Source organism: Gossypium raimondii, chromosome 11 (genome assembly GCF_025698545.1).
Source record: "Gossypium raimondii isolate GPD5lz chromosome 11, ASM2569854v1, whole genome shotgun sequence".
In the NCBI taxonomy this organism is placed as follows: Eukaryota; Viridiplantae; Streptophyta; class Magnoliopsida; order Malvales; family Malvaceae; genus Gossypium; species Gossypium raimondii.
The window spans coordinates 57,084,739-57,152,419 of record NC_068575.1 but is presented as its reverse complement, the minus strand read 5'-3'; the positions used below and the strand labels follow the sequence as shown (position 1 = coordinate 57,152,419).

Genomic DNA, 67,681 nt, shown 5'->3' with positions numbered 1-67,681 from the left:
AGGTCGGGCTCGGGCCAAAAAAGTTGAGCCCGAGCCCAGCTCATTTTTTAAACGGGCCTCGTTTTTTTATCTAAGCCCACATTTCGGGCCTATATTTTTACCCGAACCCTCTCATATTTCGGGCGAACTGTCCGCCCGGCCCATGGACAGGTCTAGTATCGTGTCGGCTTCTTACTATTTTACTTGTTGGTGAGATTAAACAATGGGTTATGTCGGTTCAAATGAGCCCAATTCTTCTGACCCACTTTTACTTAAATCATATAAGTCCAAAACTCAGCCCATTTTTACTTCAGGGATATCACACAGCCATATTTCCTCCCATCCCTTGTAATTGTCTATTGATTGATAATGCATCGTTTTCAAATAAAACTTGAATTTGCAACTTGGCTTTATCTTCTTTAGTAATTGGGATGGGAATTTACAGCTTCTGTATCTGTAAGTTGTGGAAAGAAAATGGCATTTATTTCGCATCAAGGTGTATGAATTAGAGAGGTAGTTTGGATCTGTGTCAGCTTCTTAATATTACACTGGGTACCAAGATCAGATCAATAGGAGCTGCTGTTATAGTGAATTGAGATAGGGAGTTTCCTACTTGGCATTGACGAAAGATAGGAGAAGATCAAAAAAATGAGAGAAACAAAGGCTGCTCCTTTTTTTTTTGGTTTTCTGGTTATAAAATCCGAGTGACACAGAGAGGCATGGAAAGTAAAAGGTCAACTCCGTCTCATAATACAACAGTACCTAGTCCTAGTTACGGAAGGGGAGACCCAGTCATCTGAATTTCAACTCCTTTTGGAAAACAATCCACGCCGTCAGATTTTTCCGAGGATAAAGACGAAGCAAAACTTTGCATGAAATGGCAACTTTTATGGAAGTTTCCATTTAATGCAAAGCTTTATAGTTGTTTATAAAGTGATCATTAGCTTTGGTTAATGTAAATTCGTCTCTTATTATCTATCTCCTACCGACTTTAATTTTTTATATTTACTTCTGCTGTATTTTTCTAGAACGTTTGGTTTTCTGCTTTTTTCCATGGCTGCCACTATGGAATCTCTTAAACCATTTTCATGTTAATCACCTTTCTTTGTTTTGTGTCATTTAAGTTATTGATTAGCATACATATATTTTGTACATTTTTTTTCTAGTGGGAGAACATCTGCTGTTCTTCTACCTCTTTTAAATATCCTATCCTGCAATGAAGTGTTTTCGCTCTTTCAAAGACAAGTTTAGAAGCCAGGGGCAAAGATCAGACCCAATGTTGAAAGGAGAAAGAAAAGCAGATGGATGTTCAGGGCCTGACCGGATCTCAAAGTCTTCTTCCGCATGCTCAGCAGCTTCTCCGCATAACACACCCGAGTTGTACGAAGCAAAATCTCACAATTTGAGGGTCTTCTCTTTTTCAGATTTTAGGGAAGCCACTTGTAATTTCGATCTGCTACATAAGGTTGGCAAAGGCGGCTTCAGGAGCATCTACAAAGGTACAATCAAGCCTGCTGATGAGCCTTTCGAGGTTGCTATTAAAAAGCTTTACAATAATGATTTGCAGCTACGTCCTGTTGTTTCTGTGTTGATTAGTACTGAGTTGCTGAGTTATATAGCTGGAATTACACACGAATTATGCAGTTTAAAACCTTTTGTTATCACTCAATATTCTTAAAGATATGCATGATAATAGTCACTCACGGCAATCAAGTCAAAATAAGCAAACAAACTAACCAAGTTGTATTGTATCTAATTGTAAAATAAGTTGCAATTGACTGCACCGATATAGAAAACAAAAATTTCCCCTCTATCTGTTTGAAATTGTATTTCTGGGGCTCCTCACGACGTTTGTAATGGGAATTTCTGATAACTATTTTACATCGAGTTTTCTGTTGCTCATTTCGTGCTGCAGTTTATTATCTTCCTTATTTGGGTAGCCTAGCAATAAACTTCAACTAAAGTTGTTTTTCAGAGTTGCTGAGATGATATATATATATATTTGAATCCTTCCGCCCTAGCCACCAGGATTCTTATTCCCTATTATCAGCATTAATATTGTAAAAATATCTAAACCAAGAAATAAGCAGATTGAGAATATGAAATTAAGTATTTATTGCGTAAAATAAAAATCAAATAACAGAATCCATCATACGTTTATCTTCGTAAGTATTTAAAAAATTAGTTCATGCTCAAGAATATAAAAATTCAAGATGCAGTATAACCGAAAGAAATAAAGAAATTCATGATAACTTCCTAAGAAATCAATTGGGAATCCTCAATCTTAACAGAAATCTACTTCAATAGTGTTTTTCGAGTTGTTCTTGAATATTCTCTAACGGCTCCCTCTTATCTTTTTATTTTTGTCATATATACCTCTTCGAATGCCTAAAAAACCTAAAAATCATGATGTTTTGCTGTTCAATGCATAATCCCATGAAATCGACATGGTCTACCACATGCCCTTGTGACTCACACAATTGTGTTATCTGGCCGTGTGAAAAGGTGTGGCCCGTGTGGCTCCTTCAACTTGCTCCGGCGCGCCAAATTTCGCTCATTTTGTTCTCAATTGTTCTATTAAACATTAAAATATGAATTTAAAGGATTAGGAGTATAAAATTTACAATTAACATCGAATAATCACCAAAAAACATGTAAAGAATAGAGAGAAAAGATTGATTTCTCATTGATTATTAGACATGAATATATACATACAAGTATAGATAATTAAGCCTATGATCAAGCTATATTACAAGGAAACTACTATCTATATACAAGTCAAAATTCTAAACATGGAACTTAACATATCAACCCAATTCCTAAGCATGGTAACTGCTTATTTTCGTAATATTCTAAACATGAAACATATCAACCCAATACCTAAGTATGGTAACTGCATATTTTTGTAATACTCCCCCTTAAGTTGGTAAGTAAATATTTTGAACTCCCAACTTGCTTTTCAGATTTTCAAACTGGTCCCGACCCAAAGCCTTTGTAAAAATGTCTGCCAACTGCATTTTAGTCGGAATATAATATGGTCTAATAAGTCCGGACTGTAGCTTTTCACGTACAATATGACAATCGATCTCTATATGTTTTGTACAGTCGTGAAAAACCGGATTCGCTGCTATGTGTAGTGCTGACTGATTATCACAAAATAATTTTGCTGGTCTTGTTCTTGTCACTCCCAAATCCTGTAGGATATAATGGAGCCATGCAATCTCTAAACAAGCATTTGCCATTGCTCTATACTCTACTTCAGCAGATGATCGCGAAACGCTCGCCTGCTTCTTTGATTTCCATGAGATTAAAGAAGATCCAAGAAATATACAATATCCTGAAATAGATCGTCGAGTCATACTACAACTTGCCCAATCTGAATCGCAATAAGCCTTCAATTCGAAAGAATCCGTGGTTCTCCCATAAACTGACTGAGCATATGTACGGCATACACTATATCTGGTCGTGTTACTGTTAAGTAAATGAGACGACCAACAAGTCTCCTATATTTAGTTGGCTCGTGAAGTAATTCCTCGTCGGTTGCATCGAGCTTTATTTGTTGTTCCATAGGAAAACTTTCTGGTTTGGCCCCAATTAAACCTGCATCCTGTAGTATATCTAGTGCATATTTTCGTTGGGACATAAAAATGCATTGCTTGGATCGTGAGAATTCAATACCCAAAAAATATTTTAATGAGCCCAAGTCTTTGATGAGAAATTGCCTAAGTAAGGTCTGCTTAAGTTGGCTAATTTCTTGTAAATTGTTGCCCGTTAATAAAATATCATCAACATAGATGAGTAATGCAGTAAAAGATGTACCTTGTATCTTTGTGAATAAACTGTAATCAGCCTTGGATTGCTTATAACCAGCTTGCTTTATAGCGATGGAAAATATGGAGAACCAATTACGTGAAGCCTGTTTAAGTCCATAAAGGGATTTATTCAGCCGACATACCAAATTCTCCCCCTGACGGCGAAGTCCCTGTGGAAGAGTCATGTAAACAACTTCTTGGAATGCACCATGTAAAAAGGCGTTTTGCACATCTAACTGGTGAGTATACCAGCCCCGAGCAGAAGCAATAGTCAGAAGACATCGAAGTGTAGTTAACTTTGCCGTTGGTGAGAATGTTTCATGGTAATCAATTCCTTCAACTTGCGTGTAACCTTTGGCAACAAGACGAGCTTTATAACGTTCGACCGATCCATCAGAATTGTACTTTATTTTATAAACCCACCGGCAACCGATAGGCTTTTGTCCTGTAGGAAGAGAAACAATGCTCCAAGTATGGTTACGTTCCAAAGCTTGTAATTCTATATCTATAGCTTTTTGCCAATGAGGGTGAAGTGCAGATTCTTCATAAGTTTTAGGTTCAATTTGTGTTGTAAGGTTAGCTAAAAAAGCTCGATGTTTAGGTGAGAAATGAGAAAGAGTCAAGTAATTTGTAATGGGATACCTGGTATTGTGAATCCGACTTGCTTTCGAGGCAGCGTGATTGGCTTCAGATGACATGATATACTCTTGATGCCAACGTGGTGCTTGTTTAGTTCGAGTTGATCTACGGAGAGTTTGGTCATCAGGTAGAGCTACGGAAGGTGGTTGCATTTCTTCGGTAGTAATAGGTGGAATGGATGGTGATGATAAAGTGATATTAGGTGGTTGAGTAAATGATGGTGGACTGGTCGAGGATGATGAATTGTTCAGTGGTAAAGGGTCACTAGATGATGGCTAATTTTCAGCAAATGGGGCATGACTTGTTGGGAAAGAAATCTGATCAGCATCCAAAATTAATTGTGGCTGCAAGTTTGGTGAATGTGATGAAACTTGTTGAGAAAAAGGAAAAAATATTTTCACAAAAATGTACATCACAACTGACAAAAAATTTCTGAGTAGTGGGATCATAGAGTTTGTATCCTTTTTGTCCATTGGGATATCCGACGAAAACACAAGAGATAGCTCGAGGATAAAATTTGAGTTTGCGATGAACATTGGAGGCATAACATTGACAGCTAAAAACTTTGAGATGGTCAAGTTTTGGACGTTTGTTGTATAAACGCTCATAAGGTGTTTGGTTTGATAAAACTGGTGTTGGGAGCCGATTTATTAGGTAAACAGCAGTCAAGACACAATCGCCCCAAAAGGTTAAAGGAACATTAGATTGAAACCTAAGGGAACGAGCCACGTTAAGGATGTGACGATGTTTTCTTTCAACAACACCATTTTGTTGTGGTGTGTTGACACAAGAAGTTTGAAGCTCAATACCGTGGTCATAAAGAAAGGTTTTAAGAGGCTCAAACTCAGTACCATTATCAGTCCTTAGGATTTTAATGGAAGTATCAAACTGTGTATAGACAAAACAGATGAATTTTGATAAAAGATATTGAGTTTCAGATTTGTGTCTCATTAAAAAAAATCCAGGTGCAACGTGTGTAATCATCTACAATGGTGAGAAACAAACGGGCTCCTTTATGTGTGGCAATTTTATAAGGCCCCCACACGTCGCAGTGTATTAAGACCAAAGGAACTTTAGTGGTGATTGAACTGATAGGAAAAGGTCTTCTTGTTTGTTTTGCTAAAGGACAAACACTGCAATTATGAAAATCAATAGATTTCTTATTTAAGGATAACAAAGGAAAAATTAATTTGAAAAGGGAATGGAATAGATGTCCGAGGCGCATATGCCACAGATCTGGTGTGCTAGAGGCTCGAAAAGAGTGAACGGGTAAATACGTAGGCATCATGTGATAGAGACCTCCATGTTGTTTACCCGAGCCAATCATCTTCCCCATCGTCAAGTCCTGCAAGAAACATGAGTCATGAAGCAATATAATGCGACAATTCAAATCTCTAGTAAGTTTACTGGCAGAGATTAAATTGAGATGAAAAGTAGGAACACATAAGGTATTTTTAAGGGTAATATCAGGACTGAATTCTATGTTCCCAGTTTTTGTGATTGGAGCAGTGGCTCCATTCGGTAGATTGACTGAATGTACTATCGGTGGTTTTGTATATCTAAAACGATATGAATCCGAAGACATGTGGTCAGTAGCACCACTGTCTAAGATCCATGAGTTTGACGTGGCTGAATTGGCAAAAGCTTTGGATATCGAAAACAAACCTGTCGCGTTTGCATAAACATCAACATTACCAATGGAAGTTCCTTGATCCACCGAGGCTAATGCCTTTGCTATTTGTTGAAGATATTCAACCGAAAATCCCTGAAGATTATTCGAGTTCTTTTCCTCCTTTTCATTAGAAGTTTCAGAAAGATTAGCTCGAGGGATAGCTTTCCCATTGTTTCAATTTCCTCCGCGGATTTGGCTTGAAGAATTGCCATCTGCTCTTTCATTCTTCAGCCTACAACGATCCTCGGTATGTCCACGTTTATCACAGAATTTGCAATGAAATTTCAAGGTACGACATTCATTGATAGTATGTCCAGATCTATGACAATGATCACAAAATTTAGAGGATAATTTGGAAAATTGCACCTTGTTTTGTACAGCTGCAGCAATGATGAAGTTATCGACTGGTTCGGATGAAAGTTGTCTTTGTGTTTATTCCTGTACAATCAGAGAATATGCTTGCCGTATATTAGGAAGAGACGCCATCATGAGAATGTTGGATCTAATAGCATTATATGACTCATTAAGTCCCATTAAAAATTGCATTAATCTGTCTTCCTGAAGTTGCTCCAGATGTGACGCGGTCTGGTTACAGGTGAGCGGATTGCGATAAGTATCCAATTCATCCCATAGCATTTTCAGTTTGATGTAGTAAGATGCTACGGACATGGTCCCCTGCGTGATTGTAGCAATGGATTTTTGGACTTGGAAAATTGTTGGTGCATTCTTTTGAAAAAATTGATCTCGAAGATCAATCTAAACTTGATGTGCGGTTTTTACGTGCACTATGCCTTCGGCAAGATTCGGTTCAATCGAGTGCGTTAAACATAATAAAATCATGCTGTTGCACTGATTTCATAGTGTGAATGCTGCAGGATTTTTGTCTTGTGAAGGAGCTTCAATGGATCCATCGATAAAGCCAATTTTGTTTTTAGCAGTAAGAGCATGGATCATGGCTTTACTCCATGATTGATAGTTAGCACCATTTAGTTTGATGGGAACAAGTAAATGACCAGGCTGATCGGAGTGATGAACAAAAAAAGGATGAGAGGGATTGGATGAAGACTGCGTTGATGAGTTTTCTTTGTCAGGCATGGCTGTTTTGAATGTGATGAATAAGAATGATAATCAATAGCCCAAGAAAGCTGCTCTTGATACCATGTAAAGAATAGAGAGAAAAGATTGATTTCTCATTGATTATTAGACATGAATATATACATACAAGTATAGATAATTAAGCCTATGATCGAGTTATATTACAAGGAAACTACTATCTATATACAAGTCAAAATTCTAAACATGGAACTTAACATATCAACCCAATTCCTAAGCATGGTAACTGCATATTTTCGTAATATTCTAAACATGGAACATATCAACCCAATACCTAAGCATGGTAACTGCATATTTTTGTAATAAAACATGTTAATAATGAGGTTAAAACATGTTATTTTTAGCACTTATCAAGACTTGAAAGTCAATAATGTGTCATTGGATAAGTTATCAGTGTGAGCTACTATTGGAAAAAATTTGGTTTGAAAATGATTTTTTTGTAGAGTAGAAAAACACAAATTTTGAAAATCGAGTCGATTTGTGATATTTATAACAATAAGTTTTTTCTCGAAATAATACATGTGCTTTGAGCGAGACGGATCTTAGACATTTTCAACTTTCAACTGAACGATATTCTCCCTATTCTCATATCATGAATTGCTTCGAGTGTGGGCTATTCTCCGCTATTCTCGACAGAGAGACTAGTTGGGAGTCAACTGAGGCATTGAGGTAGTTTTGAGACGAGTTGAACCAATTTCATTTTGAGGACATGACGAGGGTTTTGTGAGAATGATGGGGGAGAATGTCACGGGCCGCGGATCAAAACCCGTGACCATTGCGCACAAAACATCCCATGGAAGTCAATTGATTAAATGAGGCTCATTTGACCCACTTAAACTGACCCGATTCGTGAAACCCATGGATAAACCCATCTATTTGAAGCCTTTGTGGTCCAATGAAACATTCTAGTAAAACTAGAGTTACCAAAGTAATTAATGTAAATTCTAAGAGATAAATTTGTATAGAGTTTAAATTCCTTAGGATTCTCATCTTGTAGATAGACATTAATTTTAGTCGTTGATATAATTCAATTTGTACCATTGGATTTGAAGGTTCCCAACTATAAATAAAGGCATTGTAATTATCCCATTGTATTTGATTATTGAGTTAAAAGATATATTCAGATCATTTATTCAAACACCTTATGTGCATTGTTTTCTTGTGACTTTTTAGTTCTCTCGTTGCTTTTTCGTTTCGAGTTGCTTACGCTATATTTTTCAGTGCCTTAAAGAATTTTTGTGAGAATTCTCATCTTGCAAGTGTTTGGCTAACTTATGCAAGTTTGAAGTAAATAAATCGTCTAAGATCACCAATTTGCCAGATTAAAGTTTTAGCCTCATGGCATGCACATGGAAATCACAGATTTAAAATACAAATATGTGTTTAAAAATAACAAACAAATAAACAATGAAACTATGGTTTGAAACTAATTAATTACAATAACACATAAAATTAACAACATAAATACATAAAAATAACAATACTAAATGCACTACAATTATTTATCATAACATTGTTATCAATTGTAAGTTAGTGTCGAGTTGACTTGTAACACCAACACAATTAACAACATTATTAATATATACAAGATGGAGATAATAAATTATGCATATTAAAATAAAATTGTATAAAATATATTAAAATAAATTTTTGGTTGAGTGGTAAGTTGAAGAGTTCATTAATCTATTTGAAATGAGTTTAAATTTCTATATATGCATATTTTTATTGGTTTTCTTAAAATAAGAAGACTAAACTAACTGAATATTCGAATAATATAACTAAATTTAATTACGAAGTGCATTTATGTAATTTTCTTAATTAAATTGATGAACCGATTAAAAATGACACGAACTCAGTAAAACTAATAAATAGTAGAAATGAATTAGGATGAATTAAATTGCAATTCTAACAATATGATAAACAGTTAAACATACAGTGAAGATGGATGATGCTCCTCTGCGAACTTGTCCAAAATTTATAATTAAAAAAATCTTTTAATTTATGTTCATCACATATTATAGTATCTGTGGGATTGGCATTGAATTTGTCCAGAAAATAATACTTTCTAAATTTAATTTATATTTAAAAATTTAATTTTAAATTTATATCCACGTCAAATTGAAAGACTACCACTATAGGATTTGCTATCAATCTTCTTAACAGTTGTTAACACAAGTTAAAGTGACAACTAAAGAGGTAAACTACGGATTTAACCTAAAGTTGCAAATTTTAATAGCATGACTCTCTCACTCAAAAGAACAGAAAATATGAGAAAACATGCATGATTTTCTTCATCGCAAAATCAAATCAATCGAAGTTCACAACAAACACCGAGACTGGATGAGGTGTCACCAGACTTGCATACCAATACCATCACTTACATATTATTACATCACGATCATCATCTACCTCATCTTTACAAAACTGTAGGAAAAGCAGATATAACTAAACCACAAATATGGATGGTGCCATCAACCATCTTCAGCTCTTTGTCTTCCTCTGTGTATGCTAGGGCATTCTTCCCAGCTCTTACAATAATAATTTCTTTTAAAGCCATCTCTTCTCCCATGCCAGGCATGTTAAATTTACAGCCTCTTGACCAAACACCGAGGACTGTAAGGAGATAACAGCATAAAAACACAAACCTATTTGATAAAGTCCCACAAATCACCATCCTCTCGCCGCTATCTCATGTATCTTCAAAACTAAATGAGCAGTTGTTAGTCTCACATGATAGGAATGGGAATGGGAATGTTGTCATTGTTATTAGTATGATGCATTTGCTTTTGCACTGCTTTAACCGCTATTACTCTTGCTGCATTTGCTGCTCTATTAGCTGCAGCAACTGCCTTGTTCACTCTCTCATCTACCTTGGCCACATCATAAGCTTTCTCTGCTGCCCTTCGAGCCTCCTGCGTATCATACCAATGATTATATACATAAAATCAGTCTTGACCAGTCGTTTCAGTGTTTCATGATTTGTGATGTCACAGAAAAATGATGATGACTGTAACAATCATGAAATGCGTTTCATTGCTAAGCATAATTCTTAACCACAAAACAAGCCAAGGAAAATTTTCGCAATCATCAAATTTTAACGAGTATTATGCCTCTCTTGTATGCGTTTTACAAGCTATGGTTCTAAAACTTGGGCTCCTCTTGGTACTTCTAAATTGCAAAAAGTGGCTCATCAATTTATCCAACTCTAGGTTTGCACCCTGATATTTCACATAAAAATCACCCAAGAACATGCAATTATTTTCCCTGCCATGCCAAATCAAACAGCTGAGAAGACCATAAGATAGGACTATCCAAATCAATGACAAGCAAAGTAGAAGATTATTACCTACAACACCAAATACCTCTTCATAGATATTTTAAAAAGGATTAAAAGTTAAAATTAGAGAAGTCAAAGTACCTGCACTGCATTTAGTACTTTTGAATGATAAACAGCTACAGGTGATACTGGATACGTAGAGTTCTGTGTGCTTGGGACATTAAGAACTCCATTTTGCCAATGACCAGATTGTGCTTCCCCATTTCTAAATGTATACATTCCAAGCCCTTGTCGCCTACCCTCATGCCAAGCACCCTCGTAGCAATGGCCATTTGCAAAACAATAGACACCAAATCCGTGCATCTTGTCTGCAAAATATTCCCCAGCATATGTATCTCCATTCCTAAATAGAGGAAATCAAAAGATTCAAATCAAAAATAGTACATTAAATACTAAACAATGATCATGAAGCAGATAGCTGGATATTCTTTAGAATTAAAAAGCACTCCTCACATTGCAAAGGTTCATTTAAACGTAATCATACTACACTTTCTGTACATTGCTTGATCTTCATTTAGATGAAACCTATCTACTATTCAAGCAAACAAAAGGGTTCTCAATCAGATCCAACAATATAGGGTGATCATGCAACAAAACCAATGCCAATTTCTAATCTCTACACCCTTATATTACTTCTCAACAAATGGTAGTACAATAAAGCATTATGAAGAAAAGATCATACAGAACCTACAAGCGTATTCCGACACCAAGAACCATGGCAAAATAAGAGTAAATCTCAAAATCAACAATTGATAACTAAAGCAACAATTAGAAACAGGAAAATTATTCATAGCATAAACCAGAAAGATGTAAAATAGAAACAAATCAAACCGATCTTTATGTTACCTAAAATGGTAATGTCCAAGTCCATGCTTGACTCCGCATTTGAATTCCCCAACATATCGACTTCCATCCTCACAAGTATGGATTCCACAGCCATGACCCTGCCCATTAGACCACTCACCTGCATAAACATCCCCAGTGTAGAACCTATAAACCCCAAATCCATGCCTAAGGCCCTGCTTATACTGCCCACGATACCGGCTTCCTCTAGCCCACGTTTCCACCCCATAGCCATCATACTTGCCATCCACCCAGTCCCCCTCGTATCGTCCACTCAAATAATAGTAATAAACGCCGCTCCCTGAACATTTCCCCTTATGAAACTCCCCTTCATAAACATCTCCATTGCTATAAACCTGAACCCAACACCCCGAATTCGCTCGCTTTTCAGATTTTGGTCGAGACCCAATTGACCAAAAAACAGGCAAATGAGGCCTCGAGAGTGAAGATGATGGCTTGAACTTAATTGGAAAAGAACGGGCTAAGAACAAACGAATAGAAGGAAGTCGAGGGAGAGCGAGGTTAAGGGAAAAAAGCAGCGCAGCGGAGAAAGCGAAAGCCGATAGGAAGTCAAGTAAAAAGGAGTGGCTTGGATGCGAAACTAGGAAGTAGAAAAAAGGGAGAGATAGAAGGAGGATTAAGCGTAGATGAACCCGGAGACAACGCAATTGCTTGAAACGACGGAGAATCCGATAAATGAAAGATTTAGCAGCAATGGAGAAGGAAAAAAAGGAAGCGGCATTAGGGGAACTGAAATGAGGGGGCGACGTAAAACGGTACAAGGTCGGGGTTTTTGTGAGAGAAGGCGTTTGGGCCAAAAGGGGTCTCTTGTAAGGCGTCGGCGAAGAAGAAGAAGAAGAAGAAGGGGATGAAGAAGCAGGCGCAATTGCGTCATTTTGGGGAGGGTTCTGGATAACTATCTGAGGGAAAACGGAAATTGGCGTCGCTGTTGTATCGGAAAGCTGATACACACTATGATGGTAATTAAAATGTTGCAGGTGATGAGATGGAAGACTATGATGATGATGATGTTGGTGGTGGTGGTGATGAACCGTTGAGGGTTTAGGATGAAAATCGGAAGAGACGCCGCTGCTTTCTTTTCCGATCTGAACTTCCGATTTCTTCTGATGCATTAAATACGTGAAAAACAACTTCCCCGAAACTCACCCCTTCTTTAAAAAAAAAAAAATTATTTTGCTTTCAATCAAATGGAATAAAATTTCAAATCTTCCTTTTCCTGGGTTTTCCCTTTGTTTGTGTGCAGTGGAGTGATTTTCTCTTTTTTCAATCTAGAAAAAGCCTTTCTTGGAGAAAATGTTTTCCTTTTATGTATATCTTATAATCCTTTTTTAAAAGAGCAATGCTTGCGTGGAATTTATTTATGCTAATCCATCCTTTTAAACCAGTCCAATACACACTTTCTTATTTTTCCTTTGAATTTCATCCCTCTTACCCTATAAATGTTCCTCCTTTTTTTTCTGTTACGACAACCTTAATGCCATAATATATATATAATTTATTATTTTTATTTATAAAATGCAATTTGTCCACTATTTTAAAAAAATATATGTTAAACATACTCGGTCACGAAATTATTTCTAAACCGACTTTGAGTTTTTAAAATTTCTAATTATTTTCTCCTATATTTATTTCTTTTACTTTTGTTGACTAAATCAGAGGAAGAAAAAAGATTAGCGTGAGAAGCACACAAATATGGTTTTGTTGAATCTTGATTTCTAAATAATTTTCAATTTTAAAGCACAACGTATCCTCAATTTATGTATGGATTTTTCCATTTAAATTTATCTTGATTTAATTATGTGATTTATGTTTGTATTTTATAATAATTAATTTTGATTATAATTTTTCAAATATATATTATTTATAATTGATAATACGCTCAGCAAAAGATATTTAAGAAATCAAAAGAATTGGATGGAATTTATTCTCTATTTAATTTTAATTTTTATAATATAAAATTTGTATTTAAAATCATTTTAAAAATTTATATAAGAATTATTGATTATGTTTATTTACTTCAAAAGTATTTTATTTTCGAAATAAAATCCCAAAATTAATATAAAAGCTAAAAATTAAATTCCATGAGAACAAAATCCTATTTGTAACTTCAAATAAAATGAAGGAGATGGGGGGAAGCCCGACTTCACTTGGGGAGAATGACAAAGGAGGAGTTGTTTACAATATAGCGGTTTAAACCTACCAATAACATGAATCCGACGTGGCTTCACCCCATTTATTTTTAAAAAAAGTAATTGGGCCCAATCCAAGCAGAGCGGAACTATTTTGTATTTTCGCCGCCATCGTAATATATAAATAAAAACATCCTTATTTTGAATGTGGAGTATGAACGAATAATAAGAGTCTAGATGAATTTATAATTTTGAAAAAAAAAAAAAAGGGTTGATGGCATGAGATTGAATGAATGAATGATGATGATGAAGAAGAAAAGGGTTTTTGGTGGATATATTGTTTTAGAATGGAAAAGGAAATATCAGTCTCACAATGAAAGCTTTGATCAAGTTAAGTACAAGCAGTTCTTCTTTTGGGAGTTGGGACCTATAATTCCAAAAAGAAAATTACCATATGTTTCCAGACTATTTGAAAACGACATGCCTACTTATACTGCTACAGTAGCATTTCTTTTTCCCCAACACTGCTACATGCTTTTCATCATGTGGTTAACCAACCTTCAAACCAAAAAGAATTGAGAAATAAATAATAATAATAATAATAATAATAATAAAATTAAGGGTTATTCAAGATTAAACTTGAGATCAATGTCCTTTTGTTATTTCACTTATGATTAAGGGGTAGAATTGAGTTTTTAAGAGGTAGGGAAAATATGACTGAGGAATCCACGTGTTGAAAAAGTTGGATAATTTTGCCCAGCCTTCGGGTCAGTTCTTCATTGCTTTTAAAAAGTGCTTTTGAGAAGTGCTGTGGAAAAGTGCTTTTTAGAAGTGCTTTTAAGAGGTGCTTTTGAAAATTTTGAGTGTTTGGCATTGCTGTTAAAAAGTGCTTTTGAAGAATAAAATGTCCATTTTAGACATTATATTATAAAGTAACAAATATGTATTTAAATAATGTTCAAATTAGTTAATATTATGATATTTTAGCAAAAATATAAAAAATTTTATTATAACTTATTATTAATATTTTAATATATAATATTAATTTTAAATATTTCTAAGTAATTAAAATTATTTTTATTTTAATTAATGCTTTTAACACATTTGTATTATTTTATTTTAAAATGTATTTGAATATATAACTCATATTATATATTCAAATAACATAGAAAACATAAAACTAACAAATTAAAATATTACATATATTTGGATTGAAGTTTTAAAAAGGATAATATATAAATACTAAAAATTTTACAATAGCATTTACAATTTAAAGTGAATTCTTTAAACTAGAAGCTATAGCATCTCTTGTTAATTCTATTTATGTAATTAATATTTATGTAATTATAAGTTTGTAATTAATATTTATGTAATTATAAGTTTGTAATTAATATTTATGTAATTAATATTTATGATTTTAGTCCCTTTGTTTCATTCAAGAAAATCTAACTCAGTTTTGTTTCAAAAAAGAAAAATCAACTCAGTCAAAAGACCTTTTACATTCTTTTCTTCTCTCACGCCTCCTCTGCCAAGAATATGTTGCTCATCTTAGAAGGAAAAGTAGTGGATTTTCTAGAGGGGCTTCAATTTACAGAGGAGTAACAAGGTTAGTATATTGAAACTCATCAACCCTTTTTTTATTATTTTTGTAAGATTTCATATATTCATTCTTTTATATCTTAAGCTTGGAATCATGGAATCAAAGAATTGGAATTGGATTTGAAGATAGGCTTTGATTGACTGAAAACGGTGAGTGAGAGATGGGGTTGCTGATAGGGTTGCTGCTCCACTTTTCAATCGTTTTTCATTTTGTTGATTCTGGAAAATTTTGCTGCTTGTCCTTAATGCTGTCTGCTATATATAATTATTGCAGTCAGCTACTAAATATGAATCTCTCTGGAACTTTAGCGCCTGAACTTGGCCAACTTTCTCACCTCAAAATACTGTGAGTTTGTTATATCTTAAATGTTCTTGACACATAATTTCCAGTAGAGCTAACTCCTTTTCTCTTTTTGTTTGTGGAAGACATTTCATGTGGAATGAATTGACTGGTAATATACCGAAGGAGATAGGACATATCTCTACCTTAAGACTCCTGTAAGTTGGATTTTTCTTATTCCTTCTTCTTCTTCACTAAAGAAATATGAGGTAATAATAAGTTTCTCAGCCAAAGATCAATTTTATATGGTGCAAAGATCCATTTAAAGTTGTTAAAATATATAAATGAAAGGCTCTTTGAGTTTGAAGATGAAGTGGTTGTCCAAAAATAAAGAGAAAAACGTGATATTTGTTAGTTAAGAAGCAGAGGAACAAAGAACCAGCGAGAGAAGAGATGAGAGCAAAGAAGTAAAAGACCAGCTAAGAAGCAGCAGTAGTTTGTGTGTGGGGCTAAAAAAGTAAAAGATCAGTTAAGAAGCACTTTTTGGCCGGAAAAGCAGAAATTTTCTGCGTTTTCATCTGCCCAAAAGTGCTTTAGAAAAGCTAGTGTACTGGCCTCAAATGAAATATGTTCTCTGTTACTTTTCACCCAAAAGCACTTTTGGGTGTAAAAGTGCTTTTCAACCAGATTAAAGAACGGGGCCTTCATCTTTCCATAACGCAAAATGCAGTCGTGTTTGGTTTCTCGGCACCATCAGGCAAACAAACAAAACCACCCGAATTTCCAACTTTCTCACTAATTGATTATTATATTGAAGAGGAAATCATTTTGTAAAATGACTACTTTTTTCCCCACTTTGTTTCACCTGGAAAGGATATTATTTGTTGTAAATCATGAATTATTCAAAAACAAAATACAATGCAATTTGTAATTCATATGACTCTTTGACGGTATCTTTTGATTATTCCATATTTTTCAAAGATGGTGAGTTTATGCACGCTGCAGCGCCGAGAGATAACATGAGTCGGACATGATCATTTTGTAAAATGACTACTTTTTTCCCCACTTTGTTTCACCTGGAAAGGATATTATTTGTTGTAAATCATGAATTATTCAAAAACAAAATACAATGCAATTTGTAATTCATATGACTCTTTGACGGTATCTTTTGATTATTCCATATTTTTCAAAGATGGTGAGTTTATGCGCTGCAGTATGAGAGATAACATGAGCCGGACATGATCATTTTGTAAAATGACTACTTTTTTCCCCACTTTGTTTCACCTGGAAAGGATATTATTTGTTGTAAATCATGAATTATTCAAAAACAAAATACAATGCAATTTGTAATTCATATGACTCTTTGACGGTATCTTTTGATTATTCCATATTTTTCAAAGATGGTGAGTTTATACGCTGCAATATCGAGAGATAACATGAGCGGACATGATCATGTTGTAAAATGACTACTTTTTCCCCACTTTGTTTCACCTGGAAAGGATATTATTTGTTGTAAATCATGAATTATTCAAAAACAAAATACAATGCAATTTGTAATTCATATGACTCTTTGACGGTATCTTTTGATTATTCCATATTTTTCAAAGATGGTGAGTTTATGCACGCTGCAGCGCCGAGAGATAACATGAGCCGGCCATGTCCGTAGGGTAGGAGTATGTTGCCAGGAAGCAGCAAGCGACCAACACACAAGTTACGCAATGAAGGAACGCTTGTTTGTCCACGCGGTCAGGGGAAAACCAAAATTCATACCTACTCTATAGTCTAGGATGGCAAGGGTTTACCTTACCATTACTACTGCAGTGCAAATGCACAATAAAGAAAGAAAACACGTTGCTCAAAAACATGGGGCTACTACACCTGCAACTGGATATAGTTATCTTTAGGGAATACATTCAGAACAATCCTCAACCCACGATAAAAGAAACACGCTTACAAATGCTCTGTTCAATTCATTAATAAATTCTAGGGTAGATACATAAATATTTGTGCTCAACTAACAGAGCCATGTTTCATTGCCATTTAAATCCTCCTACCAATTCTTTTTCTCTGCACTTCATTTCCTGCATGTTAGGGCATCCACGGCAGTGAAAGAATCACCAGGCTATGTGAAAATTGCCTGCTACTGTCCATCCGACTATAGGAGATCTCAGCTCAACTTACATACAGCTTGCGGTTACTGTATCACATCAGGGCTTATGGATCTTGAAGCCAAAAACTCTTGGGATGTAGTTTTGGGCTGGCTTTTGTGGCATTAGGTGTCCATATGTCATTAGAAAAAGATGTGGAAATGTTGTTCCAAAATATGCTCCATCAATATCTTGTTAATGTCAAAGAAAATTAAGCTGTAAAACAAAAGGAATAACATCCATGATATGGTTAAAAGCAAATAGGAATAACTAACAAGTCATACCAATTGCTTGGTTCCACCAACCCAGAGATATTGTTAAAGTGCATTTCACAAGCACGGGTACCTAGCATCTCATAACTTCATAATGTCCGTTCATCCGAGAAATTCCTTGAAACTTTAAGATTCTACAAAATCCTAGCAGTTTCATAGTTTTTGGGATGGAGCTGCGGATATATTCACACTGCATAGACAAAATGCAAACATAGCAACAAGGGAAAATAATAGGGTTTCTCCCGCTAAAGTCGGTGCCGGACCAGTCCCACAAAATCCATCATCAAATATAGATACAGAATGTGATAAAAAGCCAATTTCATTTAGGCAAAGCATGCACTGAAATACATACATCCAAATAAAGCCAATAATGATTCCCATGATAGAATTAGCACAAGTCACCAATCACCCTCCTAATTCTCTAGGATATGATCAAAATGAGGCCTAATATGACCTACGAGATATGATGATAATCCATTCAAATTATAAGCAATTTCATAGCTTTACTACTTGGGGGCAAAATTGATATGCAAGGACAAGGAAGGCAGTTCAAAACAAAAGAATGACTGATTTCAGTAAGATGTAAGTAGGATGTCCGTCAGATGTCACAAGCAAGCTTAATATAGTAAAGAAGTCACTCTATAGTTATTGTAGTTCTAAAACAAGTAAATTTGTTACTCTCCATTAAAAGCCTGTAAAGTTGCAGATGAAATTAAAAAGGATACTGCCTTGATATTTGGATCGAGGATAATATATATCTTCACATTTTGGACAGTAGACTTTCACAGTACTTGAACGAGGAATATCTGACTGGCCAACTGGAAGACAATGTTGTCCACAGCAGAAAGCTCTTGGGCATCTCCCAAAATCATAGTTTTTGTATTTCTCCAACTGAAACAGAAGTTGGAAGTAACTTTGTAAACAAGATATGACAAAGTCAACAGAGAGCAAAAGAAAATACGGAATAAATAACAGCAATTTTACCATAGCAGACATTCCCTTGCTAGTTAATATGTAACGGACATGTATAAGACCATACAACATCTCAGCTGCCGATTCAACCAATTCATTCTGATCTTCAGTGAACATATCACCTATAAAACCCAAAAGATGTCTATTTAAGAGCAAGAATCAATGTGCATGGATGATTGACAAGTTCATATAAACAACAGTACCATCAGTACACTACAGGGATGATGCATATAAACAATAAAAAGCAAAAAAAAAAAAGTACGTAGATATAGATAATAGCATTATAACTGCAAACTACATGGTCAGAAATGCTATGTGAAACACAAGCTTTGAAACAACTGCAATAATATGTTTCCTCAATGCACTTAGAGTGACATTTCTGGTGTTCAGATTCTGCAGCAATAGCAAAAATTCAAAAGTATAGTAAAAAAGGCTTTTGACAATGAGAAAAACGGAACATCAAATAAGGTTGTGCATTCTCCGTATAGACTACTATACAAGTCCCGGTCAGAAGATAAGACATATAACAAGTCTAGTAATGGGTAATGGCATATAATCAGATTAACATTCAGCAAGTTACAGAGTCGGTCAACATTCGTCTTAATGTGGGCCATAAGTAACCAAACAACCAAAATAAATTTGAATGCCTCCCAAAAAAAACTTTCATCCATCATTTTAAATTCTTTCCTAGTGAAAATCCTCATGAAGGCCCAAAATAGCATACTTATGGACTTATGAATCGAAGAGGCAAAGAAATCTGTTAAAGACTGGTTTGAATTTGGAAAATAATATCATCTCTATGAATGAATATCAAATCAATCAAAATTCATAATTTCACATTACCGCATTACAAAAGTGCTTACCATGGGAAGATTCAACATCCAATATTAAATCGAGCGCATAGCCATAGTACGGAACTTGACTGCTCAACCCGCAAAGATTAAAATCATCTTGGATGTAGTCATCATCAACTTCACAGAAAAACTCATTGCCGCGCAAATTGCAAAACCATGAGATCCAAGATGTGTCATCTCCATCAGAACCACTAACATCTGATTCTTCACTGTCTGTTTCAGACTCCTCTGCAATCAAGGACAACATTAACAGTAACTGAGAAGAACCTTACGTTTAATAGTTTTCTTATCAATCATGATTGATGACCTCGATAGTCTATGCCCTGTCTTAGGAAAAACATATCAAGAAGGAAAAATGAAAACTACATAGAAGTATAATGAAATAAAACCTACTTTCAGTAGGCCAAGATCCCAATAATTTGGCTTTAAAAATGCACTTTGTAAATGGATGAGGTTAAGTACGAAATTCTGCAAATAATCATACTTAACAAAGGAATTAGTATTTAAACACTTTTCACATACAAATACACCAACATATCACCTCGGAGCTGCCGACAAATGCTTAAAAACCTAGATCCTACCAAATCAAATTAACTCGAAAATATGTCAATACATCCTCAGCAACATACGATTCGTCACAAATTAATCAAAAGAAAGTGAAAGACAAGTAACTAACCATCACATTTGGCTTTGGAGAGAGGTGCAGAGCGTGAATCACGATGGTCAAGCTGGGATTTACCAGTGGAAGTTGAAGGAACAGAGGATCTTTCTTTGTCTTTTCTGTTGAAGCCCCTCGAAGTGGATGGAGACGACTTCTCTAGATGCTTGTCGAGCACATCGTTTAATCGCTTCCGATCAAACGGTCCTCCAACAAGCTCCGATTTCGAAGACCCTCCTCCTCGATCTCTATGACTGTACATAGCTTTTATTTATTGTTATTATTTTTCACCACCCAATTTCCAATTGCTATTAATGGTTTAAAAGTTCAAGCTTACATTGCGGGGAGAGTGAGAACCTAGAATTGAGAAATAAAGGGGAGGGGGTTGCAGGTCGGAGGAGGAAATGGCGGCCGTTTTCTTGGAGAAGTGAAAAAGGAAAACGAGGCTGGATGAAGCGGATATGAAGGATGAGAAGCAGGTAACGTAGGGCTGAAGACGGAGAAAACTAGGGTTTCTGAATACGAAAGGGAGAAACACGAGCTCCTCAAGGTGCTCCCTCTGTCTCTCTTGTTTTCTTGCCCTTTGCTTGCTGCAGCTGCCTCCGTAATTTTTTTCCCTTTCCGATTTCATTTCTCGATTTTTCTGGGATTAATTGCACTTCACATCCTCAAATTATGGTTCGCATTTTAAACTCATCTCTGGACTCCAAAATATTCTAATTAAATCCTAGTATATTTATATAGTATCAATCATGTCCTTCAATCACCCATACCCAAATGGTAATGCGAGCTCAAATCTTATGCGGAATAAATTGTAAATCTTATTAAGCAAATAACTTAAATTTGGTGTGTTAAATAAAAAACCGGCTTCCCTACGTTTTATTTGCACCGTTTTTTAACCTCCTATATCCGAACTAATAATAAATAATGTTCATATATGCTTATTTAACACTAATTTTGGTTAAACTGATAAAATATTATAACTAATATTCAATTTTATTCACCATAAGTTGTAAGTAAAGTGATAGAAAATTATGTATAAATAGTAGTATAATTACTGAGATACATTTAAAGAAATACTGTTAAGGGATATGTTTGATATGTGTGTCATGTTTACTAATTTAAATAAATTGTATAATTATAAATTCAGATTTTCCTCGTAAAAAGAAATTAACGGTACGTTTGGTTCACTGTAATGGAATAAAGATGTAATTGAATAGAGCTGTAATGGAATAAAGTTGTAATTAGTAATTTATTTGTTTGACTGAATGAAATGGAATAGAAGTGTAATAGTATTCTTATATTTGGTTGAATGGAATGGTGTTGTAATAGCATAAGGAAAAAATAAACTAAAATGACTAGAATACCCTTAATGAATTTTTGTAGGTAGATGATTATTGTTATTGTTATTAAACTTTAATAAGATTATTATTAAAATAATAAATAATTTAACCATATTTTAACATAATTATTATTAAATATAATTTAATAAAATAAATATATAATTTTATAAAATTCTTAATATAATTATTATTATATGAATTAAAAAGCATAATATATAATACTATAAAAATAATATATAATCTATTTTATTATTTTTAAACTGCAATGCGTGTTTAATGTGCTAAAATATCATTAGTGAATCAAATAATTTAATTATTCTACAATAAAAAACAAAATATTAGAAGTAATAAATAACTTGAGAATTATATTTCACATCCAAACATAACATTCTTATATTAACAAAAAGTTACATGATTTTATTAGTTTATATGTAATATCACATAAACAAAATATTAGTTTATATTTCACATCCAAACATAACATAAACCTTAGCGATCTCGTATGACACGACTTTGTTTTCAGTAAGATCACACTTGTTTCCAACCAGTAGTTTGTTAACATTATCACTAGCATAACGATCAATTTCGTTCAGCCACTGCTTGACATTGTTGAAGCTTTCTTGGTCTGTCACATCATAAACAACCTAATAGGGGAGCCACCAGTAAATGAGAAAGAAAAAGATATAAGAACAGATGTTTATGAGAAGCATAAATAAGCAGTGGAAGCCACAAAGTTGGAACTGAAAGGAGAAAAATTAGAAAGGAAAGGATCACCCACAATTATGCCATGAGCCCCACGGTAGTAGTTGCTAGTGATTGTCCTAAATCGTTCTTGTCCAGCAGTGTCCCACTGTACATTTAACCAAAGAACAAATTAACTAGTAAAACGCAAAGTTAAACTGAAAACACACAAAAATGATTAAACCAAAAAAGGAAAAAAAGGAAATAGCAGTACAGCATGCTAAAACATACAATTTGAAGTTTAATGGTCTTTCCATCCTGCTCCACAGTGCGTATTTTCTACCCAAAAAGAAAACTAGAAGACAAGAAATTAGAATAATTATAACAGCCTAATTTTCAGTAGTGTCGGAAATAGTGATTTGGGATCACTAAATCAGACAAGTAAGCTTGAAATTTTAATAAATTAATAATTATGGTTCAAGTGTGAATTTAGAAGAGTTTTTGAATTAGTAAATTTTGTGATTTAAAAAGAATTTAATAGGTAAATTGGGTCTAAAATGAGGTATCGAGACCTCAAATTCATAAGCCACACCATAAATATTTTTATACATATTTATGAAGTGTCATTGAGTTAGTATTAAAGTTTCGTTAGAAAATTTTAACGTTGGGATAGTCAATTAATTAAAAAGGACTAAATTGAAAATAGTGCAAAATTTGTTAAATTGTGACTAAATAGCTTAAGTGACTAATAAAGAGGGATTTAAAAGGCAATCAGGCCCAAATTATATGGGCTGGACGGTTTGGGCAAGAAAATAATGAGAAACAAGGGCAAAATTGGAAATTTTACAAATTAAACATATAAAACAAAGACAAAATTGAAAAATCTAGAGATTTCATCATTTTTCTTCAGCCAAAACGCCATAGGAGAGATTTTTAAAGCTTTTTTTTCATATTTTTCATCATATAAGTTCAATTTTGCCTTTTCTTTGTAATTTTCATGTTTTGTGACTTTTACAATTAAGTCCAACTATTGAATTCATTTGTTTTTATTCTATGAATGATTTTGAAAGTTACCATGAGTGAGTACTGGAATTTTCTGATGAATTATCATAGATTTGAAGTTTTAATTTCATTATATTGTGATTTTATTAAGTGATCTTAGTAGAAAATAATTTTTAGGACCTAATTGTGAAAAAGCTAGGAATTGGAGTTTTGTACTGAAATTATAAATATCAAAGGCTGTATAATAGCCTAAAATGATTAGATAAAGTGTTATTTGAGGAAAAATTAGTTCAATTAAAGTGTTAATTGAGTAGGGACTAAATTGTAAAAATTGTAAATTTTAGGGTAAAGGTGTAATTTCAAAAATTAAAGGGCATAAATTGCGAAGTGAATTAGTATTGAATTAGATGCTAATGAATGGAAAATTTATATTATAGATCGGGAATCCGAAGATAAACGCAGAAAAGAGAAAATATTAAACTAGTCCCTGGATTTTTACAAATTCTACTGATTGGCCTAGGTAAGTTCACATGGATAATTTTAATGAATTTTTATGAAAATTTCATGAATTCTATAGTATGTTATTGTATATGAATGTTATTAAACTGAGATAATTGTGAAAATATGAATGTTTGAATAAAAGTTCTAATTTAGTGGAACATTGGATTGAGTACTTTCGTTCAGTGACTCATACGCATTGACGGAAAAGACTATGGTTGGACCATAGCTGGGCTATGACATCGGTGTGATATGTGCTTCCGTGTAAGACCATGGCTGGGCTATGACTTTGGTGTGTGATATGTGATTATATGCAATACCATAGTTATACTATGGCATTGTGAAAACGAAGTACTCAATTCCGTAACCGTCCCCTAAATTGATTAAGAAAAGTAAGCGATAAATGGACCCAAGAAATTGAAATTGATTATTATTTTATATTGAGCTTAATTAAGTAAATATTGAGGTAAGTAATTTTATTGAATTGAATGAGAAATATGTGTTAGTATTGACTTATGTTATATGTGTTATTAAAAGTAAAATATATTGATACATAAAATTTTGCGCTAATGACTAAATTACAAAATATATAAAAGTGATATGTGAAATACATGATAAGGATGATTAGTGAATTATGGATGAATAATGAATTTAGAAATATATTACATGTATTAAAGATAGTGAAGATATAAGTATACGGATTATCGGTGCAAGGATTAAATTGTAAATTATATAGAAGCATTATGCGAAAAGTGTAAATGTGATATATGTGCATAATATAATTTGTCCAAGTAGAAGAGATTAGAACTACTAGAATATTAGTGGCATGCCATTAAGTAACCTTAGCGCGCTCTCTGATTATTACCAAATCAATGCTCTCTGATTATTAGCACATTAGTGCTCTCTGATTATTAGCACGTTAGTGCTCTTCGATTAGCACATCTATGCTCTCTGTATAGCACTTAAGTGCTCTCTGTTCATTAGTGCATAATAATGCACATCTGTATTTATTACGTTTATCCGGTATGTTCTATAAAGTCTACTTCGGGCTAAGAATATGAAATAGTGAATTGAAAATAGAATGTGAAATATGTTGCAAATATATGGAATATATGAGTTATATACTCATAAAATGACTATGGAATTGATATTGCAATTGTATAATGAAATGTGAAATAAATTGTGAAAAGCTATTTATACAGCAAGCATGAGAATTGAAATATTTGTGAAACAAATGAGATATGATATGGTTGTTGTAATAAACTCAAGTGTGACATGTCGAGAAAATAAGTTTATCAAAGTTGAATTTATATAATATATGTGCAAGTATGCTAACCAGTGTGGTTGCTTGATGCATAGGCAAGTGCCAAGCCATTGGCGGAATGGTAATATGATTATTTATATAATGCATTGAATTGGTAAGTATTGAAGTGAAAATATGCTAGTGCTTGTGAAAAAGTGGTAAGATTTAAATTATGCAATTTTTTTTTCAAGAAATGACTTATTATGCGATCAATTCGGGGAAAAAAAAAAGGGTTTTGGTTAAATGCACTAGCTTGTGACCATGGTTGAATGATATGATCATGACTTGTGTGTTATGCATATGGGATAAATGTGGAAAGTAAAGAAGTGCAAATGAAAATAAAGAAAATTAGAAGAGTTAAAGTTATATATAAAATCTTACTAAGCTTACATAAGCTTACTCCTATGTGTTTAATGTTCTTTGTTGATTTATGTGAAATTGGTGGATCAGATCAACACATCAGGGCACACTATCCAGATTACTTTGGTAAATATTATTGTGCATCTTAAGGTTTATATGTCATGTACAGGGTTTAATTAAAAGGAAGTGAAGGTGTTATAAACTTAGTTATCAATATTTTTCACTAAAACAGTTTTGGACAGCAACAGTAGTCCGACTTTGAAAATTCACCAAAAATTGTGGAAATCGAATTAGAGGTTTAATAAAATATGAAATAAAATCTTATTGAGTCTAGTTTTACATAGAAGAAACGGTGTAAGCAAAAGAATTTCATATTATGAGATATTTAAAATTTTATGAGACAGGGTTAGAGTGATTTTAGAATCCCTGTTCTGACTTTGGAAAATCATTAAAAATTATATAAAAATAATTATGGGTTATAATTTATATGTTTAAAATTATTAATGAGTCTATTTTCAATAGAAACAAACGGAAACATCATCCAAATCCCGTACGAGGATATAATTAATTTTTAGTGAAGAAAGGTCGAAACTGTCACACAACAGAACAATGATGACTTTAAAGAATAAAGTGTACTTATTGGCTAAACTATAAATTTTAAAAAATTTATGGTAAGAAGATATGTGAGTCTAGCTTCAGAGAAATTTAGCAAATCTTAATTCGGAGTTCCGTAGCTCAAGATATAGATAATTTAATGACGATCACTTTAGTGGACAGCTTTGATATGATCATAAGTAAATAGTGGAATTATGTGTAATTAATCTGTAAACTCCAGTAATATTCTGTAACCCTATTCCGGCAAAGGATGTGGGTCAGAGGTGTTACACAAGCTGTGGTGAGTCCGCAACAAATGTAGGAGCTCAACCAAAACGGTAACCCTAGTGACATGTCACTCGTATCCTACTATTTTCCATAGTTCAAACGGAGTTTGGTATTACTCAATACATTTCAAATTAGACAATTCAATATCGTTTAGTTCAACCATTCAATTCGAATATATATACATATTCATTTCATACAATTGCAATTAAATGAAAGTTCGATTCTAATTATACGAACTTACCTCGAGTTGTTCGAATAGAAATTATCGACTATTCGTCTACTTTTTCTTTTCCCCGATCTAATCTCAATCTCGACTTATCTTGATCTATATATTATCAAAATCAAATTATTTAATCAACTATTTATTCAATTTAATCCAAAACACACGTTAGGGCTATTTTACATATTTGCCCCTAAAATTTCACATTTTTACAATTTAGTTCCTATTTTAAAACTACACAAAATACACAAAATTTCATCATACCAAAGCATAGCCGAATCTTCCCTAGGTCCTTAACAGCCCATTAATTCTATTTATTTCACATTTCAACCCCCAATTTACAAATTTCACAATTTAATCCATAATAAGCATTTTTTTTCAAAAAGCGCTTAATAAAATATGATAATCTATCAACAAATATTTATTTTTCATCATCAAACAACAAAAAGATTGAATATTCATCCATGGAATTTCAAAAAATCATTATCAGATTCAAAATTAAAGCATGGACTAGCTAGACTACAAAGCAACGATCCCGGAAACATAAAAATCAATAAAAACGGAACAAGGAATCACTTACATGCAAAGGAATTAAGTGGCTGAAATTTTAAGCTTCAAAACCCCTATTTTTCTGAAAATTTCGGTGGAGAAGATGAAACAAATGGGTTGGTAAATTTTTTATTTAATTTATCTTTAATTTACTTATTTACTATTTTACCATTAAAAAAATTAGTAATTACACCAAATGCCACTCCACTATCATCCAATAACTCATAAATGGCCTATTTACTACTTAAGGACCTTTACTTTAATGTTCTATAGCTATTAGACACCTTTAGCTTATAAAACACAACTTTTATATTTTATGCGATTTAGTCCTTTTTACCGAATTAAGCATTCAAACAGTAAAATTTCTTCACGAAACTTTCACACATAAATATTTGCATGTTTTAAGTACCAAAAATAATATTAGAATAATTTTTTAACCTCGGATTTGTGGTTCCAAAACTACTGTTTTGATTTAACTAAAATCGGGCTGTTACATTGAACCTCTAAATACAAGATTTGATAGTGATAAAAAGATATTACAATAAGCTATCAATGAATGCGTACAAGAGAAAATGAATAGAATAAACAATTGAATGTTTTTCTTTTGAATTCATTGCTCAGATATTCATCTCTTGTATTTTAAATTGCTCTTGATGTGTAGATATAACAAAGAAAAAATGTGTGATTGTTTACAACCAGTGGAAGCATTGTAAATAGACTTGTATCGATACAACTTACAAGATGTATGGGTAGAAGTAAACTTGTATCAGTAAAAGTCTAGTGGACTTACGTCGATAGAAAGACCTCCTAAGTATCGGTTAAAGGCTGGAGGAATGCTTGAGGAGCTCTCTGACTTACTTTTATCGATAAAAATTCCTCTCAATATCAATGCAACTTCCCAAACTTGTGCAAAATTAGTTTAAAACACTTAAAAATATTTTAGATTGACTCAAAGACATTTAAATAAACTAAAACACATCTCAAACATGTTTTTGAAATGTTTAATAAAAATTTCAATAAATATAAATAAAAAATTATATTAAATGTTGCTATATCAAAAGTTTGGGTCATCAAAGCTAATAAATTTAATAAATTTAAATACCCTAACAACGCGTTTGGTTGGCATGAATGGCTATTCCATTCATACCTTATTTAGCGCAATAGTTTTATTCCATTGTTTGGTTTAATTGAATGAGTGAAATGGCCGAGTAGTATTACGGCCTCATTCCGGCCACTCACGGAATACCCATTCCGTGCTACAACTAAAGAATAGCCATTCCAGCCTTTCACCGAATAGCCACCAATTTTTTCCCCAAAAATACCCCAACCCGAAAACATCATATTAACCACGATTTCAGTTTATGAATTATAGCTACGGAAGACAAATCAAGAAGAAACAAAAATTGAAACCCAATTGTTACGATTACATGTTTTATCAACTTCGATTTCATCCAACAATGCTGTTTTCACAGCATCAACACAAGGGGTATCCTTCACTCTGACTTGTTCTAAACACAATAATGAAATTTAAAAAACAAAACAAAACAACCCAAATCAGAAAAAAAAAATTGTGATGGACAGTGGGAGATTAACAAATGAGAGATTTGCATGCATGGATCTATAAGTTTTGGTGGGCTTTTAGGACAAACTAAACAAAAAATTGAAAGAGTAGGTGGAGATAAGGATTTGGAGACGGAGATACATGATAAAAAGAGAGGATTAGAGGAAAAAAGAAGAAGAGAGAACTAGATAAAACTCTAAAGAAAAGAAAGAGATGAAGCCTCTAGAAAGCTCAAATGGTTTTAAGATCAATTAGATTGTGAATACTGAGGGCAATTAGGATCCCTAGAAAGCTCTAATGGTTTTATTTATTATTGCATTTATTTTTCTTTATTATAATCTTTATTTTGGTAAGGCTATTCTTTTGCCATTATGTTTTGTTTGGTTATATATTTTCCCCACTTTATATTAAATAAATTCAGTTGGTTATATTCAAAATAAAATATATAATAAAATAATTTTAAATGTGATTTTTAGATTTATTTTAAATTTAGAAAATTAAATTTATTGTTAAATAATATTTTATTATTAAATATTAAATATAAAATGTTAAATTAATTTATTTTCAAATATTATTTTTGACATAACATTTACAAAGTTATTAGGAAATAAATCATATTTTATAAATAATATATTAATTACACTATTAGATATATTTAAAATATTACTAAATTATTAGAATTTAATTAAAATATTAAAATTTATAGATATTAAATTAAATTTATATGAACATTTAACAATCATTGAACAATAAAATTAATATTATTAAATTATATTTAATAATAATTATATTAAAATATGATTAAATTATATTTAATAATAGCACTATTAAAATTTAATAACAATAATAATTATCTACTTAAAAAAATTCTATTAAGGGTATTTTGGTCATTTCAACTTTTTCCCTTATGTTACTACAACATCTATTTCATTCAACCAAACGCAAGAATACTATTACAGCTTTATTCAATTCCATTCAATCAAACAATTGAATTACTGATTAGAACCCTATTCCATTCCTCACAACTAGATGTGCTGTAAGTGTTTTAGAGGTTAACATGCGGCTTTCTATTTCTTTTAGGTTTACATCACTCAACATCATTAGCTAAATGGTTTACAGCTTGTCTTTTTCATTTTCTTTAAGCGTTTTGCCTTTCTATTTAAATGTTTTTAAGTATTTTTATTTTATTTCCAATTATTATTTTTAATTAATAAATCATTATTTATAGAAACAAAATAATAAATATGTAATTATTAATGAAAATAAAATTTTAATATATATTATGTTAAGTATATTTTAAATTTTAAAATTAATTATTTTTATATATAATTTTATCGTCAAATATTTGTTTATTTTTCATGTACATTATGAGCATGGTAAATTCTAATATTATAAAATAAAATAATTATTTTAAATATGGTAAAATCTAATATATAAAATCAATTAATTATTTTAAATATAATTATTGTTAGTAAATATAATTTTTATATGTGGAATATTTCAAATATCGTTATATTTCAACATGATAAATTCCAATATTATAAAAATAATTATTTGAAATATCATTATTTTATGTGAAATATTTCAAATATTAATATTTTATATGTGAAAACTTCAAATAATTGCTTCAAATATCATTATATTTTCACCTATATTGTGGGTATTATAAATTATAATATTATAAAATTATTTTAAATACCATTATTTTTATAAATGAAATATTTCAATCAATTATTTCAAATAGACATAGAAAAATATATAATACTAAAATTTACCATCCATATATATAATCAATTAATTATTCCATATATCAATATTTTCAGTACATATATATATATATATAAAATAAATGATATTTTAAAAATAAAATATATTTAAAGTAATGATAGATATATACAATTTAATATATAATTACATAATTATAAATAGAGAATTTATTAATTAAAAATAAAATAAAAACTGAAAAACATTTAATTTAAAAAAAGGAAAAAGCTTCAAACAAGATATTTAAAAAGAAGAAAGCAAATATGAAAAAGGGAATTTGAAACTGGGTGAAGGCACAAACATTCAACTATTCGGCCGATGATACAGAGTTGTTAAGGCAAAGCTTTTGATGCACTTTTACTTTTTTAGCCCATAAAAACGGCCTACTTCGATAATAACATATTAATTTAATAAATAATTTTCAACCCTAATATTTTGGAATTTTTTTTTATTTCGATAAAAATCCCAAATAAATACGGAGATCAACCTCGTATCGTGTATTAATTTAAACACACCCTAGACATAGAGTTCCAAAACAAAGTTCGCGTCTTTTTCCTCATTGTTACCCCCCCCCAATTTCCTTCGCATACCTAGGGTTAGGGTTTTCATTGCGATTTTACATATTTTCTAAATCACTTTCTATTTAAGTTAGAAGATTTAATTTGGATTCCGTTTCGACTTATCTCGGATTTCTCATCAATCCGTTGGTTTTAATTTTTTCCTGTTCCGTCGGGAGTTTCGATTATCCCTTTTCCCTTCTTTATCGAATTCTGATCTTTCAGTCGTTAAGTTTCTAAAGAATGCCTCCTAGAATGGTGAAGAGAGGAGCTGTGGCCGGTGGTTCAAAGAGAACGCCGAGGAACACTAGAGGCGCATCTAAATCCGAGAATCCACCAGCGGAGCCTGCACAAGAGGCCGTGAATGCAAAGGAGGCTTCAATTCCAGTTGAGGAGGTCGTGGAGGCAGTTAAGGTTGATGAGAAACCAACTCCGGAACAAAAAGAGGTGATCGAGGAGGGAAACACCGGTTTAAATTTGAATTCCAATGGGTCGGTTTCGATGAAGAGTAAGTCTTTTGTTTGCTTATGGTTCATCTGATTTGCTTTCAATCTGATAGATGTGGGCATCTGCATTTTTGAAAATTATATGGCACGTCGCTATTATACAAAATTGTAGCTTTTACTGTAGTTTTGTGGGTTATTCCTCGAGTTTAGCATGTTATAAAGTTTTTGCTTTCCGTTGGATCATATTTGGTATCACAGAAACATATCCTTGTCCATTTATTTCCCTTATCGAGGATCTACCAGGTTCACAATCATTATCTTTACAAGTATTTGGATTGTTGAGATATTTTTGTTTCTATCAGAATTTCGTATCAACTGCTTTAAGGTGATTGCTTCTTGACCGGCCTTGAATATTATACCCCTTCTTTGTCGCAGAAGAGAATGACTCACAGGAGTCTATGGAGGAGTATGAAAAAGATGAGAGGTTAGAATTGGATGATAATGAACCTGAATATGAAGCTGAAGAATATGGTGGGGTGGATTATGACGAGAAGGAGATGGATCCTGATGAAGTGGAAGATGAAGTAGAGGAAGTGATTGAGGAGGAGCAGGATGGTGAGGACGAAGATATTCATGAAGTTGAAGTAGAAGGTGATGCTGATGATGATGAGCATCCTGGGGAGGAAGCAGAGCATGCAGATTTGGATGATGCAACCGAGCATGAAGAGCGACATGAAGTTGTTCAAGAGAGACGCAAGCGTAAAGAGTTTGAAGTGTTTGTTGGGGGCTTAGACAAGGATGCTACCGAAGATGATATCAGGAAAGTGTTCAACCAAGTGGGTGAAATTGTTGAAGTTAGGTTGATGATGAACCCTCAAACAAAGAAGAACAAGGGCTTTGCTTTCTTGCGATTTGCAACTATAGAACAAGCAAAACGTGCATATACTGAACTTAGGAATCCCGTGGTAATTATTCTGTTCTTCAATAATATTACTTTTCTGAATTTCAAAATGGATCAACTCTAAAACTTAAAACTATTTTGTTCTAATGACTGCAATTCTAGATCAATGGAAAACAGTGTGGTGTTACCCCAAGTCAAGACAGTGACACCCTTTTTCTGGGTAATATATGCAAGACATGGACAAAGGAAGCAGTAAGTACATGGGATTATTTAAGGTCACTAGCAAGTGGGCCATCTTTGTAAATGTTTATAAGTAGATAACATGTGTTCGTTATTGACTGTTGTTCCAGTTGAAAGAGAAGTTGAAACATTACGGAGTTGACAATGTTGAGGACTTAACGTTGGTCGAAGACAGCAACAATGAAGGAATGAATCGAGGCTTTGCATTTTTGGAATTTGCATCCCGTTCAGATGCGATGGATGCTTTTAAGTGTCTTCAACGGAGAGATGTTTTATTTGGGGTTGATAGGCCTGCAAAGGTTTCTTTTGCAGATTCCTTCATCGATCCAGGTGATGAAATCATGGCACAGGTAAATTACTAAAACAAATTTTCTTCTAATATAATTTGTGGTTGGGTTGCTATGGTTTGGTCCCAAGCTCTCATGCCTCACAAGCCTCTTGCCACTAAGCCAAGAGGTAGTTGGCTACAAAACAGTTTTTCTTTTTTGCTTTAGGTGGCATGAACTACTGGGCTTGTAGGAAATCATAAATGTATCTTATTGTGAGAGCTTGATGATTTTTTCTCCCAATTTCAGGTTAGGACCATATTTATTGATTGCCTGCCTCCTTCTTGGGATGAGGATCGCGTTAGAGAGCTACTGAAGAAGTATGGGGAGATAGAAAAGATTGAACTTGCCCGGAACATGCCATCTGCTGACAGGAAGGATTATGGTTTTGTCACATTTGATACTCATGATGCTGCTGTCACATGTGCTAAGAGCATTAATAATACCGAGTTGGGCGAAGGTGACATCAAGGTTAGTCAATGTTCTTGGTGTACCATGTTGTTTACATGACTTAGCTATTACCTTGTCTAATGGTTATTCTTTTATTTCAGGCCAAAGTTAGAGCCAGGTTATCGAGACCACATCAAAGAGGCAGAGGTAAGAACGTCAGCCGTGATAGTTTCAGGTCTGGGCGTGGATCTGGACGAGTAGTTAGGGGTTCATGGGTTCGTCCTGATTCACGTGGTTATGCTACTCGTGGGATGAGAGGAATTAGTAGCCGTGCCCCTCCACCCAGTCTAAAGAGGCCTGTTGGACTAAGAGATAGACGTCCTCTCATGTCTGCACCAGCTAGAGGCAGACCTTTATCACCTCCCCCTTCTAGATCCTATGACAGAAGAGCCCCTGGTATAGCTCTATCCTGCTTCATGTCTACCTGAATTCTTCATTTTTTGAGATTTAAATTTCTTACTTCAATCTTTTTTGACAGTTATGCCATATCCAAAGGGTAGCTTTAAGAGGGAATATAGTCAACGTGATGAGCTTCCTCCTCCAAGGAGCAGAGAAGTTATGGATTATGGATCTAGGGTTGTCCCTGATAGACGATCCACATATAGAGAAGAATATTCTTCTCGCAACCCTGGTTACTTTGATTTGCCTAGAACCACATCTCGTAATGCAGCGAGAAGACCGTATGGAGATGATGCATATGCCCAAAGATTTGAAAGACCTCCTCCTAGTTATCGTGAGGGGCGTGGCCGTGATTATGACACTATTTCTGGCTCAAAAAGGCCATATCCTGTTATGGTTGGTCCCACAGTTCCTTCAAGTAATTATGTCATCATTGGCATATGATTTAACAATTTCCTAGCTGATTATGCCGTGTACTTGCTTGTTGAATCAGGATGATGTCCCTCCACGATATGCTGATGATGGTCCGAGGCATTCAAGGGCTCGTCTAGACTATGAACTTGCTGGTGGTGCTCCTCCATATGTGGATGCATATGGTGATAGGTTTGTTATTTAGGAGCTTTTTGGTGTTTATTCTCTTTGTTCTGGAGCTTTAGTTATCTTTTGTCTTATTTTGATAGGCTTGGGAGATCCAATCTAGGATACGGTGGCAGCAGGAATTCTATATCTAGTCAGACCTCACATGGGCTATATGGCAGTCGTCAGGGCATGGGCTATGGTGGAGGTGTGTTCTAAGTTGCTGCTGATTTGTTAAAATTGAAAGAAGAGGGGTTCCTCCTGGGTGGGGTGGACGTAGTGTTGGTGTTTTCTGGTTTAATGACTTACATTTGGTCTGGTTTTCAGGTTCTTTTAGCAGCAGTGATGTTGGAGGAATGTACTCATCCTCTGGTTATGGTGGTGATTACATACCTAGGGGATCTGGTGTATGTCCTTTTCCTTCTTTCTTTTGTTTGATATTTTAAAAACTATACTAGCCTATATCGATGTTCTTTTTCTGCTTCCATGGCAGGTTGGTGGTAGCTCTTACTCATCCATGTACTCCAGTCGTGGTATGGGTGGTAGCAGTTACATGGGTGGTGGGGGTGGTTCTGGGTCATACTACTGATGTAAGTTAAATTGTTTTTATCCCTTTTACTTTTCGTGTTGTACCTGTGGACGTGTAATAATTATCTTCTGCAGTAGTATGCATTTCTAATGTAGATTAGGCTTCCTGAAGAAGATGGTTTATATGTTCTGAGAGGTGTATTAGCAAGGTGAATTTGTCCATGAAACAGATTTCGGAGACAGTGAGGCTTCTGTAGGGTGTGGAGCATTCGAAGCTTTGGTTTTGGTACCCATGGTATTGGATAGAAGCATGCCAAGTGCTATAGCCTCCATACATGTTAGTACAAGGTTTTGAGGCTTAAGTTCAATGTGAAAGGCAGGGTGCTGGTTCAAACTGTTTCTAGTTTCAAGATCAGGTTACTTGTGATAGTGCGTATTCAAGTTTATGGTGTAAGGAAAACTAATCTTACGTAGAGATTAAACAGCAAGTGCTTAGAATATGCTGTATATGAACAATATTTGCTTTTGTATTTAAGAACCCTACCAATGGATAATTTGGAAGCTTTTGTTACGAACTCTACTGGGCTGAGTATTTGAGCGAGGATTAAGTCATTAATTTACATTTGGTTATGGATTTTGGAAAATTTGGCATGCTGAACTCAACTGGTAAGTGTTGATAAGGTAAGAAACAAGGCATTAACATCTTTCCTTAAGGGTGATAAGCACTAAGAGATCAAATGGTACCTATACCTGAAGATTATGTGAAATCTTTAGAGGATATTCTTGTATGCTTTTTTTGTACAAGCATATTGTAATTCTTGGAAGTGGTGCTTGTGAAGCCATGTACATGCCAGGAGGAAATTAAAGACTTACTTAACCTGATCTGGTAAAGCTTGTACACTGTAGACACATACTAACTTTTGTTTTGGCTTGATTTTTCTATGGGAATTCCCGACTAAGACGAAATGGACTTGATTCTAGTACAGGAAAGGACATGGCTTCAACACCTGACATGTTTGATTCTTTGGTCACTGTTGCACTTTTTAGTTCTTTTTGTTGGTATCTTTCTTGAGAAAAGTTTCGTGTGTTCAATTTTTTTTCATTTTTCTGGTTTTGGGTTGTCCTTGGCCTTGTGGTGTATGCTTGGCAAAGATTTTGAACTTTTTGCTTATGACCCATAGGAAAGTATCTGTTTCTTACTGAAGGACCACTTCCTAATGTCACAGCGGCTGCTATTTCTTTTCTCCCTTGTTATTGTTTGATGAAGCATCTCTATATGAAGCTGTGCTCTCCAACTTGAGTTATATGGATTTTGGGGGAAATTTCTGTTTCTCATTATGAAGCATCATGAAATGGTTTATAGTTGTTTTGGCAAGTTGTTGGTAAATGAAACCCTTGTGGAGGCAGTGCCTTACAAATTGGGCTTAGAAGAGAAATGATTTTGGAAAAGTAGAATTCTAATTTGCTCAGAAATCAATGAAGCTGTGGGTTTTTATGTTGGTGATTTAAAAAATGCTTTTTTAAGAAAACATACTGAGCACAACCTTTAGTTGGAGTTGCAATTTGTTGAAATCATTGGCTTTTTACTAAATTGTACTTGAGAATAAGTGAGTTGCCTTCCCTCCCCCCAAGTATTTTAGTGACGTTATAAGTTAATAAGATGCACTTCGAACTTTATGCTTGAGAAGTGTAAAAAGTATGGTCTAACAAGATGTATAATGTCATACCTACGGGGTCTTCATTATGTTCAATGATATTTAGTCCATGGGTGGTTTATTCTCAGTTCAATGTGAATATTTAAGCATAACGTCATGTAAAGTATTAATGTAGGATCAAAATTGTTAGTTAACAGGCGAATGGTTGGCCAGATCTGCCACCGTTACTGAGCTCTTCACAGTTAAAAACTTGATTGGTATGCTTGTTCCATCTCGCTTGGGCTGGTGCTTTAAAATTATTAGCAGGACTGCTACTTGTTTAGCAACCCAGCACTTTGACATGATGCTGGTTCTTGCTTTTGTAGTTTTTTTATTCATGTTATTTTGGTCTCAAATAAACTTGCGGGATAGTGCAACAACAAGGCAACCATGATGCTGTATATACTATATTGCCTGTGGTGTTTTTTCTGGCTTGCTCTTTTTCCCCCTTTGGAAATTTAGTTACTTTGGCAAATATATGGATTTATTGGTTGTATCTGTGCTTGTTTCCGAGTTTGGGGGTCCAAATCTTATGTGCTCTGGGACTGGCCTGCGAAAAGGAGAGGATCACAAGTTACTAATTCAGTAATAAAATTAGGGGTGAGAGCGTAACTGCATGCCTTCATGAACAGACTAGGCATAAGGAAGAGAAGGCAATATCTGTTTTTGATGAATGGCACAACTTCTATGGTAGGCATTGGCTCGTGGGTCTTTGCTGATAACATTAGTGCACAACTCTGTTCCCAAACATTTTCTTCCTTATTATTTATCCTGACTTTTTTTTGCCCTTATATCAAGTGCTCTTTTGCCCCATTCTTCATTATTTCCTAGACTTGATTTTGATGATGGTGCAGCATGCCGATAACTTGGTTTAGAAATATTATTATTGATCCATTGTTATTATCGCTGACTAAATTCCAAATAATAATGAACTAATATCTATTGCATTTAAGCTCATGAATGATGACCGATCGACATAAGATGTTTAATGGCTTTGCATCTGAAAGTGCTAAAATTTGATGTTACTGACAATTTCGTTCCAGGTTTATGTGTCGGCGTGTATGTTGTATTTCCATGGAAATCGATCTACTTTTCTTCTCCGAAATCGATTTTTTAAATCAACACCATCTTTGCTTTTCTTTTATACGTACTTCATTCACTGGTAGCTTTGAATTCATGGGACGGTGTTTTCTGGGAGTGTCTCTCAACATGTCATCACTAATTAGTTTATGATGTTAATGGCCAAAAGAAATAAAAGGAAAATAGTTGCACTTTTTAAAGATAAACGATTATGTAAGTTTTTAGAAACAAAAAGGTTAAAAAGTCCCATTTAGTCACTTCCATTTTCGACATTAGTATTTTTTAAAAATAAATTAATTTTTGTCAATTTTGAAAGTACTGATTTCAGTAGTATGTCCATCAAATGTCACAATCAAGTGTAATGTAGTAAAAAGTCAAGCTAGTACCTAAAACCAGTAAACGTGTTATTCCCCATTGCCAGTAAAATTGCAGATGAAATTGGAAAGGATGCTGCCTTGATACTTGGATCGAGGACAATATATATCTTCACAGTTTGTACTTGGACGACGAATATCCGACTAGTCAAATGGAGGATAATGTTGTCCGCGCAGTAGTAAGCTCTTTGTAAACAATATATGACAAAGCCAACAAAGAGCAAAAGAATGTATGGAATAAACGGCGGCAACTCCACCATAGCAAGACATTCCCCTGCTAGTTAATATGTAAGGGGCATGTATACGACTATACAACATTTCAGCTGCCGATTCAACCAATTCATTCTGTTCTTCAGCGAACATGTCACCTATAAAACCCCAAAATGTGTACTTAATAGCAAGAATCAATGTGCGTGGATGACTGACAAGTCCACAGAAACAAAACTTTAACAATTATACGTGTCAACACAATTAGTGACTTGTTAAGGGTTCAATCAGGTCCTCATGGATAACCATCCCATTAAATACATTTTCAAGTGACTCATTGTTGAACCATACAAAGTTGATTGTCCGTGAATTTCTTTTAAACTAGTTAAGAATTCGCTCGCATATGATCATTTGTTTTTATCTTTTAAAAGAGAACATAGAGAGATTACGAAACTATAACGATTGTACAATTTTTATAAGGAGAACACCAAAGTAGGATCACATAGTGCTATTACTATACTTGACAACTGACATGTAACAAAAATGCTACTTAACTGATCACACAAACAACCTACTATTTGTATTGCCAGGTGACCTGATTCTACCAAATCATGGAACCTCCCCTATATGTACCAAATATTGTTAAGTGAATATGTTGGATATAGGTGTTATATCTTAATGTTTTAAACATATTTACTGGTTTAAATAAATTATATAATTACAAATATAAGTTTTCTCATATAAAGGAATCAAGAATCTTTAAAAGAAAACCTTCCTATTGGACTAGAAGTCTCAATGTGCCAATGATTATTGCTTCTTGCTTTTATATATTTACGTGGATTATTATTTTATTTTTGTTTCTTAAATGATCCATTGAAGTGAACTCAATAATTAATTTTTATGTTTTGTAAGTTCATTAAGGATTAGACATTGAACATAAATCTTTTAATTTTATAAATCAAGTTAAAAATTGTGATACATATTATCTTATATTGTTCATTTAAGTAGCAAAAGGATGTGCGATGTGGTTTTAATGCAGAAAACTCAATCATTAAATATAACAAATGATGATATTTTATTTATTGTTGATTTTATTGATTTCTTGATCCATGAGGTCTAAGTTTAATAATTGCAATAAAAATGATTAAGAAAAATACAACAGTTTCTTATTGTGGAAATTCACTTCTTAATTATCCATAAATTTTCTTTTAAGAAAGTATAATATGAATTTACAAAACGAAGCGCAAAATTTTTATAAGAACCTGCAACGTTACTGATTTCTACGGAGGAAGATTACGGTACTATAACAGTGCCACGTAAGATTAGAAGGCGAGCGAGGGAAGATCCTATGCGGCTATGCTTCAGCTTCTACCTTAAGATCCAAGCAAGGTGATAATGTCAGCTGCTTCACTCTCCATGCTTTCCACGTGTCTTCGTCGCCCAATATAGTTTATTCTCCGATTAGAAATACCTCTGTTTCATTAAACTAATAATAATATATCAACACTTCAAAAAAATATCAACTGTAGAACGTGTATCATGATTTTATTTAAATAATATCTTTAATCATTAGGCCGTAAATTTAAATCGATAAGAAATTACATTACGACACATTCACAATATACATAATAAATTTTGAAATTTAATAAATATTTAAATATGAATTTAATTAAAATAATAAAGTTGAGATTATAAATTATAATATTTTGACTATGAATTTCATCGCATATAAATAGTTTTTTTATAAAATTTACATGAACATACAAAATTATCTTCAATTAATATGTATTGATGTAACGCTTAAAATTACTAATAATCTTTATCCACCCTAAATGGGAGTATATTCATGCTTCCATATTCTCTTGTTCGATAATAATATTGATATCACCGAACTATTACTCAATTAACATAATTTGTTGTAACTTTATAATTGAACATGTCAGTTAAAATTGTAATATAATATAGATAGAGATTAATAATATTACAAATAAGAATGGTATGCATCTAAAATTTTATATTTTAAAAATGAAATGTTTTTTAAACGTGACTCAATTTTCTGATTTTTTTACAATAACAATATTAAAAATATAAAATGGCGTGGGAAATAAATTAATTTTTATTAGTACCGTGACAGTATTAGTACGTATTTTTAAAAATATCACTATTTTTATGGGTATACGCATTAAAAAGCAAAAAAAAAAAGAAAATTGCTGAAAAAAAGATCAGATGAAAACGAGAAAATGAAAAAGAAGAAGCTTGAATTAAATCAAAAGACAAACTTTAGGACACTAGCTGCCGCTTTGTTTTGTTGTTGGGAGAATTAAATTAGAAAGAAATTTTGGGAAGTGAAATTAACCATAGATAACTATAACTATAATAAAACAAAAATAATTTTGGGTTGAGAAAATTAAATTAAAAATATGTATTTTAAAAATTTTAAAAATATATATTTTCAGGTGACACTGATAAAAAAAAAACACATTTAAACTTCAACTGCTTTTTTTTTCTCTATATTAAAAAAGAAAGACCACATTTTTGTCTATTATTTTTTCAAAATAGCGATCTATATATATCAAACGATGACATAGTCCGTGCGCGCGCATATATATATCTAAATAAACCAGGAGACCAACCTCAAACCGTGTATTAAATTCACCCTAGAACCAGATTTCCAAAACAAAATTCACGTCTTTTTCCTCTTTGTCACTCTCTCTATTCCCCCCGTTTCATTCGCATACTTAGGGTTAGGGTTTTTTATTGCGATTTTAGATATTTCCTTATTTACTTCTCTTTAACTTAGGATATTTAATTTGGATTCCGTTTCGACTTATCTAGGAGTTCTCATCAATCCGTGGGTTTTAATTTTTCTCTTTGTTCTATCGGAAGTTTCAATTATCCCTTTTTCCTTTATCGAATTCAGATATCTCAGTCGTGTGGTTTCTAAACAATGCCTCCTAGAACCGTGAAGAGAGGAGCCGCGGCCGGTGGTCCAAAGAGAACGCCGAGGTCCACTAGAGGGGCGTCCAAATCCGAGAATCCACCAGCGGAGCCTGTACACGAGGCCGTGAATTCAAAGGAGGCTTCAGTTCCAGTTGAGGAGGTCGTGGAGGCCGTTAAGGCTGTTGAGAAATCAACTCCGGAGCAAAAAGTGGTGATCGAGGAGAAAGGGGTTGTTGAGGAGGAAAACACCGGTTTAAATTTGAATTCCAATGGGTTGGTTGCGATGAAGAGTAAGTCTTTGGTTTGCTTTTGGTTCATCTGATTTGCTTTCAATCTGATGGATTTGGGCATCTGCAAGTTTGAAAATTGTATGGCACGTCGCCATTATACAAAACTGTAGCTTTTATTGTAGTTTTGTGGGCTATTCCTGGAATTTAGCATGTTATAAAGTGTCTGCTTTCCGTTGGATCATATTTGGTATCACATAAACGTATCCTTGTCCATTTATTTCCCTTTCCGAGAATTTGCAAGGTTCACAATCATTATCTTTACGAGAATTTGGATTGTTGAGATATTTTTGTTTCTATTAGAATTTCGTATCAATTGCTTTAAGGTGATTGCTTCTTGGCTGGCCTTGATTATTCTATCCCTTCTTTGTCGCAGAAGAGAATGACTCTAAGGAGTCTATCGAGGAGTATGAAAAAGATGAGAGGTTAGAGTTGGATGATAATGAACCTGAATATGAAGCTGAAGAATATGGTGGGGTGGATTATGACGAGAAGGAGATGGATCCTGATGAAGTGGAAGATGAAGTAGAGGAAGTGATTGAGGAGGAGCAGGATGGTGAGGACGAAGATATTCATGAAATTGAAGTAGAAGGTGATGCCGATGATGATGAGCATCCTGGGGAGGAAGCAGAGCATGCAGATTTGGATGATGCAACCGAGCATGAAGAGCGACATGAAGTTGTTCAAGAGAGACGCAAGCGTAAAGAGTTTGAAGTGTTTGTTGGGGGCTTAGACAAGGATGCTACCGAAGATGATATCAGGAAAGTGTTCAACCAAGTGGGTGAAATTGCTGAAGTTAGGTTGATGATGAACCCTCAAACAAAGAAGAACAAGGGCTTTGCTTTCTTGCGATTTGCAACTATAGAACAAGCAAAACGTGCATATACTGAACTTAGGAATCCCGTGGTAATTATTCTGTTCTTCAATAATATTACTTTTTTGAATTTCAAAATGGATCAACTTTAAAACTTAAAACTATTTTGTTCTAATGACTGCAATTCTAGATTAATGGAAAACAGTGTGGTGTTACCCCAAGTCAAGACAGTGACACCCTTTTTCTGGGTAATATATGCAAGACATGGACAAAGGAAGCCGTAAGTACATGGGATTATTTAAGGTCACTAGAAAGTGGGCCATCTTTGTAAATGGTTATAAGTAGATAACATGTATTCGTTATTGACTGTTGTTCCAGTTGAAAGAGAAGTTGAAACATTACGGAGTTGACAATGTTGAGGACTTAACATTGGTCGAAGACAGCAACAATGAAGGAATGAATCGAGGCTTTGCATTTTTGGAATTTGCATCCCGTTCAGATGCGATGGATGCTTTTAAGCGCCTTCAACGGAGAGATGTTTTATTTGGGGTTGATAGGCCTGCAAAGGTTTCTTTTGCAGATTCCTTCATCGATCCGGGTGATGAAATCATGGCACAGGTAATTTACTAAAACAAATTTTCTTCTAATATAATTTGTGGTTGGGTTGCTATGGTTTGGTCCCAAGCTCTCATGCCTCACATGCCTCTTGCCACTAAGCCAAGAGGTGGTTGGCTACAAAACAGTTTTAGTTGGCTACAAAACAGTTTTTCTTTTTTGCTTCAGGTGGCATGAGCTACGGGGCTTGTTGGAAATCATAAATGTATTTTATTGTGAGAGCTTGATGATTTTTTCTCCCAAGTTCAGGTTAGGACCATATTTATTGATTGCCTGCCTCCTTCTTGGGATGAGGATCGCGTTAGAGAGCTACTAAAGAAGTATGGGGAGATTGAAAAGATTGAACTTGCCCGGAACATGCCATCTGCTGACAGGAAGGATTATGGTTTTGTCACATTTGATACTCATGATGCTGCTGTCACATGTGCTAAGAGCATTAATAATACCGAGTTGGGCGAAGGAGACATCAAGGTTAGTCAATGTTCTTGGTGTACCATGTTGTTTACATGACTTAGCTATTACCTTGTCTAATGGTTATTCTTTTATTTCAGGCGAAAGTTAGAGCCAGGTTATCGAGACCACATCAAAGAGGCAGAGGTAAGAACGTCGGCCGTGATAGTTTCAGGTCTGGGCGCGGATCTGGACGAGTAGTTAGGGGTTCATGGGGTCGTCCTGATTCACGTGGTTTTGCCCCTCGTGGGATGCGAGGAATTAGTAGCCGTGCCCCTCCACCTAGTCTAAAGAGGCCTGTTGGACTAAGAGATAGACGTCCTCTCATGTCTGCACCAGCTAGAGGCAGGCCTTTATCACCTCCCCCTTCTAGATCCTATGACAGAAGAGCCCCCGGTATGGCTCTATTCTGCTTCACGTCTACCTGAATTCTTCATTTTTCGAGATTTAAATTTCTTACTTCAATCTTTTTTGACAGTTATGCCATATCCAAAGGGTAGTTTAAAGAGGGACTATAGTCAACGCGATGAGCTTCCTCCTCCAAGGAGCAGAGAAGTTATGGATTATGGATCTAGGGTTTTCCCTGATAGACGATCCACATATAGAGAAGAATATTCTTCTCGCAACTCTTGTTACTTTGATTTGCCTAGAACCACATCTCGTACTGCAGCGAGAAGACCGTATGGAGATGATGCATATGCCCAAAGATTTGAAAGACCTCCTCCTAGTTACCGTGAGGGGCGTGGCCGTGATTATGACACTATTTCTGGCTCAAAAAGGCCATATCCTGTTATGGTTGGTCCCACAGTTCCTTCAAGTAATTATGTCATCATTGGCATATGATTTAACAATTTCCTAGCTGATTATGCTGTGTACTTGCTTGTTGAATCAGGATGATGTCCCTCCACGATATGCTGATGATGGTCCAAGGCATTCAAGGGCTCGTCTAGACTACGAACTTGCTGGTGGTGCTCCTCCATATGTGGATGCATATGGTGATAGGTTTGTTATTTAGGAGCTTTCTGGTGTTTATTCTCTTTGTTCTGGAGCTTTTGTTATCTTTTATCTTATTTTGATAGGCTTGGGAGATCCAATCTAGGATATGGTGGCAGCAGGAGCTCTATTTCTAGTCAGGACTCACATGGGCTATATGCCAGTCGTCAGGGCATGGGCTATGGTGGAGGTGTGTTCTAAGTTGCTGCTGACTTGTTAAAGAAGAAAAAAGAGGGGTTCCTGCTGGATATGGTGGGCATCTTGTTGGTGTTTTATGGATTAATGACTTACATGTGGTCTGGTTTTCAGGTTCGTTTAGCAGCAGTGATATTGGTGGAATGTACTCGTCCTCTGGTTATGGTGGTGATTACATGCCTAGGGGATCTGATGTATGCCCTTTTCCTTTCCTTTGTTTAATATTTTAAAAATTATAGTAGCCTATATCGATGTTCTTCTTCTGCTTTCATGGCAGGTTGGTGGTAGCTCCTACTCATCCATGTACTCTAGCCGCGGTATGGGTGGTAGCAGTTACATGGGTGGTGGGGGTGGTTCTGGGTCATACTACTGATGTAAGTCAGATTGTTTTTATCCCTTTACTTTTGGTGTTGTACTCGTGGAGGTGTAATAATTATCTTCAGCAGTAGTGTGCATTTTTAACGGAGATTAGGCTTCTTGAAGAAGTTGGTTTGTATGTCCTGAGAGGTGTATTAGCAAGGTGAATTTGTCCATGAAACAGATTTCAGAGACAGTGAGGCTTCTGTAGGGTGTGGAGCATTTGAAGCTTTGGTTTTGGTACCCATGGTATTGGATAGAAGCATGCCAAGTGCTATAGCCTCCATACATTGTAGTACAAGGTTTTTTGGCATAAGTTCAATGTGAAAGAGGCAGCATGCTGGTTCAAACTGTTTCTAGTTTCACAAACAGGTTATTTGTGATAGTGAGTATTCAAGTTTATGGTGTAAGGAAAACTAATCTCAGTTAGAGATGAAACGGCAAGTGCTTAGAATATGCTGTGTATGAACAACATTATTTACTTTTGTATTTAAGAACCCTACCCATGGATAATTTGGAAGCATTTATCACAAACTCTATGGGTTGAGTATTAGAGCGTGGATTAAGTAATTAATTTGCATTTTGGTTATGGATTTTGGATACTTTGGCAGGCTGAACTCATCAGGTAAGTGTTGATAAGGTAAGAAACAAGGCATTAATATCTTTCCTTAAGGATGATAAGTACAAAGAGATCAAATGGTACCTATAACGGAAGGTTATATGAAATGTGTAGAGGATATACTTGTATGCTTTTTTGTATAAGCATATTGCATTTTCTGGAAGTGGTGCTTGTGAAGTCATATACAAGCCAGGAGGAAATTAAAGACTTAACCTGATCTGGTAAAGCTTGTAGACTGTAGACGCATACTAACTTTTGTTGTGGCTTTGTTTTTCTTTGGGAATTCCCGACTAAGATGAAATGGACTTTATTTTAGTACAGGAAAGGACATGGCTTCTTCAACACCTGACATGTTTGACTTTTTGTTCATTGTTGCATCTTTTAGTTCTTTTTGTTGATATCTTTGGTGAGAAAATTTTCTTGTGTTCATTTTTTTTTTGGTTTTGGGTTGTCCTTGGCCCTGTGGAGTATGCTAGGCAAATATTTTAACTTTTTGCTTATGGACCTGTAGGAAAATATCTGTTTCTGACTGAAGGACCACTTCCTAATGTTACGGCAGCTGCTATATCTTTTCTTCCTAGTTATTTTTTGATGAAGCAACTCCTTAAAAAGCTCTGCTCTCCAACTTGAGTTATATGGATTTTGGGGAAATTTTCTGTTTCTCATGATGAAGCATCATGAAATGGTTTATAGTTGTTTTGGGATGTTGTTGGTAAATGAAACCCTTGTGGGAAGGCAGTGCCTTACAAATTGGGTTTAGAAGAGAATGATTTTGGAAAAGTTGAATTCTAATTGGCTCAGAAATCAATAAAGATGTGGGTATTTATTTTGGTGATTTAAAAAATGTTACTTTAAGAAAACATACTGAGCACAACCTTTAGTTGGAGTTACAATGTGTAGAAATCATCGACTTTTTACTAGACTGCCCTTGAGAATAAGTGAATTGCGTTCCTTCCCCCTTGGTATTTTAGTAATATTATAAGTTGATAAGTTGCACTTGGAACTTTATGCTAGAGAAACATAACAAGTATGGTCTAACAGGATGTATAATGTCACATATACAGGGACTTTGTTATGTTCAATGATTTTTTGTTCCTTGGGTGGTTTCTCAATGTGAATATTTACTTATAATGTCATGTAAAGTATGTGTAGGATCAAAATTGTTAGTTTAAGAGATTGGTTGGCTGGATCTGCCTCTGTGAATAAGCTCTTCACAGTTAAAATCTTGATTGTTATGTTTGTTCTATCTTGCTTTGGCTGGTGCTTTATAATTATTAGCAGGACAGGTACCTTGTTTAGCAGCCCTGCGCTTTGGCGTGATGTTCGTGCTAGTTTTTTGTAGTTTATTTATTCATGTAGTTTGGTCTCAAATCAGATTGCGGGATACTGCAACTATGATGCTGTATATATATTGTATTGCCTGAGTTTGTTTTTGGCAAGCTCTTTCCTCCCCCTTGGAAAATTAGTTACTTTGGAAATACATCGATTTATTGGTTGTATCTGTGCTTGTTTCTGAGTTTGAGGGTCGAAGTCGTATGTGCTCGGGGAGTGGCCTGCGAAAAGGAGAGGATTACAAGTCACTAATTCAGTAATAAAATGAGGGAGAGAGCATAACAGCATGCGTTCACGAACAGTCTTAGGCATAAGAAAGAGAAGCTAATAGCACAACTTCCCTGCTTGACACTTGTTCGTGGGTCCTTGCTGATAACGCAAGTGCACAATCTCTGTTTCCCAGGACCTTCTTCCTTATTGTTTTATAATTACCTTTTTGCCCCTTGTGTCATTATTTCCCATACGCTTAATTTTGATGTTGATGCAGCATGCCAGTAACTTTTGGTTTAGAAATATATTATATTACTATTAATACATTGTTATGATTGCTGACTAAATTCCAAATAATAGTGAACTGATATCTATTGCATATACGCTCATGGATGATGGTTGATCGACAATAAGATGTTTAATGGCTTTGCATCTGAAAATGCTGAACCATAATGTTAAACTGACATTTTCTATATATGTTTTTATGTATTTCCATGCAAATCAATATACCTTTTTTCTCTGAAAGTCGTAATTTTAAAGTTTAAACCAACACGATCCTTGCGTTTGTTTGATACGAACTTCAATCGCTACTTTCTACCTTTTACTATCGCATGATATGGTAGGTGTGAAGTCACGGGACTGTTGGCTGAGAGCATCTTTCAACAAGTCATCACGATTATAAGGAAAATAATTGCAAGTCAATGAAAAATAAACTTGGTCAAACTAAAAAAATTTACAAATCAATGAAAAATAAAATGTTTTACGGGTTGAAAACGCGTAAAGCATTTTACAATCCCTAATTTTTACTTTCATCTCTCCATATCTTCTTCTCTGTCAACTTTGATCTCTCAGCCCTCTTCATGTAAGTTTACTTTAATTTCTTTTTTTTTTTTGTTCATTTTTCCCAATTTCCTTGCTTAGGTTGTTTTTTTATTTATTATAAACCTTCCGCTTCAGAAAAACTCATAGAAGTTACCCATTTCAACTGGATCCACCCTAATATGAGGATTCCGACTTCTTTTTTTATTATATTATCAACTTATCGTTCTTGAATCTCATTTAGAAAATTGAAAGAAAAACTGCTGCTGAGATGTTTGGAAGGTTCTTAGTTCGTTGTTTAAGATATTTGGGAAAATAGTTTTTTTTTTTGTTTACTATGATTGTTTTTTTTTTTGAAGTAGTTATTGTTGATAGTAGTTTTGCTTTGTTTTTAACTCGGTTTCTGGGAAGAAACTAGAAAAAATAATTTTATATCAGTCAAGTGGCTTCTGTTAGATTGAAGATTTTGTGAATGAGATTATGACATTTTATACTCACTGTAACATAGTTAACATATACAACTTGGTTCGTAGGATAAATGGCAGCTAGATACAACGGAAAAACCTTGCAATCATCTAAACACAAAAAAATATCAACTTTTTCAGAAAATCACTTGATATTTATTTTAATATAATACTTATTCTTACTTATAATCTTCAAAAATACTCTTTATTTTTTTTTTAAAATCACTAAAATTAGATAGTATATATAGGAAAGACCCCTTATAAAAATTAAAATAATTTAATACACTTTTATAGCTATTTATATAATTAATAATTTAATAATCTAACATTGAAATTTATATAGATCATGTACGTTAAATTCCAAATATCCGAATTCTGAACTCATGTTTCGATTGTTGCATTGTACTTTGCTTAAAATTTCATGTCTTCGGCTTGAATAAGCGTTAAACGTGTCAAGCAATTCATCAAACTGCTGATCCATGATCGCTTCACCAAGACAATACCCTACGGAAACTTCCAATTAAATTGGTGAATCCATTTCTGGGTTTGTTAACTCCACCCCAAGTGAAATGGGTCGTAGACAAACTGACTCAGACTTGCATCGTTTTACACTTTGGGTCCTTTTCTTGATAGCCGCAATCTCTTGTTGCATGGCCTACTATAGCTTCTCCGTCTCGTTGAAAGGAAATAGCGATACAATTTTCGTTGGTTCAAGTGAAAGTTGGAGGGGCAATGAAGAAGAACGAGAAGGAGATGGGTGTTGCGGGGGAGTTGAGCATTTAGAGCTGTGGGGTGATGCAATGAAATGGGGATCAGACTTCAAACTGAATTCTTCTGAAGAATGTTGTAGGGCTTGCAAGGAGATGTGTGAGGGTGACGATGGTCCTTGTTTGTGTGACTCTTGGGTGTTTTGTGGCAATAAACAAGATTGTGGGTCTCGATTTGGTGAGGTAAGCCAACATCTCTTTCTCTCCTCTTTAACCGTCATTTATTCAATTCTACGTTTCGTGGCAATAAACAAGATTGTGGGTCTCGATTTTGGTGAGGTAAGCCAACATCTCTTGCTCTCCTCTTTAACACCCATTTATTCAATTCTACGTTTCGTGGCAATAAACAAGATTGTGGGTCTCGATTTTGGTGAGGTAAGCCAACATCTCTTGCTCTCCTCTTTAACCCCCATTTGTTTAATTCTACTTTTTTTGAATTTAGTAATTTGGGAATTTTCCATTTTTACAAGCAATTTTGGTTGGAAATTTCAAGCATATTCAATTCTCAATCTTGGTTGTATGAGACAGACAATCTGGAACTAGATAAATTATGTATGAACGTTTCACTTTTTAAGTAAAGCGTTGTCACGAATTGCTTACGAAATGATTTCCTGATATTGTTGATTAAGAGTCTTTTAATTTGATTTCTAAGGATATCGAATTTGGAATTAAAAGCTGAAGTTAATTTGTAGCTCGTTACATCCATTTGGTTCTCCCGGATGAAATAAAGCTAAGATTTGTCCTGTTCTTGCATTCAGTGTTGGCTGAAAAAACAAAAGGATGCCTTGGATCCTGATTGGCGAGACTCGGGTGATAAAGTTATATGGACATCTGGTCTAGTCTTTGGTAAAGGAGAGGTATGCTATTTGCTGATAAAAATATCACTCTTGTTGAAGATCTGAGCTTTAGCGTAGTCGAACCACATTAAACTTTCTTGGCTGTGGGAATTCGCGTCCCTTCAGAACTCTTAGCCATTGAAATAAGAAGATACTTGAATTAATAGAAAATCTTGGCTAATATATTGGAATCTATTTCTTATACTATCATTTTGGCCTTAAGAAGCACACACATCGAAGTTGTTTTTCTTACTAATGTTATCCTCTTCATGATGGTAGAAAACAGGCCTGTCTAGTTCTCACTTCTGACATGCTTTGCCATTTTCTTGTAGGGTATTATTAAGTTGAAAACCGAGCATGGGATTGTTAATGTTAAAGTAAGTGCATAATTCTCACATAGTGTAACGTGCAGCATGTCTGGCTTACTTTCCCTGTTTTTCTTCTACATGTAAGCACCACTTGAAGAGTTGGTACCATCATGCAATAATCTTTTCTGTTTTTCTAGATATGGGGAAGGTTCCTCACCTTGACCCCTACCCCAGTCTGTCTGTTTCATCTCAAGTTCAGCTGACTTAGATGCCTAATTTTTTATTTTATGTTCATGAAGTTTCGAGTCCTTAAACCATATCTAATTTAATCCAGACTTGGGAGTTTCTGCAAAAAGTATGTGTTTGTGTGTCGGGTGAGGTTTGTCCAAATTAACCTACCACTGCTGTCATTGTAGAGAGAAGATTTAGCGTCTACTTCTAGACATGAACTGTGACATGCATGTTAAAGATACAGATCAAATTAAAGATATTAGTCACTACCCTAACGCATTTTTATTGCTCATTCCAAACCAAATGACGTGTCTTGTGTATCACTTTTATTTTTCTTCTACATTTTCGATTTAGTTTTCTTCGGTATCCACAATCCATATTCTTTTCTTCGGTTGTGATCCATGGTTTTCAGCTTTTTCCTGATTGTGCTCCACATTCTGTTTACTATATTCTTGAGCTGTTGTCATTACAACATTGTGCTGGTTGCCAATTTTATCGTGCTGAAAGCCGAGGAAACTCTTGGGATCTTCAAGGAAATCACATTGAACATGTAAGGCTTTCCTCTAGATTTTTACTATATCATTTGCATGTCAATTTACTCAACAGTTATTTACATTCTTTATAGCATCGCATCTGTAAGTTACCGCATCTCTTTGTCACATCATCTTGTCATGCTTTTTGAACCATCCAATCCTTCAGAATATCCATTCACGAGTTGGTTTTCAGCATTTCAAGTTTGTAATTTAAAAGAGTTGCTCACATGATTTATGTAGGCTCCCTATGGCCCCCCATATGCACTAATTCAAGGAACAGTTGATGCGTATGGAACTGTATTTAAGGATATTCCACAAGAGGCTTGCCCCACTATAAGGAGAGGATCGATTGCTTGGGTTGGCTCTGGCCCAGACTTCTTTATCAGTCTAGCAAACCACCATGAGTGGAAAAAAGCATATACGGTGTTTGGTCAAGTTCTACCTGAAGATATGGAAATAGTGGAGAAAATTTCGCAGCTTCCAACCATACCTGATGTGTGGAGCAATGTTAAAGTAGCAGTGTTGGAAAGACCTGTTCCTTTACGATTCATAAGAATGAGGAAAAGTCCTTGAGATGGCTTGTCATGCTAAATGTGTTGATCGGATCAATGTGCAGCAGACGGTAGGGAAAGGATATCTTCTAGATTTCTGATGTATTAAATGATTCACCAACTTAGTTACTTGGATCATCTGAGCTCCATGTTTGCTTTATTAGTTCGATATGCGAATGAATACAAATATATACCATTGTTTTTGTAGACGGTTTCAGTTACAAAATATAAAATCTCATAAATGTTGTAGTTGTAGCTATGGTGTGAGAGTACGGTCTATTATTTCTTTTGCGATGTGTATGGGAAAGTTATTAGTTTTATATAAAAAGCTTCTAAATCTTATCAACAAGGATCCGTGGCGCAATGGTAGCGCGTCTGACTCCAGATCAGAAGGTTGCGTGTTCGATTCACGTCGGGTTCAATTTCCCGATTTTTTAATTTCTTTTGTGTGATGGACGTTAGAAATTTGGTAAAATTGTCTGGAAGCCCGAGTTAGATTTTATTTTGCACTTTTATTAAAAGAATAGATAAATTAGTCCCTATATATTAAATTAATCAGCAAATTGATTCTTTTTATTAAAAATTTCATGTATTTGTATAGTTAAAAATTGACCTGATTGATAGAATAACAGACAGTAACACATAGTCTGGCACATATACTTCATTCTGACCTACGTAAATAAGTTTTTAACTGTAAAAATAGATGGAATTTTAATAAAAAGAAACACTAATTTACTCGATTAATTTGATGTGAGAGAGCTGGATGATACTTTTGCCAACTTAAAACTGCAGATTAGATAGAAAGAATGGGTGTGAAACTGGTGAATGGAAACAGGTTGTGATTTTCAAAATTGTAACACCGAAATATCCTTGTACAGAGAATTTGAATAAAGTAAGTTGAATTGATACGGCTAATTAACTCTATGGATACATTTCCATTTCTGTGTTCTCCGATCTAACTCTATGTCCAGTTCTCATCTTTTTATATTTAACTCCTTGAATGAACAAAAATAATCGGCAATGAAACTCAGAGAATACTGTTACTGCAATATCAGAAAAATGGGGAGCCCTTCTTCGAGCACAGGTAGGAGTTGGTTTAAATATTTCCAGTACGAAGAAGGCCGCCGCGACCTTCCAAGCAGGTGTCAGCCCACCGGGCGGGGTTTGGCAAGACAGTGAAGGTGGGCACGTCGCAGGCAGGGCCATTTACGCCTCTCAAAAGCATGCCTTTTATATTTTCTTGATTTCCAACACCCTCGCTCTTTCCTCCTCGATTCTAGTCATCATCTCTCTGACGTATAAGTTCCCATTTCATTTCGAGATCTGAGTAGCCACGGCTTCCATGATGGTCACCTACGCATCATCTGTTTTCACCGTCACGCCTCATGAGTCTGTGAGGTTTCGCTTCATCTTGATGGCCGCCGCTGGGCCATTTGTTATCCGAATTTCCATGCAGATGTTCAACAGGTGCAGACTTAAATTCTCCCAAGAGCTGCTTAGCTAGCTTCATCATCATCATGTATATTGTAATCCAGGAAATAGGATTGGTATTTATCTACAACTTGATAAATAATTTTAAGTCTCTGATATATGGGTTCTTGTTAGTTGTATCTTTTGTATGGTATCATCTAAATTAATATATATTTCTAAACCCCAAATTAAAAGGAAATTAACCATAATCAACCAAAAGAAGAAAGAGAAAGAGAGAGAAAAAGAACATGTGATGTTGGCTCAGTCTGCCACCCCAAGATGTTTAAACAAGTGAAGTCACTATCATACCTTTTGTATGCAACTACATTCAGAGCTAACATAATAAAAGTAAAGACCTTAAACAGCTAATTGTTGATTTTGATGGGTGGAATCTTCTTCATTGAAACATAAATGGAGGTTTAGTGATCTTCCAAGGCTTAAAGAGGATTCCACAATACTTGGAGGACATTGCTGCAACATGGTCTCTCTTTTCAGGTAGGAGTAGTATGTATTAAAGGTATTGGGGGTTACATTTAACTGGAAACCCAATCCAAACAGAAAATCCACTTCTAGGAAGTTCATTTCTGTTGTGCTGATTCCTCCTACTTTTGCATAGTAAGCATTGTTGTAATACCTGAAGAGTTTTCACATGCTGAAGAAAATAAAATCCAAGAATCATGTATGGTTTACTAAAGAGTTTAAGAACTTACATGTCATCCATGAACTTTGCAGCGACCATCACGCTTGTGATAAGCAGGCGATGAACGTTGAATGAATTGATGGGCAATGAAGGTCGCCTTTGAGCAAACCGATCAAGATAAACATATGCAACAATAAAACAACAAGGGCTACAATTTGCATACTTGTAAATTCGGTCTAAGTAGTTTTGAATTGAGATAGTTGGTCGACTCAGACCGTGGAACACTGAAACTTTCTGAGCCTTAAACCGACGGTTTACATCGTTAGATTCAGCCAATTTTTGAAGAAGAGAAGACAGAAATGTTATGAGATTTGGCATCACATTTGGGTTCTCTAACTCTGCCATAGCTGAAAAGGTTTTTGGACCAAAAGTATGGCTCTGTTTTGTGTTATAGACAGGTAAGGATGGTATTTTCAATCAAGGAATTGAATTATTACTTGGATGGCCGCATTTGGTGGGGTTTATAAGGTCTTTGTCTTTACACAAAAAGGAGTGTGGGATTTTGAGTTTGGCTTATGATTATTAAAATTTCAGACTTAACTTGCAAGAGCCAAAGAAGGAACAAACTTAAAAGGTGGGTTCATTTGTGGATTGAAGTCATTTTCCTGAGGTTTCCAGTTATTAAAACCTGTGGCTGCCTAATGTTATTCTGCTGATGATGGCATCCCAAAATCCATCATGTGATTACATGTGGGAAAATGTTCGATTGTAATTTGTGGGTCCTACTCTTTGATGATATTTTCCATGTGTTGTAAAAATCTAAACTACAAAAGTGAATTTCTTGGGTGGGTAATACAACTAACAGTAACATGTATTTGCTTTTGTTGTTAGTCATAGCCAGTAGTAACGTTCTGCTCTGTTTTCCCTAAAACAACATATCACCAAAACTATACTTTTCAAGGTGATGGGCTGCATTGATTCAAAGGTTCTTTTTTCCCTTGGAGTGGAATAAGAGGAAAGTACGTCTGGTTAGGATTAAATTCAAAAGAGGTGACTGGCTGTTTCAGCTACCGTCCCAACCCATGAGCTGTCCATGTGTTAGTAGTATGCTGCATTTGCAACTTGCAAGACCCACGTAATGGTACCATGAATAATAGACTCTTTTATAACTTTGTATATTTACTAAAGATTAAAAAAAAACAAAACATGGTTCAAACCATTCATCCATCTCCCTCTAGAAGTTAGGTCACCACCCTTGCAATTTACCTACTCAGATGCTCCACATAAGGCCAACCTGCATGTTATCGACCTTAATGCATTGTAGTGGGCATCATGTAGCCAATGAATATTATGACCCTTTCTTGAGACTTTCGTAAGCCTTTAATTAATAAGGCATTGACAAGCCAAAGATTTTAGATATCTGCAAATGAAAATCTAAATCGCACTGAAAAATTGAATACGCTTGAAGCTATTGAGGCCAGCTGCATGAATTTGTTGGGACACTGACACTACTATTATCACCGATGGGGCTGCATTTGTATCTAGTATTTTAGGTATTGTTTATTAAAATTGGAAATTTGTAATGCCGGGAGCCCGATTTAGCGAAAAAAGGAAAATATGGAACTGGGAGTCCATCATTAAGATAAGGAAATTAATCATGGTCCTCAGTAGTTATCTTTCTTTGTCAAAATGTGGTTACAATCATAAACCCTAAAACCATCAAAGTATGGTTCTCTTTACCTCCTTGTGCCTCACAGTCATCACGCAGAAAAAGAATACCCTAAACCCAAGGTGTCAAGAGAATATCCGCTTTTTCTCCAATCCTATCTTCTGTTTTGCTCTTTCTTTCAACTGTTAGCGTTAACCCTGAAATTTTACTAGTAACTCACATTTCAATTCCAAATTATGTAAAGCAGAACAATTAACCTGCTGTTTTTTTTTATTTAAGGGCAAAATATTTAGGGTGTTTTTGGGGAGACTTATGCTTCCTCCTCCTCCTCCTTACCGCCACCGCTGCCATCATGCCCCATACTCGTAAACTACTTGAGTTTGACCTTAAAAAAGCTATCAACAAACCAAATTTGCACTCCATAACATTCGGAACACTTCAATATATTTTTGTATTATAAAATTAAAAATGCACCTTTATTATATGTAAAGAGCTTAAATATGAAGGAGTTTAATTAAATGTTGAGCTGTGAGTCAAATGAGCCTGCCTTGAGTGTTGAGTCAAACTTAAGCTTGAACTTTGCCTCTTTGGGTTCAACTCCCTTTTGTATAAATCCAATGAAAAAGATGCCAAAGTCTCCATTTTCATTTGAGATGTAAAACAATATTCACGATAAAGAAAACAATCAAGGAACATATGTACCTAAATTAAATTGACAACGCTGAAAGAACTTCTAATTTGGAACACTAAAAAGAAAACAAGTGCACAATCATAAAAGCTTTCATAACAGAAACAGAGTGACATTATGTAATTCCAAAAAAATACTCACACAACCAAACCATACACAGACTTAGCTCATCAATTCAAGAGAACAAAAGGAAATGGAAAATAAAGCTTTATATCAAAAGCAGAAACGCCAATTGTGACAGACACACCTCTCTCCCCTCTATAGTGGAGGATTTCAATATCATCATTCATTCTTCAAATAGGCTTGATCTTGAAGTGGAGTGAGATAAGAGAGAATACAAAGCACTTCAAATCCTGCCCCACATAAAATGGCAATCAATATGAGACCTGAACCATATAATGGTTAAAAGAAGAGGATAATGTATATTGACTTACTGACCTGAACCAGATAATAAAATATGCGAAGACCTTCAGGATCCTTACTGCTCTGAACATCAACAAGGGACCCAATCTTTGAAGTTGTGAAAGAGATGTGCTCATTCCCCATCACTATCTCAAGCTCTTGCCGCCCAACACGGTCTGGTTCTGGCCAATTGTTATCATCTTCCTTCATTATCTACACAACCATCATAAATAAAACTCTACATCAACTCCAAATTACCATAATCAATTATCAACTAAAAAACTATATCTTTTAACTTATCAACCAAGAAGATAATGTGGTCATTGTTTCGCTTGCCTAGACTAGAATCCAGTTGGAAAAAAAAGAAGCAATTTGAAAAGCTAAAGACAGAAAAATTCATAACGTGAATCAACGACATAACAAAATGGATCCCCCCCCCCCCGAAAAAAAATGAAACCCTAAAATTCCGTTTGGTAGGAAGGAAAGAAAGGGAAAATTAGTAATTTAATGATTGAGATACATAACACCGTGTGCTACTTCTTGCTTAATGATTAGAGTAAAAACGTTTCCCTCTTTTCCATTCTCTTTCCTTATTAGCATTCGTAGCGTAAGTAACAGTTTCAATTCCAGAAGAAGAAAAAATAGCAAAAATGATGGCATAGGAAAGTGGTGAAAAGGAAAGGAACCTCGCTCTCGGCGATGATGCGGCGGCATTCCTTAAGAACGGCAGGAGTGAGGAAGACCTCTTTGCGGATCATGGTGTCGTTTTTGTAGTTGGAGTTGTTAGCGTATCGGAGCTTCCCATCTGGCCTGAACTCGAACTCCAAAAACTCGTGCCCGAATTTCCCTTTGTGGCCCACGTAGTAGCGGAGGTAAAACTCTCCGCTGTCCTCCTCGGCCGCCATTGCTTAAGCTTTCCCTCTGTTATTCTCTCTCGACGAAACACAATTTCTACTGAAGGGCAGGGAATATTAATTTTCAGGAAATTTATTTGGGTAAAATTGCCAACTCATCTGGCCCACCCCAAAAATACAATTCCTGGGCCTTCCATGCTTGTCTTGGTCTACACTTACCATGCGTTATAGTTTTCACCGTTTAATCTTTATAAAATAACAAGAATTAAATTATCATCATTCTAGTGTCACGGGACTCACCTAAGTCAACATTTACTCCCAAAAGTGAGGATTCCTTTAGAGAATGCAAACAAAGTGATTGAGGAATACTCTCTCTATTTATAGTTGAGCTCCTCCAAAATCGACAGTTAAGATCTAATTACATCGACAAACGAGATTAACCTATCTCTTAATTTTGAGATTTACAAGATTAGATCATATCATATCAAATCTACAAGATATGATTCCTCTACTTACTAAAAATAGCCTATGTTGACATATCTCCATCATCGGGTCAACCAGGCTTCAACCTAACAAGCTTCTCCAACAGTTCTTAGAATCGGGCCAGTTCCCGTGAGCTAAATAATTCTCATCTAATCGATCGACCTCCATGGGGCCCATCTTGTGCCATGGTCACGGGCTTTGTACTTTGGCCCGTGACACTAGACACTACAAAATCATCTAAATTTTCATGTAGAATCCAAAGAATTGCATTTGATCACTGTAATACCCAATTATTGCCCAGGGCCCAAAATCCTTTACACGGCCCAATTAGCCTAAAGCTTTAGAGATCCAAATTTAAAATTAGAAGTCCATTACTAAACTCAATTAACCCAAGCCCAAATTGTAACCCAATTACATTAGCCTAAAGCCCAATTACATCAAACCCACTAGCCTAAATCACCAAAAAAAAAAAAACAACAAGCAAACAGCAAAAAAAAAAAAAAACAGTAGCAGTTTCAACGGTGCCGTAATCATCGGGTTCTCACAGCGCGTGTGTGCCAACGGTTGTCACTTTCTACGCACGTCCTGCACGTCTCCTTCAGTGTCCCTGAAACAGATCAAAAACGGCAACAAAAGGAGGAAAAAAGGAGAAAATGGGGGGTTACGAAAATGAAGAGAAAAAAGAAAAATAGAGAAGAGGGGGTGGACATTTTTGTATCAGAAAATTATTGAGAGAGTGGATAAAAATAAGAAATTGGAGCAAAATATTGTATTGAAAGATTAATGAAATACAAGTAAAGAATCAGAGGAAGAATTTTGGAAAGGTGATCGGTTTTGTTCTTTTTTTCCTGTTCTTTTTATTGTTTTTTGATTTTATTTTGGGGTTTTTCCTTTAATTTTTTAAAACAAAAATAAAAGAAAGAGGAGAAATCCTTACCAAACGAAGTGCGCCGTCGACATCTTTGCTTCTCTTCGTCTAAATCGAAGTTGGAAGGGGGGGAGTTTGGCTTGCAAAGCAGAGGAGAGGATGGAGCAGTTCTTGAGGCTGCTGTTACAGCAAAAGGGAATAAGGTTTTAACTAGAGTTTGAAATGGGTTATTTTTGTTTTTAATCCTTCCATTTTATCCTATTATTTCAAAACCATTTCTTTTTGTTTTCAAATTTATCCATGAAATATCGAATCTGTTTTATTTTAGTGCAGTGTTGTGCAGTGTTTTTGGGTAATTTTCTCCTTCGGCCCTCTCCCTGTTGCGCGTGTTTTAAACTACTCCCTTTCTTGTTTTTATTTTCAAATTTAGCTTTCAAATTCTGTTTGTTTTTAATTTAATCCTTAATTTGCTATTTTTTTATTTATTACGTTATTAATACTATTTATTTATATTATTATTACTGTATCGTTATTAGTTTATTATTATTATCATATTATATAGTACTATTATTATATTTATTTATATGCGCATATGCCTCTTAATATACATATATATATATATATATATATATATATATTTAAAACGTTTTAAATATATACTATATACATATCATATATTTTATTTTATTTTATTTTTCTTAACTTTATATTCATATGTATGCGTATATACTTTTATAATATATATATGTTTTCTATATTTTATGATCCAAATATTTTATATATATACGTATACATAGATATATATTATTCTATACCTTTATAAATATATATTTTTAAATTTGTTTTATATATACATGTCTATATTTTGATAATTACTAATATATTATGTTTATACATTATTATGTTTATTTTTTTAAATGCACGTACATTGTATTATTGATTCATTTTCGTGATTTTCGTATATATGCACGAGCATTTTATCATGTTTTAAAGAAAATATATATATTGGTTCTATCAAAGTATTAAAATCAATTTCTTTAAAAAATTTTAAATATTTGACAATCATGATTCTCGAGAAAAATGTGTTCTAACTTACTGGATCGTGATCATTTTTTCGATGAATTTAGCAAGCTAAGTATTTATTTCACAATAAATTTGCAATTTTCAAATAAAAGCTTATTCTCGGGAATTCAAAATGTGGGGTCCTAACTTACTGGTCGTGACATTTCGTTATCTCGAAATAAGAATTTCTAAAACAAAAAGCAATATTCGATATTTTAAAGATTTAAAGATATTGTGCCCTAACTAACTGGGTGTGATATTTTACTTCTTTGAAGTATGAATGTTTATCTTTTTAATTCATCCTCGAGTTAAAATTTTTTATTCAAACTCTTTTCAAATTTTCGACATCAAGACATAAAATAATCAAATTTGGTACCGATTTTTGGGCGTTACGAGGGTGCTAACCCTTCCTCGTGCGTAACTGACTCCCGAACCTGTTTTCTCAAATTTTGCAGACCAAAATTGTTTTTATGGTGAGCCGATCACACCTTAATAAAGGATCGGTGGCGACTCCAATTTTTGTTTTTAAAGTCGATAACTTATTTTTGTTTTCAAAAAAATAGTTTCGACAATCACTGTGAAAAAACATAAATATCAGGTTTAAGGTTAAAAGGCATGACCGTCATTCGATTAGCTAATCGATTCTCTTCACAAAACATATGTTTGAGCTCAATTTCCCAATCAAAAGCAATTAGTCTTTTTATGCCTTCATAAGAAAAAAATTGTTTTTCCTTTTCTTGTTTTGCCTATGGGGTTATGGTCCAATTCCCATTCCCATTCCTTTTTCTCTGCAGGCTTATAAATTTGTTTCACAAGCTTATCCAGAGTTGAGAAAGAACGCGATTATTTAACCAACAATCATGCAGTTGCAGTGTAAAAATCCAAACAGATAAACAATTTATTTAGTATAATTTGGCATCCACGCCAAAACAAACTTAAATCATATCTACCTAAGTAGCCGACTATTTTACAGCTTTGACATTTTCTTTTTCATACATAATACATTGCAATAATATTCATCATGTCTTCTGCAACAAACGAGACGCGACTAACTGTGGGTGGGTGGGTGCAAATTTAAATCGTGGGGAGGGTAGATTGCATGCCATATATATCCTGCATGCCCTTCTTTACTAATTTTCCGACAACTAACTCTACAAAGAAAAGAACAATTAAATGAAAATGTTTTCAAGGTTCATGATCATCTGGACCTTCCTCACCTTCCTGCAACATATTCATCAGCATGGATACCTGTTCTTGAAGCATTGCGTTTTCTCTCTCCACCTCTGATCTTTTACTTTTCTCTTGTAAAAGCTGAAGTTGCAGATGTTCTAAGCACCTCGCATCTTCTTCCAACTGCTCATTCAACCCATCAATTTCCCTGTCCTGCATATTTTAACCATTTCAAGTTATTACCTTCCATCGTCTCTACTCATTATCCTATACAACTTTCTCACCATATCAGCTGCATACGCTCTTTTTTCTTTTTTTCTTTTTCAAGTTCTCGTATCTAGCACTTATTTAGACATGGACTCTACAAATCAAGATGTCATATGGACTCTTCATTTTTCTTAAAATACCCTTATCTTACAAATATTCAGATCCGTGTTAGACATATCCATATCTGACATTTATTGGAGTCAATGTAATATAAGATAGATGCTAGTGTTTTGAGAGGAGGTTAAGTATATGACATGAGACCTTTCTATTCATTTCCTGGACTGCAATCCTCCGCATGCTCTCAACAACGTCAACATTTACCAGCTTCCTCTTCTTTCCAATCAGCCAGCCCTTTGGATAGCTCGCAGCATCGAAGTCTGGTGGGGGAAGCAAAGACTCAGCTGATGGTCGCCGGCCATTGATGTTTTTAATAGGTTCCAGTGGTTCAAAGAGAGCCTTCCGACGCTCGGAAAGTTCAGAAGAGGTAGCGGAATCCGGTGTATTGTCTTGATCAAGAGTTTGTTCTTCCTGTTTGGTGGGTGTCACATTAGCAGTCTCTTCTGTTACCTTGTCTAAATTCCTCCCGCTAGCTGTCGGAGAGAAGTTAAAACATTCTAATTCCAACTAATTTTAGATGCATTTCTAAACCAAACATGAAGCCATTTAAACCTCATTTGTAGTTAAGTTCCAAGCTTCTTTAAGCTTACTCGATCTTCTAAAACAGGAATTCACTGAACTTAATTGTGAAGATAGAAATAATTTATGAAGCTAAAAACTGCTTGTTTAACAGTCGTACTTGTGTGTTTTTTCTTGAAATACATGAAAACCTTCAAAAGGTACTTGAACGTAACATAAATCTAATCTACACTCTTGGCTAAGACTTATTTGAAACAGTTTCTAAATGACACACCCTTCATCTTCCTCTAAATTCGAGGTTTTTATCCTCCAAATATACATTAAAAAGAAAAGGTTTAATTTACCACGGTATAGGTTTATTGGGAACAAATAGCTCATATGAACATATGCTTGAAGTCATAATTAGAAGCTTCTATAGATTTGATTAGGAAGTCTCCATTCCTAGGACGTCAAAAAAACAAATATTTAGATTTTATCCTTTCCACTTTTTGTTTTATAAAAAATTGTCTGTCTAAACCGGACCTGACCAAAAAATACAACTAGAAAATTATGCCTAGACAGGATCCCAGGTGTAAAAACACAATCTAGGTCAGCATAGGTTAACCCAAATTTGTAAATAAAATAATTAATTCCTCGAAAGAAGAGATATATATATATATATATATTTTATCACATGATGTCAATCAAGATTTAAAATCCTTCCGGACCGAATTTAAAAAAGAAATACATGCCCAAAACCCAACCCATTTTTAAACTAGTTAAGAGCTTAATTTTAACGTGCTTGATTGTCACATGATATACAGAAATAGAGAAAACAAATTTCTGTTTTCCAACCTATTCAAAGAAATATAAATAAATGAATAAATTAGAGAAAGAGATTCAAATCAGTTAGGTGGAAATGGTGGGCACAAGAAAGTTCTAAGTGGTGGTTGTTCTAATTTATTTTCTTTTTAACAGTTTTTTCAAGTAAACGTAAACCAACTGCAATATTAAACATACAAAAAAAAAAAAAGCATTGAAGCCAAAGCATCAACAAAAAATTAGGGAAAGCGTGTTGGAAATTAAAAGATAATCAAATCAGGATAATAGACAAGAAAATGAAATATATAGATGATGAATTGATCATTATGCTAAGGCACGCAAAACCCGGCAAATTAACGTAGCAGCAAAGTAACCACTACATGGCACCAATCAAACAAAACACTCTGAATTTCTAAAGTCATCAATACCATGAATTCATCAATTTTATATTTTCTTTTTCTTTTGGTCGTTCAAAACAAGGAGTTTGTCAAATGAATTTAGTTCAATTGAAGATGATAAGAAAAGTCAAAACATGGAAAATAGAAGGAAAAAGAAAAAGACAGAAGGAAAGTGAATTAAACATGTTCATAGCTCTCTCTCTTTTTCTTTTTCTCTTTTTTTCTAAAATGAAATTAACAAAGCAAAAGGGGAAGAAAAGTGAAAAAGGAAGTACCAGATCTTTTCCTGGAATTCCAGAAAATCCTAGTTGTAGAGACTGGTGAAAACCCTTCCAAAGCTGCTGCTGGAGCTGAATCTACCTCCATCTTCTTCTTCTTCTCTTCTTTCTCCATTAATAAATCTAACTAAAGAGAGAGAGATGCCCCAATTCTTTCGTCTCAAACTGTGAATACACAGAAAAGTCCAAAAATAGGAAAAGAGCAAACAAAATGATATCTGTTTTTTTTTTTTTTGCTCGACAAATTTGAGTTTTGCTTTTGTTGTTGAATTTGGATTTTATTATTAAACTAGAATACAAGGAAAGAAAGAGGATAATAAATTGAAATGTAAACGCAGCGATTGAAACGAAGAGACGAAAGAGAGAACATGACTACAAAATGAATGGATCAGACACACGCATACTTAAAACACCATTTCATTTGGTTTTATCGCCCCAAGAAAAAGAAATCATTCGGTTTTCATGACCATTCTCTTTCTTTCACCCAAAATGGGCCTTTCTTTACTTTAGATCATAGATATTGGACTTCGATCAAGGGCCCAATCATATCCTTCTCGATAGCTCCAGTGAAGCTCAATACATAATTTCCGCCTCTCTCATCAATTCAGACTGTTTGGGTAAAATGTCTCTAAAATGATTTAAATATTAATAATAAAATAAGAGTTATACACTATCTAAATAATAATAATAAAATATTAGTAATACAATGCTGAAGTGACAACATAATAGTTAAAAAACAGCTGTATGTTTTTTTTTTTTTATAAATTTGAACGGACTCAAGTAAAAAAAAATTTACTCAAGGTCGACCTATTTTTTAAATGGATCTTATTTTTTATCTAAATTCATTTTTGTACTTATATTTTATCTAAATTTTCTCACTTTTCAAACCGGACTAATAGCGAGTTTTCTCTAATAATTCATATATTCCTTTTCATAGGAATATGTCATTGGAAGCAATTTTATAATTCTAATCCAATTTGCAGGATAAATACCCGTGATTAATAAATTAAATATTGGAATTCCACAAATTTCGAAATTAAGAACATAGATTTTTAGGGTTAGAAAATGGATTAATCCTTTCAAAACAATCTACATTATTTGTTTTTTATATTAATTTAAAAATCTTATATTATATTATATTATATTTTGATACCAATAAAATTTAAAACAGGTAACATCTACTTTCCTAAAAAATTTCTGTCGCATCTATTTTCATAAATATTTTACCTGTTTCATGATATATTCTATAAAGAAAACCAAAAAAATTAGTTACCAAATTGATAAAATACAGCTTATTATTATAATAAATATTTTACCTGTTACATTTCTTCTATAACGAAAACCAAAAATACTTGCAAAATTGATCAAATACAACTATACAACTCGTTATAATCCAATTTTGTCTGGACTAAGTAATTATAAATTAATGCAAGTTCTAATTTTGACTCCCATGAGAATGAATTCGAGTTTTTAACCCATTTCAATTTCTCACGTTTACTTTTGAAAGCATTTATAGTTTTAATATTTTAATTTGGCTGCATTTTTTTTATTTGGAAGTTTCAAGAGTAAATTTAAACTCCTATCACCTACCCTGCACCAATATCTGAGTTGCCCCTCCCAGACCAGATTTGATATAGAGTTTTATACATCAACTTGATCTGAATTAAATTCAATTTAAATAATAAAAATATTTTTAAATTTTAAATTTAATAATATAAATATATAAAATATTAATTAAAAATATTTTTTTTTATTATTTTATTATTTTTTAAATGATAAATTAGACTTTTAAATAACCGATCTAAAAATAAATTTGAACTTGAAAACTTTTTTAAAATCAGATCTCAACCTAACACGACACTTTAGTCGAATCACACTCATCCAAAAACTCTCACCACAAAAACGTAATCCTCTCGGATCATCCTCAATCACTGCCTAAACCCCAGACTCAATCTTAACCCTCACACAACCCACCATCCACACCAGCATTTTCGGCTCCCTCAACTCCCTAAAACCGAGCATCAATGACCACCATAACCCATTAGCTTCAAATATTAAGCGAACATTACAAGCCACACAACAGCATTAAAAAAAACACCCGATCACCAAAATAAAGTCTTTGATACTGCAACAAGAAAAGGCCAACACAATTCGGTCAGCAAATAGGAAATCCAAAAAAAAAAGAAAAGAAAATAATAATTTGTGTTCGGTTCAAAGCTCCCGACAATCTAGAATATGATTATTTCCATTTTTTATAAAAACTTAAAAATTGATTAAATTTCTCTTATATCTAATTTTTATCATATTAAAAACTTTAATCACAGAGTAATAGTTGATTAGTTGTTAGTAAAAACAAAAAGTTAACTTGGTTTGTTTTTCGCTCTTTTTCGAAAGCATTAATCCTTATTGGTTGCTTGGGCTTGAATGTTCCTCTGCTGCATCGTGCTTGCCTATGGGGTTATGGTTCAGTTCCCGTTTCTTTCTCTGCAGGCTTTTAAATTTGTTTTCAGGCAGAAGTTTATCCCTCCATGTATGAGGTAATTGAATAACAAAGTAACAAATCCATACTTTGAGAAAGAACACCTATTATTTAACCAACAATCATACAGTGCACAAGCCCTTCACATTAACAAGTATGCAGAAATGAATTAGATCCTCTAATGAGGTCGGTCCGAAGAAATAATAAGTTCATTAAACCTATGGAGTTAAGAAACACGTAATCTTACATGCCACGAAAGGCAGCATACTGCATAAGAAAGATAGCTTCCTAATACATCATTAACCTTTACATTAGGAAGAGCAGCAGCCACTCTGCTGTGCAACAGGCTGACCTCGGATCTGTACTGTTGGAGGCTTTGCATTGTTTGCCGTTGGTTGGCTTGCCATTCTACAATAAGAGGCCATGTTAAAGAGTGCGCTAAACACACAAAAGTAACAGAACCAATAAGAGGCCACTCAACTGTACATAGTTCTACAACTGCAATAACTTTTTGGTTATCACCAGAGACTATTTTACCATTATTTTCTTAGTATGTGCTACGACTAAAACTAGTTAAAAGAAATAGCATATGGGTACCTATCCTTGACAGAGGCAGCCATGGCCATGAAAGCTTGTTCAACATTTGTGGCATCTTTTGCACTGGTTTCCAAAAAAGGTATGCCAATTTCATCTGCAAATGCCTGAAAGAAGAAAGCAGCAATATCATGGGGCAAAGAGTGCAGTAAAGCACCAACAATTACAATCTACAATTCAATAATCACACGACTCTTCCTAGAAATAAACTGGCAAATACCTTGGCTGTTTCGTATGACACAACTTTATTAGCTGTAAGATCACACTTGTTTCCAACCAGTAGTTTGTTAACATTATCACTAGCATAGCGATCAATTTCACTCAGCCACTGCTTGACATTGTTGAAGCTTTCTTGGTCTGTCACATCATAAACGATCTAACAGAGGATCCAGCAGTAAAAGGGAAAGAAAAAGATCAAAAAAAAATAAAACTTCATAAGTAGCACAAATAAGGACCGGGAAAAATATCTAGAAGGGAGATCACCCACTATTATGCCATGGGCACCACGGTAGTAGCTACTAGTGATTGTCCTAAACCGTTCTTGTCCAGCAGTATCCCACTGCACATTGAATCATAAACAAACTAATTAGTTATCATCATGAAGCCAAAATTATGTGTCAAGATTTAAGAGTAACTTCTTAAGAATAATTATAAAATGAAAATATACAGAAAGGGAAAAAGTAGCAGCCAAAGAAGAAAATGAGCAGACAACTCATTCTCTTATTAGGCGCATTACTTGGAACAACCTAGGTCAGAAAATTTTCAAAGAAACAAATCAAAGATAAAGCATGTAAAAACATACAATTTGAAGTTTAATGGATTTCCCATCCTGCTCCACAGTACGTATTTTCTACCAAAAAAGAAAATGAAATCAGAAGAGGTTAGAATAATTGCTATAAGTTTTGGAAGTTAGAGGTCAAGTTAGCACCAAGGACTGTTCACTTACAAAATCAACCCCAATGGTGCTTATGTAGCTTTCTACATATGAATCATCCTGCATAAAAGAAATTACAAAATCTCAGGTTCATGATTTTGTCCTGCATAACCATCTGGAAATATCCAAAATTCCACATGTTTGATATCTTGATATACAACTAAATATAGTGACAAGATTCAGAGGCCACAACTGCCTATGTCCAAACTCGTGAAGTGCACATTTCACTCTCTCAAGACACATGTTATATGCAGTTAAATTTTTTAATGAATCATTATTACAATCTAGCATCATACATGGATATAAGCATTCAGGGCAATCATATAAGAAACTAAGAATGTATGATGAGGAAAATAGATCAGTACAATGTAGACATTTGCTTTCAAATGGCAACGTAAG

At 34.3% G+C, this 67,681-nt stretch overlaps 11 protein-coding genes, 1 long non-coding RNA gene and 1 other non-coding gene across 23 annotated transcripts in view; 6 read left to right on the top strand and 7 right to left on the bottom strand.

Moving 5' to 3' along the window:
* Positions 1 to 1,195: 1,195 nt before the first annotated feature.
* LOC105800916 (probable serine/threonine-protein kinase PBL20) lies at positions 1,196 to 1,657 on the top strand. Its single transcript, XM_012632276.1, has one exon. It carries the CDS (start codon positions 1,196 to 1,198, stop codon positions 1,655 to 1,657), a length of 462 nt encoding a protein of 153 aa, XP_012487730.1.
* Positions 1,658 to 9,483: 7,826 nt separating this feature from the next.
* LOC105802522 (hypothetical protein) lies at positions 9,484 to 12,694 on the bottom strand. Its single transcript, XM_012634208.2, has 3 exons — positions 11,399 to 12,694; positions 10,634 to 10,895; positions 9,484 to 10,127 (listed from the first exon to the last, which is right to left on the bottom strand). Exons 1-3 carry the CDS (start codon positions 12,526 to 12,528, stop codon positions 9,942 to 9,944), a joined length of 1,578 nt encoding a protein of 525 aa, XP_012489662.1. The 5' UTR covers positions 12,529 to 12,694; the 3' UTR covers positions 9,484 to 9,941.
* Positions 12,695 to 14,896: 2,202 nt separating this feature from the next.
* LOC105802536 (uncharacterized) lies at positions 14,897 to 16,367 on the top strand. 2 transcript variants are annotated; one of them, XR_008191368.1, is made up of 5 exons: positions 14,897 to 15,151; positions 15,230 to 15,294; positions 15,419 to 15,490; positions 15,571 to 15,642; positions 15,840 to 16,367. It is a non-coding gene; the product is annotated as an uncharacterized LOC105802536 (long non-coding RNA). The 2 variants fall into 2 exon arrangements; XR_001136211.2 differs by having other exon boundaries at positions 14,902 to 15,151; positions 15,571 to 16,367.
* Positions 16,368 to 17,258: 891 nt separating this feature from the next.
* On the bottom strand, positions 17,259 to 20,957 carry LOC105802525 (putative casein kinase II subunit beta-4). The gene is made up of 5 exons (XM_012634216.2): positions 20,346 to 20,957; positions 19,679 to 19,897; positions 18,828 to 18,937; positions 18,569 to 18,734; positions 17,259 to 17,762 (listed from the first exon to the last, which is right to left on the bottom strand). Exons 1-5 carry the CDS (start codon positions 20,587 to 20,589, stop codon positions 17,632 to 17,634), a joined length of 870 nt encoding a protein of 289 aa, XP_012489670.1. The 5' UTR covers positions 20,590 to 20,957; the 3' UTR covers positions 17,259 to 17,631.
* Positions 20,958 to 22,089: 1,132 nt separating this feature from the next.
* On the bottom strand, positions 22,090 to 25,226 carry LOC105802537 (ras-related protein RIC1-like). Its single transcript, XM_052623704.1, has 4 exons — positions 25,188 to 25,226; positions 22,643 to 22,690; positions 22,449 to 22,520; positions 22,090 to 22,314 (listed from the first exon to the last, which is right to left on the bottom strand). The coding sequence occupies exons 1-4, from the start codon at positions 25,224 to 25,226 to the stop codon at positions 22,129 to 22,131; spliced, it is 345 nt and encodes a 114-aa protein (XP_052479664.1). The 3' UTR covers positions 22,090 to 22,128.
* A 5,768-nt stretch (positions 25,227 to 30,994) lies between these two features.
* LOC105802535 (uncharacterized) lies at positions 30,995 to 37,430 on the top strand. 4 transcript variants are annotated; one of them, XM_052624593.1, is made up of 12 exons: positions 30,995 to 31,555; positions 31,929 to 32,458; positions 32,557 to 32,646; positions 32,745 to 32,984; positions 33,210 to 33,431; positions 33,512 to 33,806; positions 33,889 to 34,205; positions 34,303 to 34,412; positions 34,490 to 34,593; positions 34,713 to 34,792; positions 34,879 to 34,975; positions 36,140 to 37,430. In XM_052624593.1, exons 1-11 carry the CDS (start codon positions 31,291 to 31,293, stop codon positions 34,972 to 34,974), a joined length of 2,349 nt encoding a protein of 782 aa, XP_052480553.1. In that variant the 5' UTR covers positions 30,995 to 31,290; the 3' UTR covers position 34,975; positions 36,140 to 37,430. The 4 variants fall into 4 exon arrangements, with proteins under 4 accessions (XP_052480553.1, XP_052480551.1, XP_052480552.1 ...); XM_052624591.1 differs by lacking the exon at positions 36,140 to 37,430 and adding an exon at positions 35,144 to 35,488; XM_052624592.1 differs by lacking the exon at positions 36,140 to 37,430 and adding an exon at positions 35,052 to 35,488.
* A 3,468-nt stretch (positions 37,431 to 40,898) lies between these two features.
* Positions 40,899 to 45,472, top strand: LOC105802520 (heterogeneous nuclear ribonucleoprotein Q). The gene is made up of 11 exons (XM_012634206.2): positions 40,899 to 41,498; positions 41,872 to 42,401; positions 42,500 to 42,589; positions 42,688 to 42,927; positions 43,174 to 43,395; positions 43,476 to 43,770; positions 43,853 to 44,169; positions 44,267 to 44,376; positions 44,454 to 44,557; positions 44,677 to 44,756; positions 44,840 to 45,472. Exons 1-11 carry the CDS (start codon positions 41,216 to 41,218, stop codon positions 44,933 to 44,935), a joined length of 2,367 nt encoding a protein of 788 aa, XP_012489660.1. The 5' UTR covers positions 40,899 to 41,215; the 3' UTR covers positions 44,936 to 45,472.
* Positions 45,473 to 45,617: 145 nt separating this feature from the next.
* Positions 45,618 to 51,796, top strand: LOC105800918 (peptidyl-prolyl cis-trans isomerase cyp8). Of its 6 annotated transcripts, none has more exons than XM_052624597.1 (6): positions 45,618 to 47,942; positions 48,805 to 49,313; positions 49,889 to 49,987; positions 50,299 to 50,343; positions 50,918 to 51,055; positions 51,279 to 51,796. In XM_052624597.1, the coding sequence occupies exons 2-6, from the start codon at positions 48,933 to 48,935 to the stop codon at positions 51,609 to 51,611; spliced, it is 996 nt and encodes a 331-aa protein (XP_052480557.1). In that variant the 5' UTR covers positions 45,618 to 47,942; positions 48,805 to 48,932; the 3' UTR covers positions 51,612 to 51,796. The 6 variants fall into 6 exon arrangements, with proteins under 6 accessions (XP_052480557.1, XP_052480556.1, XP_052480555.1 ...); XM_052624596.1 differs by having other exon boundaries at positions 48,805 to 49,409; XM_052624595.1 differs by having other exon boundaries at positions 48,805 to 49,505; positions 50,963 to 51,055.
* Positions 51,797 to 51,938: 142 nt separating this feature from the next.
* TRNAW-CCA (transfer RNA tryptophan (anticodon CCA)) lies at positions 51,939 to 52,010 on the top strand. The gene has a single exon. It is a non-coding gene; the product is annotated as a tRNA-Trp (tRNA).
* A 392-nt stretch (positions 52,011 to 52,402) lies between these two features.
* On the bottom strand, positions 52,403 to 54,331 carry LOC105802532 (cyclin-U4-1). Its single transcript, XM_012634232.2, has 2 exons — positions 53,770 to 54,331; positions 52,403 to 53,693 (listed from the first exon to the last, which is right to left on the bottom strand). The coding sequence occupies exons 1-2, from the start codon at positions 54,102 to 54,104 to the stop codon at positions 53,417 to 53,419; spliced, it is 612 nt and encodes a 203-aa protein (XP_012489686.1). The 5' UTR covers positions 54,105 to 54,331; the 3' UTR covers positions 52,403 to 53,416.
* A 1,799-nt stretch (positions 54,332 to 56,130) lies between these two features.
* LOC105802533 (protein mago nashi homolog) lies at positions 56,131 to 58,875 on the bottom strand. The gene is made up of 4 exons (XM_012634234.2): positions 58,733 to 58,875; positions 57,145 to 58,402; positions 56,495 to 56,671; positions 56,131 to 56,409 (listed from the first exon to the last, which is right to left on the bottom strand). The coding sequence occupies exons 2-4, from the start codon at positions 57,361 to 57,363 to the stop codon at positions 56,350 to 56,352; spliced, it is 456 nt and encodes a 151-aa protein (XP_012489688.1). The 5' UTR covers positions 57,364 to 58,402; positions 58,733 to 58,875; the 3' UTR covers positions 56,131 to 56,349.
* Positions 58,876 to 60,591: 1,716 nt separating this feature from the next.
* LOC105802527 (hypothetical protein) lies at positions 60,592 to 63,690 on the bottom strand. 2 transcript variants are annotated; one of them, XM_052624600.1, is made up of 3 exons: positions 63,273 to 63,690; positions 61,424 to 61,776; positions 60,592 to 61,108 (listed from the first exon to the last, which is right to left on the bottom strand). In XM_052624600.1, the coding sequence occupies exons 1-3, from the start codon at positions 63,388 to 63,390 to the stop codon at positions 60,911 to 60,913; spliced, it is 669 nt and encodes a 222-aa protein (XP_052480560.1). In that variant the 5' UTR covers positions 63,391 to 63,690; the 3' UTR covers positions 60,592 to 60,910. The 2 variants fall into 2 exon arrangements, with proteins under 2 accessions (XP_052480560.1, XP_012489672.1); XM_012634218.2 differs by having other exon boundaries at positions 61,424 to 61,752; positions 63,273 to 63,688.
* A 2,153-nt stretch (positions 63,691 to 65,843) lies between these two features.
* Positions 65,844 to 67,681, bottom strand: part of LOC105802531 (ras-related protein RABD2a) — a 3,023-nt gene continuing 1,185 nt past the window's right edge. The window contains exons 3-8 of the mRNA XM_012634229.2: positions 67,295 to 67,342; positions 67,151 to 67,198; positions 66,836 to 66,907; positions 66,569 to 66,724; positions 66,352 to 66,455; positions 65,844 to 66,162 (exon numbers count right to left, since the gene is read on the bottom strand). Coding sequence (XP_012489683.1) covers positions 66,066 to 66,162; positions 66,352 to 66,455; positions 66,569 to 66,724; positions 66,836 to 66,907; positions 67,151 to 67,198; positions 67,295 to 67,342 — 525 coding nt within the window. The 3' untranslated portion in view covers positions 65,844 to 66,065. The remainder of the gene's footprint in view (positions 66,163 to 66,351; positions 66,456 to 66,568; positions 66,725 to 66,835; positions 66,908 to 67,150; positions 67,199 to 67,294; positions 67,343 to 67,681) is intronic.

Coding starts and splice junctions, on each gene's coding strand:
- LOC105800916 (XM_012632276.1), top strand. CDS start 1,196: ATGAAGTGTTTTCGCTCTTTCAAAGACAAGTTTAGAAGCCAGGGGCAA.
- LOC105802522 (XM_012634208.2), bottom strand. CDS start 12,528: ATGCATCAGAAGAAATCGGAAGTTCAGATCGGAAAAGAAAGCAGCGGC. Junction 10,896..11,398: donor CTTGGACATTACCATTTTAG/GTAACATAAAGA, acceptor TCCTCTATTTAG/GAATGGAGATACATATGCTG. Junction 10,128..10,633: donor AAGTACTAAATGCAGTGCAG/GTACTTTGACTT, acceptor TATGATACGCAG/GAGGCTCGAAGGGCAGCAGA.
- LOC105802525 (XM_012634216.2), bottom strand. CDS start 20,589: ATGTACAGTCATAGAGATCGAGGAGGAGGGTCTTCGAAATCGGAGCTT. Junction 19,898..20,345: donor CTCCAAAGCCAAATGTGATG/GTTAGTTACTTG, acceptor CCTTGATTGCAG/AGGAGTCTGAAACAGACAGT. Junction 18,938..19,678: donor GGATGTTGAATCTTCCCATG/GTAAGCACTTTT, acceptor TGGGTTTTATAG/GTGATATGTTCACTGAAGAT.
- LOC105802537 (XM_052623704.1), bottom strand. CDS start 25,226: ATGGCTTGGCACTTGCCTATGCATCAAGCAACCACACTG. Junction 22,691..25,187: donor TGCATCAAGCAACCACACTG/GTTAGCATACTT, acceptor CTTTTTGGGTAG/AAAATACGCACTGTGGAGCA. Junction 22,521..22,642: donor AGACCATTAAACTTCAAATT/GTATGTTTTAGC, acceptor TTAAATGTACAG/TGGGACACTGCTGGACAAGA.
- LOC105802535 (XM_052624593.1), top strand. CDS start 31,291: ATGCCTCCTAGAATGGTGAAGAGAGGAGCTGTGGCCGGTGGTTCAAAG. Junction 31,556..31,928: donor TGGGTCGGTTTCGATGAAGA/GTAAGTCTTTTG, acceptor TCTTTGTCGCAG/AAGAGAATGACTCACAGGAG. Junction 34,594..34,712: donor GGGCATGGGCTATGGTGGAG/GTGTGTTCTAAG, acceptor TCTGGTTTTCAG/GTTCTTTTAGCAGCAGTGAT.
- LOC105802520 (XM_012634206.2), top strand. CDS start 41,216: ATGCCTCCTAGAACCGTGAAGAGAGGAGCCGCGGCCGGTGGTCCAAAG. Junction 42,590..42,687: donor AGACATGGACAAAGGAAGCC/GTAAGTACATGG, acceptor CTGTTGTTCCAG/TTGAAAGAGAAGTTGAAACA. Junction 44,757..44,839: donor ACATGCCTAGGGGATCTGAT/GTATGCCCTTTT, acceptor CTTTCATGGCAG/GTTGGTGGTAGCTCCTACTC.
- LOC105800918 (XM_052624594.1), top strand. CDS start 48,933: ATGGGTCGTAGACAAACTGACTCAGACTTGCATCGTTTTACACTTTGG. Junction 49,506..49,888: donor TGGGTCTCGATTTTGGTGAG/GTAAGCCAACAT, acceptor TCTTGCATTCAG/TGTTGGCTGAAAAAACAAAA. Junction 51,056..51,278: donor AAGGAAATCACATTGAACAT/GTAAGGCTTTCC, acceptor TGATTTATGTAG/GCTCCCTATGGCCCCCCATA.
- LOC105802532 (XM_012634232.2), bottom strand. CDS start 54,104: ATGGCAGAGTTAGAGAACCCAAATGTGATGCCAAATCTCATAACATTT. Junction 53,694..53,769: donor GCAAAGTTCATGGATGACAT/GTAAGTTCTTAA, acceptor AAAACTCTTCAG/GTATTACAACAATGCTTACT.
- LOC105802533 (XM_012634234.2), bottom strand. CDS start 57,363: ATGGCGGCCGAGGAGGACAGCGGAGAGTTTTACCTCCGCTACTACGTG. Junction 56,672..57,144: donor GCATCATCGCCGAGAGCGAG/GTTCCTTTCCTT, acceptor ATGGTTGTGTAG/ATAATGAAGGAAGATGATAA. Junction 56,410..56,494: donor TATTTTATTATCTGGTTCAG/GTCAGTAAGTCA, acceptor TATGTGGGGCAG/GATTTGAAGTGCTTTGTATT.
- LOC105802527 (XM_052624600.1), bottom strand. CDS start 63,390: ATGGAGAAAGAAGAGAAGAAGAAGAAGATGGAGGTAGATTCAGCTCCA. Junction 61,777..63,272: donor GAATTCCAGGAAAAGATCTG/GTACTTCCTTTT, acceptor AGTTGGAATTAG/AATGTTTTAACTTCTCTCCG. Junction 61,109..61,423: donor TCCAGGAAATGAATAGAAAG/GTCTCATGTCAT, acceptor TAAAATATGCAG/GACAGGGAAATTGATGGGTT.